The 72089-nt window shown below is 33.7% G+C and overlaps 4 protein-coding genes, 1 long non-coding RNA gene and 1 pseudogene across 10 annotated transcripts; 3 read left to right on the top strand and 3 right to left on the bottom strand.

The window, feature by feature from the left end:
- Positions 1 to 18648: 18648 nt before the first annotated feature.
- On the bottom strand, positions 18649 to 23122 carry LOC131627184 (uncharacterized). The gene is made up of 5 exons (XM_058898023.1): positions 22422 to 23122; positions 20780 to 21431; positions 20454 to 20653; positions 20124 to 20368; positions 18649 to 19799 (listed from the first exon to the last, which is right to left on the bottom strand). Exons 1-5 carry the CDS (start codon positions 22694 to 22696, stop codon positions 19006 to 19008), a joined length of 2166 nt encoding a protein of 721 aa, XP_058754006.1. The 5' UTR covers positions 22697 to 23122; the 3' UTR covers positions 18649 to 19005.
- A 5172-nt stretch (positions 23123 to 28294) lies between these two features.
- On the top strand, positions 28295 to 32455 carry LOC131627183 (SUN domain-containing protein 1-like). Its single transcript, XM_058898022.1, has 2 exons — positions 28295 to 29624; positions 31948 to 32455. The coding sequence occupies exons 1-2, from the start codon at positions 28548 to 28550 to the stop codon at positions 32251 to 32253; spliced, it is 1383 nt and encodes a 460-aa protein (XP_058754005.1). The 5' UTR covers positions 28295 to 28547; the 3' UTR covers positions 32254 to 32455.
- Positions 32456 to 42568: 10113 nt separating this feature from the next.
- Positions 42569 to 47964, top strand: LOC131627182 (type I inositol polyphosphate 5-phosphatase 10-like). 6 transcript variants are annotated; one of them, XM_058898016.1, is made up of 11 exons: positions 42569 to 42790; positions 43083 to 43160; positions 43257 to 43332; positions 44237 to 44315; positions 44407 to 44511; positions 44706 to 45225; positions 45353 to 45546; positions 45680 to 45788; positions 46216 to 46367; positions 46544 to 46779; positions 47647 to 47964. In XM_058898016.1, exons 2-10 carry the CDS (start codon positions 43089 to 43091, stop codon positions 46749 to 46751), a joined length of 1515 nt encoding a protein of 504 aa, XP_058753999.1. In that variant the 5' UTR covers positions 42569 to 42790; positions 43083 to 43088; the 3' UTR covers positions 46752 to 46779; positions 47647 to 47964. The 6 variants fall into 6 exon arrangements, with proteins under 6 accessions (XP_058753999.1, XP_058753998.1, XP_058754000.1 ...); XM_058898015.1 differs by lacking the exon at positions 47647 to 47964 and having other exon boundaries at positions 42570 to 42790; positions 46544 to 46796; XM_058898017.1 differs by lacking the exons at positions 42569 to 42790; positions 43083 to 43160; positions 43257 to 43332; positions 47647 to 47964 and adding an exon at positions 43500 to 43906 and having other exon boundaries at positions 46544 to 46796.
- An 11324-nt stretch (positions 47965 to 59288) lies between these two features.
- LOC131627170 (uncharacterized) lies at positions 59289 to 64748 on the bottom strand (annotated as a pseudogene).
- Positions 64749 to 66126: 1378 nt separating this feature from the next.
- On the bottom strand, positions 66127 to 68947 carry LOC131627169 (uncharacterized). Its single transcript, XM_058898003.1, has 12 exons — positions 68810 to 68947; positions 68191 to 68458; positions 68022 to 68112; positions 67814 to 67938; positions 67626 to 67716; positions 67386 to 67545; positions 67150 to 67307; positions 66955 to 67075; positions 66693 to 66863; positions 66568 to 66606; positions 66421 to 66474; positions 66127 to 66291 (listed from the first exon to the last, which is right to left on the bottom strand). Exons 1-12 carry the CDS (start codon positions 68945 to 68947, stop codon positions 66127 to 66129), a joined length of 1581 nt encoding a protein of 526 aa, XP_058753986.1.
- An 856-nt stretch (positions 68948 to 69803) lies between these two features.
- LOC131627155 (uncharacterized) lies at positions 69804 to 71583 on the top strand. Its single transcript, XR_009291403.1, has 2 exons — positions 69804 to 71029; positions 71362 to 71583. It is a non-coding gene; the product is annotated as an uncharacterized LOC131627155 (long non-coding RNA).
- The last annotated feature ends 506 nt before the right edge of the window (positions 71584 to 72089 follow it).

The following is a 72089-nucleotide window of genomic DNA, read 5'->3' as shown; positions in this document are numbered from 1 at the left end:
GGCTTAAAGATGCCACCAGGATATTGAGAGATTTGATTGAGATGGGCTTAAAGATGCCATCCAGCTTGATAGACTTGAGAATCAGAATACGTCGTACGTTAGACTGTATCTGAAGGATATACTTAGGATGAGTCATACGTTAGACTGAATCCACCGTATTGATAAGTGTCAAAGTAAGTCGTACGTTAGGTTGTACTTTTAGGACGAGTCATACGCTAGATTGGGTCCAGTTTGCATTGTTAAATGTCTGGAAAAGCCGTACGTGAGGCTGAAGGATGGGTCGTACGTTAGACCGGATCCACTGTGTTGATAGTTGTTAGAATACACCGTACGTCAGGTTGTATCCTAGGATGAGTAGTACGCTAGACTGAATCCTTTGTATTGAGAAGTGTTTGTAAGAGATTGATCGTGTCAGCACTGTTCGTAGTAACTGAATTAGATCTTTGATTGTTGATCATGTCAGTACTGTTCGTAGTAACTGAATTAGACCTTGGAAGGATGGTCGTGTCTACACCGTCTGTGGTGATAGAATTAGATCTTTGAATGTTGGTTGTGTCAGCACCGTTCGTAGTAACTGAATTAGACCTTGGAAGGATGGTCGTGTCTACACCATTCGTGATGATAGAATTAGATCTTGGATCGTCGATCGTCTCAGTACCGTGTATAGTAACTGATTTAGATCTCAGAATGTTGATCATCTCAGCACCTTATGGGGTAACCAATTTAGATCTTGGAATGATCGTCTCCATCGTTTGTATTGATGAATTAAGATCTTGGATTGATCGTCCCCACCGTTTGTATTGATGAATTTAGATCTTGGATTGTTGATGAATTTAGATCTTGGATTGTTGATCGTCTCGGCACCTTGTGGGGTCACCAATTTAGATCTTGTAATGTCGATCGTCTCAGCACCTTGTGTAGTAACTGATTTAGATCTCAAGAAGATGATTATCTCTGAACTATCTCTAGAGAATATTCGGAACTAAGTATCAGAATTAAATCTTTGTCTTGATTATCTCTGAACTATCTTTGGAGAATACCCGAAACTAAGTATCAGAATTAAATCTTTGTCTTGATTATCTCTGAACTATCTCTGGAGAATACCTGGAACTAAGTATCAGAATTAAATCTTTGTCTTGATTATCTCTGAACTATCTCTGGAGAATCCAAAATTAAGTGTCAGAACTAAATCTCTGTCTTGAATGAGTGTCAGAATTAAATTGTTGACTTGATTATCTCTGCACTATATCTAGAAGATAATGTTCATTTGATTTGTAAGAATAGACTGAAAAAGCAACATTAATTTTATGCAATGTCATGATGTATGTATTATGAGTTTCTCAAAATAAATGAGAAACTTGTATCTTGTGCATGAGTTTATCATGAGACACCATATGCAATGTATGAATATTGTAATGATATATGATGTATGAACATGGTTTATGCTATCTGGAGTATATTAGTGATTTTTCTTGATTGAGAAAATAAATCTCTATATCATTTTGATTTTGATGTCTAATCTTGTTTTGAAGATGCTCAGCTGGGGATTTATGATTTCTGCTTGGGGATGAGAGCCATTTGGATGATTGATCCTTGATGCACCCTGACTGGGGATAAGAGAGATGAATAGACCCTGTTGGAGGAGGGATGGAAGATAGCTACTTAAAGATTACTTTGTGGGGATATGATCCTGTGACACTGGCTCTGTGGGAAAACATGGATGCTTTGAACATTTCCCCCAGTGATTATAGTAACTGCCGTTCTTGGACTCGTATTGATTGGGACACACCAATGAGTGTTGATCGAAGTGTCGAACATGCCTTGCATATCTTTGCCCCAGCTAGTGGGAATTTGAAGGGATTCGCCTCGTGAGGACCTTATGAGATGTGTGCTATGGGTGACATGCCCCTAGTAATTATAGACTTTAAGGTGATGCCCCTTATTGATTTGGGAAGTAGCTTCAAACTCATTTGGGTGCATGCCCTTGATTGTTCGATGTCCTTGAGAGATTCTCGGAATTTTGACTTGATTTCCCCAAATTGATTGGCATTCTTTGAGAGATTCTCGGAATCTTGACCTGATTGCCCTAGATCGATCAGATAAACCATTCCATGCCCCCTTGTATACGTAGGAGACATTGGTTCTTGCAGTGATTTTGTCTGTCGAGATAACTTTTGGTCATTAGTTGTACCCTGTGCAACTTCTTCCTGATGCTATTTGAAATTATGTAGCAGAGTATGTTTAATAATGAAATCATGAGATGCAATGCATATGTCTGTCTTGTTTTTTTAGAAAAGCATTAAAACAAGAGATGTAAAAGCGTGATGTTTAAAAACGTGACGTTTGTAAAACGAGATATCAACTCAGCGTTTATAGCAAACCTTAAGGAGTCAGGATACCTTTTGATGGCAGTATGCCTTCGAACTAACCATGCTTCAGTTAGGACTTTCAAAGGTTGTAACGTGGCTTGGTTCACGGTTTAAGAAACAAAGGATAATGGCTCAAATTTTATTTGTACCCATCCCAATCTTCGTGACGTTCTTCGATCCTATGCTCAGTTAATTCTGCGTTTAAGCCTTAGCAAAGCTTGAAGTTGTAACATTGATATTTGATGATGGTTAAAGTATCAGAAGTTTAATTTGGACAGGCAGTCATCCTTTTTTGTAATACTTTCGTTTTCCGAGGATTTGCAGTGACCTATTTTGAAATGTTTTCTTTTGTCGAGGATTTTTAGCAACCTCCTTTTTGACTTTGTTATCCCTAACTTTTGCCTGAACTGTTTATTTTGAGATTACAATCAGCGGGATGTTTGATTATCGATAAGTCTCCTTCAAAGGTTTTGACTTAACAGTTTTTTCTATTTCTTTTGACGGATGTTGACTGCCTGACTTAACGGTTACTGGAACCCATCATTACTAATTGTGTAAAAATGATTGGCATAATTGAGTTAACTGAGTAACTACCCTTCCCCAGGTTATGATGAAGGGTTTTAATCTGTATGAGAAAGAAAACTTCTACTTCTTAGGCTCAAAGGGGTTGATGAGGGATTAACATCCTTATATCTCCACTATTTAGGAATTGAAACAATGCTTGTACATCATCAGCATAGTCTGTTCAAAAGCATACTGCATGAAGTTGCGGTATCGTTTTCGTCATCCCCCCTCAAAAGGCTTACAGCTTAGTAGGAGTTGAACATCACAAAACATAAATAAAGTAAAGACACAATTTAATCTAATGAGTGAGCGAAATAATTTATTCAGGACAAACATATGCAATGCACTAATGATGATTATTAAAACAGATAATGTCTATCATAAGTCAAATGTTTAAACAAACAGAAAAGAGATTGCAAATGAAAGTAGAGCTAATGAACCAATAGTCCGTACTTCTAGACATTAATCAGTCTTATCATGATTAGGCATGGGAACAGCGATCACCCTAGGGGTCTCAGGAAGGTTGAACTTAATTTCCCCATCATCGATCGTATCTTGGCCAGCAATTATTTGTATCATGTCCAGGACTGTTGGAATGGTATGCGCACCTTGCATTGAGCTTATAGCCAGGAGTGGAGGTGTTAGGATTAACCGATGTTGTAATAATTGAGCCGACGACATATTGATCTTGGTGAATTGACGCTTAGGTACGTATGTCTTTCGTCGTTGTTGTAGTGCCGGTGTAGAGATCAGAACTGCCCTAGCAGATTGGTTGCGTTTGCTACGACCTTTCTGGTTGTGCGCAACATCAGTCATATGAGGCTCCTCAGGTGAGTTGAAATCAATGATCTCGTTATCAATTAAGTTTTGAATCATATGCTTTAATGTCCTGCACTCCTTGGTATCATGATTTGAATGATAAGCACATCTTGCCTTGTACTTGTATCTGGGAGCGGGATTTGCTGGAGCAGAATATGAAGGCAGTAGAGTTATCCGATTCTGATCGAGCAGGTGTTGCAAAGCTTGAGACAATGGCATGTGTAGTGGAGTCAATGCCCTTTTCGGTTTAGATTTTCAAGTACGTTGGCTACCCTGATGCCTACGCTGATCTTTCTGCTTCTTGGTTAACAAGGTTTTTAGCTTGTCTTGCCCCTAGGACAAATTCAGAATCAAAGTTTGGAATTGGATGTTCTGCCTAAAGGTCTCTGACTGATTGCTCGAGATCCATTTCTGCTGAAATAAACAACGAGGGAAGATAAGAAACCTGTGGTAGAAACCTGTGATGCGATGTTATGATATGCAAATGCAATGCTTTCAAGGATCTTTAGGAAATTTAGTTTGCCACATTAGATTGTAGCTTTGCTAAAGAACTTTCATTTTTGGTCTTTGAACGTCCCTCGTTGAGAATCAAGCTCACCATATCTAGTGGGTCATCGCCTATTGTAATACGGTGAACTGACTTTATCGAAATGTTGCAGATAGCAAGAGTCGCCATCAACTTTTGTTTTATCCAATTGGAAAGGCTAAAAGAACAGAAAAAGACCTTTTTAAAAGATTTTGAGTTCGGGGGGTAAGTTATACAAAGGGAAGGTGTAAAGCACCCTTTGCATCCATGGTTATCCATGGGCTCTTAATTGCTTTGCTCTTTTTCGTTCAGAAATGTAGAAGAAGTGAATACGGACTTTAGCTCGTAAATGAGCGTAGCCATATCGAAGTTTTTTAAGAAAAAGATGAAAAAGAGTTTAAGCCAGAGCAAGGAAATTAGGAGCAATTACCTTAATAATGTAGAAAAGTTCTTTTAGCCTTTCAGGGTGAAAGGGTCTATCCTTGCCATAAGAGGGCAGGAAGCCTTTCATTTGGAGGTTGAAGGATCGTCGCAATATCGTTTGCCATAAGACTGTCCCATGCCATAGAGAGGCAGGTAGTCTAAGGGAAGGATATAATAGTCTTTTAAGGCATCATGCGAGGATACCTGAGCCTCTCGTAGGCAACTTCCGAGGGACGAGATCATATTAGTGTATCGAAGGCAGCATCATTAGGGACTTATGATCTCAACCGAGGCAACATGGCTGAGGTATCCTCGTATTCGAGGGACATGGCTATTCTGCAAAAAACACAAGGCAACAGGCAACGAGAGGGGTTACCAAAAAGTGTGCGTGGGTGCAACAATCACGTGGTTCAGTTCGAATATTTAATCTTGTATTTAGTTATCCTAATTCTGTTAAAGGCTTGCACTCCCTAAGATTACTAACCACGCAGTTTAAAATAGCAGAAATTAAAGGCAGGAAAATAAAAATCCTATGCTATTACAATAAACACCTGCGGGGATGGGGGAATTAAAAGGCAAAAGAAAATAATAGGGCATAATAATAAGCATAAAAATTCTTGAATGCTTCGATCTTCTCGAATCTTCGATTGACTCTGATCATCTGAGAATCAAACAGAAAAACAATAGGGGTGAGTGTAGGCGGAGTTCTTTAACATTTTGAAAGTAAACTCTAATTTACATTCTATAAGATAAAAATAAATGATATTTAAAATAATTATTAAATAGGGACTTAGCTTTTTATTGGCATGGCGCGTAGTCGGAAGATTTTCGATTAACCCTGAAAAAATTAAGAATGAAGAAAAGAAAAAAGTTAGTGCATTGACTGATCTAAACACTAATTGATTACAAACCCTAAAAGTTTACAAACCATACCCCTAAACCTAACAGGTTTACTCAAGAAAACTTATTGTGACCTAAAGGGTTTGTAAGGCTAAAAATGTGTTAATAGCTAATACCTACCAATAGCAGTGATTAGTGATCATGATGAAAAGAAATAGAAATCAGGGTTTTAAACAAAAAATATAAAAAGTGAATATGTTTGAGAATTTAAAAATAAAATCGAAAGTTCGATTAAATAAACCGAAGAGTCATGAAAAATATTTATTTAACAAATAAAGTATTTAATTAAAAAATTTTACTAATAAAAATATAAAGAAAGAAACAAAAGGTATTATGTAATTAAAATAAATAAATAAATTGAAAAAAATACTTAGCTGGGATTTAGTGTGGTTGGCTTGTGAGGTTTATGGTGGGTCAGCACGCTCTTGGACGTTGGATAGTCATTAAATTGAATCCGAGGGCTGGTATTGGTGGTGTATCGTATGCGCATGTAAGGCTAGATGCACTGGATCTGAGGGAAAAACACAATAGCACATTATATAAAAAATGCATTCTTTGTTTGAATTAATAATAACAAAAATATAATATATCCAAACATTGATTCATGATGGGATTTCAAAGGAATAGTCAAACCGGGCCCACTAATAATGCATGTCCTCCAATCAGTCGTGGGAAGAGAAGTTGACTGAGTTTATTGGCCAATTGGAGCTCATACGCGTGAAGAGGGAGAAAAGGAATTTCTGGACCAACCAATGAATGTCTTGCACGCATGGTCAGCCCAGTCAACGTCACTATTCATCTTCCCTTACCTCATGCACCTGCGAATTTTGTTTTGGAACTTCCTACGATTTTTGCTGCGGATTATTCTTCGAATTTCTGCACTCACGAAACCTGCAAGAATCGATTCAAACAAAAGAAAGAAGGGTCCAGATCTACTAAAACGGCCCTTGTGAATCCAATGGAGGCCTTCGTGTGGCCTGAAAAATAAGCGCAAGTACGAAAACGAAAGCAAAGCTTTCGTGAGCCCTAGTTATGGTGATCAGAGTTTCTCACGTTAAAGCTTGCATACAATGGATCAAACCTGTTCTAATGAGTGTCAGGAATACATTAGCGAAGTTAGTTTGAACTAAAACACAATAGAAATCGTAATAAGGACGTTACAAGTATGATGCAATATGGAATCGTGATATGTATGATTAAGGGAACTTTTAACCATGGATAAACATAAATTCTTACCCTACAGTACCTCAGGACTGTGAATGGATGATTGTAAACACTTGAGACCTACTGCAATTTGTAATGAGAGTTGGCTTCAAACTTTGAATTTTTGTTGAAAATTGCCCTAGGGTTTTTTACGTGGCAGCCAAACCTTGTCCCCCCCCCCCCTAATGCTTGGAGATTGTTTTATATTTATATATATATATATATATATATATATATATATATATATATGAGAGAGCAAATTAGGTTAAAAATCGGGCTTGGACTCTTGCTTATTAGGTTACTTGAAAAATATGCAAATATTTTATCAAAATCAAATCTTAAAGTTCCTATTTTTGGACAATTATTTTCCAATTACCTTGCCCATGAATTGAATCAAATATTGGATTCACAAATAAACCAAAAATCAAATCTTTTATGTCTTTACTATTTTATTTAATTCAAATTTGAATTTAAATGGTTAAATTCAAAAATAAAATAAATAATAATAATAAATTTTATAAAAAGGCGTGTGGGTCGTGGATCATGATAGGAATGAGTTTTAGAATCAAAGATTTAGGCCCATTAAGCAAAAACTTTAAAAATCATCACTTTGCCTCTCATGTATTTCTTAAAAATCGACCAACTTGTGCAAGCCATAACTCATTCAATTCTTATCATATGGAGATGATCTAGGACTTTTTGGAAAGCCCAAGATGTCTTCTATAAGCCGCTTTGGAACATATTTTCTATTTGGAGATTTTATCTTGATGATATTGCTCCTGACAAAAAACAGCTTTTTGCGATCTTCTAGAGGGACTTGTAATGTTTTGGCCTATATCCCTCAAATGAAGCATTTTTAGACCTGGCATGTGAGGGAAAAAATTGTATAGAATTCAATTTCCTTCAAAATGAGCTTTGGATGGAAAATTTCTGATGCTCCATGTGGAAGTTATGGCTGGTCAAAGTTCAGTTGACTTTCTCCTATGAAACCCTAATTTAGAAACTTTAGGTTTTGTTGGTTGCTGATCTTTTCTTGATGAATCATGATCAACCCTGGATCAAATGATGAATCTAACATTAAAATGTTGATGTTGACCAAAAATCAGGAATTTTGACTGTACTTTGACCACCGTTGACTTTTAGGTCAAACTAGTCGACTGTTGACCGTTTGAGCAATTGATTAATCAATCTTGTGAATCAAAGCTTGCAACTTGGCATGAGGATCCTTTGAGGCATATGAGATACCATGAAGTTCACTTGGGGTGTTTGAAGTTAATTTTACTTTGAGAGAAGCAAAACCCTAGTTGTGGGTTGTTGTTTATGAGAGAGACTGCATGCTTCCTTTGAAAGTCAGATGAGTAAATATCATGGGAAAATTTTGGGGTATGACACCTATGATTCGGGATGATTCTGAATTTGAAGGAGTGTGGCTAGAGGAAAATAAATCCTCTTGCCCCTTGATAGGTACCGTGTCTTTGAATTGGAAGTCATATGGCTAGAGGAAAATAAATCCTCTTGCCCCCTGATTTGGATTAAGTCCTTGATAATGGCACCTGCGATTGTGCGCCCTAAATACCTAAGATCCTTGAAGGGGTTAGTTAACATGCTATGTTATGATGTCATGCAGATGTAATGCATTAAGTAAGGCATAAGGTAATAAGGATGAATAAGTCCTATAAACAGTTCCTGCAAGGAAATCAAAGGGTTAGATAACAAACAAGTCACACAAGAGTCCTTAGGTTTAAAGGCTTGTATGGAGTATGACTAGGTGAGGTACTCTTCCCAAAGGTACTTCTATGGATAAGAGTGAATTTAGTAACAGGGTTCTACCAGTTACTGAGAATTGTCAGCCCCTCTAAAGCACCCTCGGACATGATACATTCGCATCATGCAATGATACTTTAAGAAAGAACCTATCTGAGTTGTAGTATCGGGTAGCGACTAGGCCCTCAACATTTGTCAAGAGTATCCCCCCCACTACGTCCTAAAGGCCAAGATGGGTTAAAGGGTAACTAAAGGTCCTTAAGCTCCGGCGCACCCAAAGGTATATACATAGACCTCCCTCATTTGAGCAAGGTGTGTATATATCTATGGAGTCCTAACTTAAGTGTGAACTTCATATTGACTCATCTCCCACATATGTGAAAGAGGTCGTCATGACTATGCCACTCCTATCTTAAGTGTACTTGAATCCGGGTATAGGATTTGTCCTTCATTTAATTCCCAAGCAACCTTTAAAATAAATCAATCAAAACAAACAATTGAAAACATTTAAGTGATCCTAAACTTTAAGGTAACCCCTCTTTTATTCGAATAAATCCCCAGCAGAGTCGCTAGTTATGTAATACGGTGGGAGAACTGACTTTTTTATGAAATGCCGCGGATAGCAAGAGTTGCCACCGACTTTTATTTTATCCAATTTATAGAAAGGATAAAAGAACAGAAAAAAAAACCTTTTTGAAAGAGATTGAGTTCGGGGGGTAAGTTATACAAAGGGAAGGTGTAAGCACCCTTTGTATCCATGGTTATCCATGGGCTCTTAATTGCGTAGCTCACTTTTGTTTTCAAAAATGTTTGTAGTGTGTGAATAAGAAAAGATTTTGAAGAAGAACTTTAGCTTGTAAATAAGCGTAGTCTTTTTGAATTTGATTTTGAAAAGGAGTGGGAAAAGATTTTGATTTGAATTTGAAAAAGAGCAAGCAATTACCCTTAAGTTTAGAAAAATTGTTCTTTTAGACTTTAATGGGAAAGGGCTATCCATACCATAAAGAGGGCAGGTAGTCCTTTCATTGGATTTAAAAAGGTTCATCGAAATTATCGTTCGCCACAAGACTGTCCCTGCCATAAAAAGGGCAGGGAGTCTTAGGGAAGGATATAATAGTCATTTTAGGCAACAGGCGAGGATACCTTAGCAATTGGGATAATCATCATTTATAAGGCAACTTCGAGGGACAAAATTGATGATGATAATGAACTGAGGGCAACATTTATTTTGCTTAGGTATTCTCGGAATCGAGGGACTTGACTATTTTAGAATCGTAATTAAAAGGCAACAGGCAACAAGGCAACATGCAATAAGAGAGATTACCCCAAAGGTGCGTGTGTGGCACAATCAAGTGATTCAATTCAGTTATATTTATCTTATAACTTAGGCAAACTAAATTTATTAGCAGGCTTGCACTCCCTAGGATTACTAACCACAACAATTAATAGAGCAGTTTAATGGTCCTACGCTATTACAACAAACACCTGTGGGCAGAAAAATAAAGGCAAGAAAGTAAAGGCAGAAAATAAAACCTACAACTATTACAAGAAAACTTATTGCGACTTATACATAGTTTCTAGAATTTAAATGGCGGAAATTAAATAATTAAATAAGTGGCGTAATTAAATAGAGGCTGAATTTAAATGACAGATATTAAAATAAAAATTAAAACACGCATGCGACAATCATAGAGTGGGGATGAGAAGAGAAGATCGCAATGAAATTACAGTTTAAAGAAAATTAGAGGTAAAAGTATAAGCCTAAAAAGAAAATGCTAGCCTAAAAAGAATGGACGAGAACACCAACCCTAATTCAAGGACAACATCCACCTAAGGGAAAACATAATGCTCTTACCCTATTGATTTTCTATGGTTTCTGTAATACGGTGAACTGACTTTATTTGAAATGTTGTGGTAAGCAAGAGTCGCCACCGACTTTTATTTTATCCAAATTATCGGAAAGGCTAAAAGAACAGAAAAAAAACCTTTTTAAAGAAAAACTGAGTTCGGGGGGTAATTTATGCAAAGGGAAGGTGTAAGGCACCCTTTGTATCCATGGTTATCCATGGGCTCTTAATTGCTTGGCTCACTTTTGTTTTCAAAATGTTTGAATTGTTTGAAAAGTAGGGTGTGAACAGAAAAAATATTCGTTAAGGACTTTAGCTTGTAAATAAGCGTAGCCTTGTTTTGAAAGTATTTGAAAAGAGAGGTGTGAAAAGTAATTTGAAAGTTTGATTTGAAGGTGAAATAAGAGCAAGCAATTAGTAGCAACTACCCTAAGTTTGAAAAATCGTTCTTTTAGCTTTTCGGGCGAAAGGGTCTATCCATACCATGAGAGGGCAGGAAGTATTTCAATTGGATGTTGAAGGGTCATCGAGAAATTATCGTTCGCCACAAGACTGTCCCTTGCCATAAAGAAGGCAGGTAGTCTAAGGGAAGGATATAATAGTCATTTAAGGCATCATGCGAGGATACCTTAGCAATTGGGACAATCATCTTTTACAGAGGCAACTTCGAGGGACTAGATGATTTTTAATCTCTGTAGGCAACCCTGCTTTAGGTATCCTCAGAATCGAGGGACTTGACTATTTTAAAGTAAGGCAACAAGGCAACCAATAAGGCAACAGGCAACGAGAGAGATTACCCTAAAGGTGTGTGTGTGACACAATCATGTGGTTCAATTCAATTATATTTATCTTATAATTTAGTTATGCTAATTCAGTTCAAGGCTTGCATTCCCTAAGATTACTAACCATAGCAATTAATATTACGGAAATTAAAGGTAGAAAATAAATTCCTACGCTATTACAATAAACACCTGCGGGGAAGGGGAATTACAATAAAAACCGGTAGGGGAATGCAGAAATTAAAAGGCAGAAAATAAAGGCAGAAAATAAGAAAGAACAACAATCCATTTACACATCTTCAGCCTTGATCTTCCCCGAACCTTCGATTGACTCTGAACATTTGAGAATTAAACGGACAATAGTATGGGTGAGTGCATTACAGATTCATTAATTATTTGAAGTAAACCCTATTTTGGGCAAAAGGCAAAATAAAATTAAAAATGATATTTGAACCATAAAAGAATTAGAACTTAGCTTATTGATTGGCATGGCGCGTAGCTGAATGATCTTTGATCAACCTTAGCTCTAATCCTGTGTGGACGCCTCCTAAGGGTGTATGGTATGCCTTCAGTCCTGTGGGCGTCAGATATGGCCTTGGGGCAAATACAAAATAGAGGAAGAATTGGGCGCGAAAATAAAACCCTGATCCCTTTGGCAAAGGAGGTACAAACAATAATAATAATAATATTAGTAATAGTAATAAAAATAATACAAGAAAAGAATTGGGGTTTAGAAAATTAAATTATGGACAAAATTACGAATAACCTTGATTTGGCCAAATACCAAAAGGTTTTTGGCCAAATATGAATAACCTTGATTTGGCCAAAAAAAGCAATTGGGGTACCATCCACTTGGTCAATTCATAGAAAACCAATTGTGCCAATTCATTTATTCAAAATAAAATGGCGTTCGTAAATATATGAGGGCAAATTTTGGGGTATGACAGTTTCCTGATTAAAGGCTAAACAAAAAAATCTAATTATAATTTAATTAAAATTAAACCTAAATTTAAATCATAATTATTATTTTATTTAAAATAATTAAAATATTTAAAACTTAAATTACCTAATTAGTTAAAATTAACTAATCTAATTATTAACTAATTATTAAAAAAACCTAAAATTAAACTAATTAAAAAAGGTTAGCTAGTAAAAAATTATATCTAATGGTGGGTTAATAATTATTTTAATGTTGGTTTTAGAAAATAATCACATAAACAAACTAAAAGAGTGAAGAAGGTTGAGAAATTGAACCCAAAAAAATAATTGGCATGAGGCTGAATCGAACTCACGCCCTGGAGGTTGCTGGTACATAAGCCTTGCCAGTTGCGCCATATGTTTGGTTTGAAATTGAATCAGAGCCATTTGATCATATTCCATCACGCGCTTCTCTTTTGAAATTCAACGAAGTCAAACAGTGGGGTCCAGTCTCGCAGCGAACCACGGGGAATCAGAGAGAGAAGTGAGAATTGTTGACCGGCCTATAGCGTCGTGCCATGCGTAGTCAAGCCTTCCCGGTCACTGTTCATCATTGTCCCCAAGAATCTACTATGGATTTGCTTCGACTTTGGCTTTGTTCCTGCTGCGAATTTCGGTAGCAAACCCTGCATGCTTCAAAACTTAAAAAAATCATGTTAGCTAAAACAAGAGAGAGCCCAGATCCCCTATTCAAACCCTTGCGAACACGATGGTATAGTTTGTTTGGCCTTAAACCTTACGCCTACGCGAAAACGTGAGCATGTAAATTCTATGCCCTAACCATGGCTTCTCGTGATTCATACGTCCCAGCTTCGAAACGATGGCTCAAAAACGTTCTAAACATCAAAAGAAACATAAATATGCACAAGAAATTTATTTATATTGCATGGATGAAAAGTTTGGATTGTTAGGAAATATGCAAACCGTGGTGCTTTGAAGGGACGATTCCACGTGTTTCAGCCTTGGTCTTTGAGGGTAACAGCTTCCTGGGAATTTCAGGAGAATGAATGGGTGGCTGGAACGGTGTGAATATGGCTGGAGAAACCTACTCGAATTTCCCTAGTTTCTTGAATATTTTGAAGGTTTGGAAGTGTTGTTTTTTAGACTAGGACTTTTCTCCTTTTCTTCTGAATGCAAAGGGCATGTATAGAGGAGTAAATTAGGTTTAGAATTGGGCTTGGATACTAAGTTATGGAATGACATGGAAACTTGATAATCTTATGTATAATTCTTTCTAAAATTGGCCTTTCTCATTCATAATCAAGCTCCCACGAGTTTGGACCTCTATGTGATGTTATTTGGGCCCTTGGATGATTAAAAGTGAAGCCCCATGATTTAATTCCAATATTTTCATATTTTACTTAATTAATTTTCGCTTTTAAATGAATAAAAATCCAAAATAAATTAAATAAAGATTATAAAAATAAATGGATGAGTTTATAAGTCTTTATTCATGTTATGGAAGTGTTTCATGTCCAAGACTTAGGCCCATTAATCCAAAAATACAAGTTTTTATCAATTAGGGTTTCCCGCATTTTCTCAATTTTTCCAACTGCTATCAATCATAACTCCTTCAATATTTGTCACATAAAGATGTTCTAGGACTTTTTGGAAATCCTAAGATGTTCTCTACAAGCCACTTTGGAACACTTTTTGCATTTGGATATTTTATCTCGAAGATATGACTCCTGACAAAAAACAGCTTTTTGCGAGCTTCTAGAAGGACCTGTAATGTTTTGGCTCATATCTCTTAGGCTGAAGTATTTCTTGACCTTGGGCCCAACACCAAAGTTATAGATAATGAAATTTCCTTGAGAATAGGCTTTTGTTGGGAAATTTTTGATAAAGTATGAAAGAGATATGATCAGTCAAAGTTCAATTGACTTTCTCCTAGAAAACCCTAATATAGAAACTATAGGTTTTGTTGATTTCTGAGCTTCCCTTGGTGAATAATGATCAACCCTTGATCAAATGATGAATATTACTTCAAGATGTTGATGTTGACCAAAAATCAAAAGTTTTGACTATGATTTGACCATAGTTGACTTTTAGGTCAAATTGGTCGACTATTGTCCATTTGAGCAGTTGACTGAGCAATCTTATGAATCAGAGCTTGAAACTTGACATGAGGATACTATGAGGCATATGAGAGGCCATGAATTCCACTTGAGGCATCAGAAGTTGATTTTTCTTTGAGAGCAGCAAAACCCTAGTTTAGAGGCACTTGTTTAGGAGATAGGTAGCTTTGAGCAATTGGAGATCTTTGAGCATTTGAAAGTCAGATGGATTGAAATATGATGGGAAAATTTTGGGGTATGACAGACCCGTTTCACTTTACCCATTAGGCCTTCGACTCGACGATATTGGGGACTTGTCCAGAGCTCTGAACTTGCAAAAAGTGAGCATCGGGACGACCTGGGGACTGAAAGTTGAGGGGTTGATTGCTAACCCTTTTCCGCTTGCCTTCTTGAGGACTTACAGTGGCCTTTGTTAGGACTTCCTGCGAGCACAAACATAAACACACCAACAAAAACAGAGCCTCTTTCGAGGGCTTGGCCAGATGAATGCATGTCTAAGTCCTATTCCTCATGTTAAGAATGAAAGAAAGCGATAAAATGCGAGAAAAGGTAAAATGAAACGAGATCAATACCAAACGGATTATGATTCGTAAACTGCAGCAAAATAAGAAACAAAACCAGAGATCCCGTGAGCGAGCTAGCAAAGGCAACAACAAATAGTCAGCACACCGATTAGCCATATAAGCAAACAAGGATTAACGTCGTGAAAATAAATCACGCGTCCACGTATGCATCAAGCATAATCACAATACACCTGCAAGAGGAACAAGCAATCGAGACAAACAAGTATAAAGTGAAAGACGTGTCTCCAAGATGAGAACACGACACAAGGAAGTGAAGTTGTGTCCCGCAAATAAAGCGGAACACAAATGAGATAAACGTCATTGGTAATTTCCTTTCTAAATGCCTTGTATACTAGCACGCAAGTTAGAGATGATAAAACACCGCAATCAGAATTGCGTTATTATATTATAAGCTAAACCGAAAATGAAATATAGAATAAGAGGTGAAAACATGGAGAAAGCAAGTCAAAATTAACATAGGCATGAAGATACCAGAGCAAACAAACTTTCAAGCGAAGAAACAACATGAAAAGAACAAAAGAAACAAGTATGCGTCGACCTGAGCAGGCATATATGTGCGTCGACCTGAGCAAACCCGAGCTTAGAAAGAAGTCTATGCGTCGACCTGAAGAAATCATGCGTCGATCTGAACAGGGCATGCGTCGACCTGAAGGGTCGACCTGAGCAAACCCGAGCCTGGTATGAGAGTTTATGCGTTGATTTGAGCAAAATCATGTGTCGACCTAAGCAGGAAAAAAAGCTATGCGTCGATCTGAAGAGTCGACCTGAGCAAACCCGAGCTCAGCAAAGGTGTTATGCGTTGACCTATAGGGTCGACCTGAGCATACTCGCTCAGCACAAACAGCAAAAAAAAACAGTTTCACGAAAGCAACCGAAATGCGATCCACCACAAACGACCATCATACGATCAACAACAAAACATGCAATTTTAAAATCCAAGAGCATTCATATTGTTCAACATGTAAGATTCAATTCATGCATGAAAATTAACATCGAATGATATGCAAACAATCGACGCATCGGCGTCGCAACATGAGCACGAATTGGCAATTATGAGCATCAAAAGAAAGATCAAACATCCACGATTAACCATGATTTCAAAAAATCAATGAGTGCACAATGTGATATCTAATCAACAAACATCTCATGCTTTGCAAGCATGAACATTAACAACGAGTCGACATGCGACAAGCTCAAAAATCATGAACTAGTAAGATGCAAGTGATAAAGAGAAACTTCAAACGATTTCGGCCTTGATCATTATCCACAAGTAATGACTAATAAGGTTCAATAACAACAAGGCTCAATGAACCGATTCACACTCAAAGAACTCAATCTAGCATTTTAACAAACATTTATCATGCAAAAACTAGATCATAGACATGGTGAGTATATCATCAAGATTAATTCATCACCAAAACTCAAATTTATTCAATTAAACATAATTGCCATGTATCATCAATCAACAATCCATTATCGCATGCTAAAACTCAAAATTAAGCACCTGTGCTTCACACACTCAAATTATCGAACACTTAGCATGCAATATATTGAATCATAAGTAATTTGCATATATCATCAACAACAATCCACCAATAGGTCTCATATTCAATCAATTGAACAAAATCAACATGAATCAATCAATCAAAATACAAACATCATCCTCAATTATCACAAATCCATCATCCACAATCAAAATCATAATCAATTAGCATATTAATTTTAAATCAAGCCATAATATCAAAGATCTAATAAGATTTATAGTGAATTTACTGGATCAAATGAAGAGATCAAGATCAGATGAATCACGAACACGACGTGAACACGGATACAAAGCGAACACGAACGAAATCCAAGAGATGAGGAGGGAGAGAGAGGCGCACAAGCTTTGGAGAGGAGAGGGAGTTCGAATTTGATGATCAATGATGAAGGAAGATCTTCATTCTTGCTTTGATCTTGATTTGTTCTTGAGATTTTGATGAAGATTATTGGAGATTATAAGTGATTTGGTAGTTTTGATTCAAGAGAATTGAGAGAAATGTTTTGAGAATTTTGGGAGAATTGAAGTTATGAGAGAAAAAGAGGGAAAATGGTTTATATAGTGAGTGGTAAAATGTCAAAAATGCCCCTAACTTTATTATTTTTGAGCTTTTTACGGGAAACACGAATCGGCGGAAAAATCGGGAACATAACCAACGCCAACTCGAAGATGACTAAATTTGTGACTCGTGGCCGCGAGAATCGCCGTCATACGATAAACGGTGAAAAAGTTATGCGCGTCTGAGCAGCGAGAATTTTTATCAGTTCATCTGACGCAAACGTGCAGAATTTTGTAAGTAACGCTCAAAGAACGCGATGAAACTCTACTTTCCACTCGAGATCTGAACCTGAGTATGTGACGATGAATTGATACTGACGAAATTTCGGAGAGAATGCCGCCGGAATGGACTTCATATGATAAAAATCGAAGAAGTTATGAATTTTCAAACTTGCCGCGACATACCCGAAAACTAACTTTTTCTTGTAAATCACGACAAACTTCAAAATGCTGGGAATTTTCGGTGTATAATTGGTCTTCGGTCCGAACATATGAAACTTCGGGGACAATGGCACGAAGTTGCAGTTAAAATTTCGAACAAATCCAACAAGCAGATCATGAGATATGAATTTTTAAGCGTCCTGGAGACTGCAGTACAATAAACCCGAAATATCGAAAACAAATACTTTTCGTCCCCTTCCTTTATGAATTGATTTCCAGCCCGAACACAAAAGATGTAGAGAATAGCAAAAACCTCCCAGCATCGCGGGAATCAAACACATATCACCTTCCAGACGAGAGTTACTATTTTGTATTGTTCATCGTATAACAGAGTTTTGTAACGCATTTTCTCAAAACTACTTGAACCCTTCAATAATTTTCTTCAATTTTCGAATAACGAAATAAACGTCATTCGTAACTTATAGCTCAGATAAAGAGGGCAAATTTTGGGGTGTAACATAGGGTCAAGGAGTATAAGGCTGTTATGAATGTTAAATATAGAGTTCTGGATTGAGATATATAGGAGGTGAAGCTCCAGTGGTGTCATCCTCGAAATGGTTTCGTCAAGGTGAATGTGGATGGTGCAAGAAATAAATATGGGTTGTCTGGTTGTGGTGGGGTAATTAGACACGATTCGGGGAGTTGGATTGTTGGATTCACCGAGAATGTTGGGCGTGGAAGTGCTTTGAATGCTTAACTGTGGGGCATTTATGAAGGTATCAAAATGGCTTTGCAATATGGTTTCAATTGTGTGGAGGTTAGTTCAGATTTTAAGCAAGCAATTGATCTTCTCTATTGGCCTAAGGAGCAGTAGTATGGTACCATGGGCAAACAAATTATTGAATTGATGTCAAAGTTTGAGAGGTGCAACTTGATGCATGATTTACGTGAAACCAATGAATGTGCTAATGATTTAGCTAGAGTTGGCATTGGTCTGCATGGAGGAATTAAAGTCTTTGATAATATTCCTCCTTTTTTTGTTAAACTCCTTTGAGAAGGATTTTAGAGGGATTTCTTCCTCTATGATTCTTGTCATGTAGTTTTTCTTCCTTTTGGGCTTCAGCCCTCCTTCGTATAAAAAAAAAAAATAGACCATTTGCATTTTGTACAAATAATTAGAAATAATTAGTTGCATCAAAGGATATATGTTCACAAAAGTGTCAAATTAGTTTTTAGTACCAGTGCAGCAAGGTACTTTCCATCTTAAATCAAATACTGGTACCAGCAAATTTTCAATATCACTCTTCTGAGAATCACTCGTAGATAACACAAGAATTAAGCTAAAAAATCTCGTTAATAACATTCCAACAGTTTTTATATGTACACAAGTAAATTCAAAAACAAAAAACATCTATATTCCTTAGTGAACCAAGCACTTGAAAGAACTTCAAGTTTAAAAAATGGAGATGTTACAATATAAAAATTCAATAAATGAATATTTATGCTAGCATATGACTCTGAAAATTAGAGAAAAATATTAGGGAATGGCTTCCAAAACATAAGCACCAGAGTTGCTTTTGTTACCTTCATTATATCTCCAACTACCAACCATGTGCATACTCATAGCAATATCTTTGTTATCTTCATTTGATGGTGATATGATGAAATACATTTTGCAATCAACGGAACCGGTCATCTTAGTCGTGACAATCTTTTCCGCTTCCGATTCTTCTTATGTATAACAACACTTTCTGTGTTGCGGATTCTAGGAATAGCAGCCGAAATTGAAGAATTTTTGCCAACATAGGTTCTACCTTTCTTTGAAACCCATTTCAAAGGCATATTATTAACTATAGTACCAATATCAGGAGAATTATTCAATTCAACAAATTTCTGTATGTGATCTAGCATTTGGTGGGTCCAAGCCAATGACAGGTCCAAATCAAATGAATCGTCTACAGGTTTTCTCCTTAGATCCGTCAAAACCTCGTCAAATGACCGAAAAGACATTGACGGTTGACAACCTTTAAGATTTTCACAAATCATGTTTACTTTGATCACATGCTTGCAAAGGTTACCTTGTAATGACCAAGAACAATCGCATGATGAAAATTCAGATCCCGGATTCCACACTATGTGTGTTAAGCTGTTGTCTTTTTGGCTCGCAACTTTGGCAAAGAGACGGTCCTTATCGTCCAAGGTGACAGCAGAGTCGGGAATTTGAAGTGCTCGATGCCATGATGTAGAAGCAATATATCCCTCCTTCACATTCTGGAAAGAATCACTTTCATCAGCAAAACGATCAAGCCAGTAGCTTGAATGCAACTCGGTTGTTAACTTGTGGACTAACCAATCTACTCTTTGCAGCGCTCCTAGATGTGAATCGTCAAAAAGTTTCGCTTTCAGTTTAACATGGTAGGCTTCTAATGCTCCAGAAGCTTCCTGGCTTGCTAGTGGAAAATTTCTCATTGTCGAAAGCCACATTTCTAAAGGAAAAAAAAAGTGGAAAGACAGGGTAAGGACACAACAAACAAGTTAACGTCAATGTTGTCAGATACCGGCTATAGCAGAGTTATAGCCATATACCATAGCGGATAATTTCGAACAAATAGCTATTCTTATGTGGTACGTTATTTAGTAAAAACTGTTGTCAAATAGCAGCGCTATATATATAGCATAGCAAAAACTGAACAAACTTTTATTTTCTGCAATCCATGATTCACAACACTAGTTAACAATAACATATCAGTTGTAACACCCAAACATGTATTTTTTTGTGTATGCAATAGAGAAGAGGAGAAAGATCTAACCAATCTTGGGCAGCCATGAGACTTTGAAATATTCCATAAAATCAGTTTGATCAACAAAATCCAACATAAATTGTTCTAAGGCAACTGATGTATTAGTGCCTCCCCAAATGCTGTACACTAATGTTCCAAGACGCTTAAAAATCTCGCGCCGAACTTCAATATTATTGCATTTCCTAACAATATTCCTTAGCCATGATCTACGAATGCGCCATAGTGAAAATAGGACTGGACAACCAAATATATCACTGTAAAAGCAAACAATTGATGTAAGAAAATTAAACACATCTATCAACATTAAACAACTCTTGTTTTCTAAGCAATAAATCTTGCCTCAAAAGATCAATATCAGCGGCAGCGTCATCAATTAAAAACCCATTGGCTTTCCATCCAGGCTCAACGCTACGAGCTCGATCAATTAAAGCTTTCAGCCACTTAGACACATCAGGTTTTGCAAAGCTACGTGTAATGATCCATGCGACAGGAAGTGCGTGTTGTCTTGAATCAAAAACAAGTAGTGTGAACAAAGGATACTGCCAAAAGAAAAAAGATAACTAAGTTAGGTTGACTGAAAATATACTGCAATAGTGCAATGTGAACATAATTACTATTCTCTTAGATCTAGAGTAACTTAAAACTCAAGAAAGAAAAATAATTACTTTAAGCCTCTTTACACCAAAGGACGAGTCTGTTGCAACAACACTGCGATGACCAAAACGAACCATTTGTTGCAGCTGCCATTCTGTTTGGATTCCTAGGATGAAAGGGTCAGACTCTGAAGTATCTTGATGAAAAAATACAGATTTTTGATTGCGTTCGACCCACATTCGGATGCTAGCTTGATCGTCCAGATCAAGCTCGTGAGTAGATCTCTTGATAATCATGCCTAGCTTGTGAACATATTGAGAAGCAAGGCTATTGGCTTTTGCATTTGAACCACAATAACGCTCAACTCCTTCTATGTGTTTCTCCAAAATATTCTCTTCTGGAATGCCAAGATATATCATGGACATTGTTTGTTGCTGAATTTCATTGCATATATATGGAATTTTTTTGGCGCCAGGGCCAATAGCATCCTTATCAAGTGGCCCGTGACAGATAAATCCAGACGTGTTAACATGACGCCTATCATTGTATACAATAAGCGCAAGTGATGGACGAGCATAAAGACGTTTGACAACAAAATGACAGGTACAACCACGCATCGATTGAGGTCTAGCAGCACGATTTCGAGTGTTAAGTCGATATCTCCGACTAGGAAGTATCTCTCCACCCTCACCATAATTTTCTGGGCCAAACGAACACCAATACCTTCACATAGAATAAAAAGTCAACATGAAAACATAAGAATTGGAATCCTCGTCAGGCCCATGACTTCTTAAGTATCACCCTATTAGTTTGCTAGTATGCTATGGATTCTAAATTCCGGACAACAAAAGGAAAATGGTACAAACTTATGATGATTTGCAACCTTAGGAAACTTAACAAGGATAAATTTTCTAAAAGGAAAACACAACATCATTTCACCAAGAACAAAGTCCAATATGATAAGATAAGCATTTCTGTTCTGACCGTTCACAAGGCCCATAGCGAAAGGCCTGAGAGCAACATCAAGCGAAAGAGCGCAAGGAGTAGGAGAGGTCCCTCATTCCACCAAGGGCAGATGATTCCGCCCTCCAGACGCGTCGATCGACGTCTGATTAGATCCAACGGCCACCTGCACAACACGCCTCCTCTCACGCGCCTCCTTTCATGCGCACGATTTTAACCGCTTACACTATACAAGAAGGAAAGCGAGTCATTTCAGGTATTCATATCCATTCTCATGTTACTTCTTATTCTCTCATTGACTTTGGCATTGGAGTGCTATCCCCGTAGATCAGCCCCCACTCCGCCGCACTAAAAGTTTGCTCCACCGATCCAAGATCTCATCTCACCATCTCACTGATCATTTCCATTTCCCTAGCGGAACAACTTTAATCCTAGTTATGAACATGACCACTTAAATTTCAAATTATTAGTTTTCTAGTTCGCTATTAATTTGAAACTTCATAACAAGGATCACAATTTCTACAAGGGAAACATGAAATCATTTCACACCACCAAATTCCAAACTCTACCATATTATACAAACCAAACAAACAAGAAAATACTAGAAAATGTTTTTCAAAAATATTACAAAAATGGAACAATCATCTAATCACATAACCAAAACAGTAAAAACTATAATACACAAACAAAACAAAAAAACTCGATCATAATAATTATGAATGAAGTGTAGGAATCAAGGCAGAAACTCACAGCCTATACTCAAGATACTCATCATCCTTGTACTCCTTCAAGGCACCAATAGTCCGTTTCCTTCCTCGTTCGATATGAAACCGAGTCGGACACAACACATTAGAGCACTCACCAATTATAAAAGCATCAACTCTATCATAAGGAATAAGAGCAACCTCATCATGATGCTGACCATTCCCAAACTTAGTCCAAGTCAAGTCAGCAGCCGAAAACTCTTCCTCCGGCGGGTCTTGCAGAGGAATATCCCCTACTGATTCAACTATAGCCACCTCCATAAGTGTACAACAACAAAACAGAAAAATAAACTTTTCTCTTGTTATGTATTACATGAATTGAACAGAACGCTCTGAAAAACCATTCAGAAAGAACCTTTTGAGATAACCTGTGTAGTTAATCGCGGCCAATAGAGGCGCTGCTGCGGAGGGGAGGGGAGGGGAGTGGGCGTTGGCGTTGGCGGCTACAGTGATGTCAGGTCGGCGGCGGGCATCACTGTCGTGGCTGCCGGAGGCATTTCACGAGAACGACACGGCGGCTGAAGAATTACAGTAAGAGTGATGGTGAAGAAGAAATGGGAAATTACGGTGCGAACCAGCGGCGTGCTTGAATTTGCTAGGTTAAACGGAGTAGAGAAAAGGACTCAACCTTTGCCAAGTAATACGATGTAAGAAAAATAAAATTATTTAGTAATAAACTAAACTAAAGAGAATAATTGTTATGCATAACTCAGTCACTTAGCTAACTATTCGTAAGTAACATTTTATATATATGATTGAATAAAAAAATCAAAGAACTATAGAAATTTAACAATAATGTAAAATTTCTTTATATGGTCAATGAATTTCAATTGAATTATAAACTAAGAATTCTTAACTTTAAGTTATTTTATTGTAATAATAAGGTGGTTTTAAGTTTTTTTTCTATAAGCTAGTGCTTTAAGTTAACTAATATGTGCACTGTTGACCTTATTTCTAAACTCTGTTAAAAAAAGGTTATGTGACACTAATGTTGTTGATGTGTCAGTTAACGTTGTTCAATATTGTTGAATATGTATTTGTCTTATTCTAAAATAGTTAAGTTGCTTGAATCCCAAAATTAGAGAAGAGAACCCTAACTTTGTTGAGTGAGAGAGAATAAAGAGTGAGAGAACTACGAGGGAGAAGAAGGATAAACGCAGAAGGAGATGAAAGCAGTGGACGACGGAGAAAAAGGTAAACACGGAAGGAGACGAAGTTAATGAAAGTGACGAAAGCGTGAAAACGAGGTATGTTTCCTTTCCCCTAATGTAATTATGATTCTCATTTTAGGGTTTGTTTGTGAGTCTTCATTTTTTGTGTAATGGTAGTGGTAATGTAACTCTCCTTCTTATTTACTTGTTTGATTGAGTTTGATGTAACTGTGGGACTGTATGTTGCTTATTTGCTTTATTTGATTGAGTTTGATCTAATTGTGGGAATGTTTGTTGCTTACTCGCTTGTTGGGACTATATATTGTTGATGTAAACAGATCAAGATGGTACAAGATATATTTTATGTAGACTTTCATCACGGGGGATATTTTGTTGATACCAAATATGTAGAAGGAGAAGTGTCAAATTAGAGGTGTGGTGGTGATAGATGGAGTTATTTTGAAATTTGGGGGTTGTTAAAGAAATGCAGTATCCATGGGTACTTGAATTATGGTATGACTTTGTTGGAACACTAAAGGTGCTAGAAGACGACTTTGGTGCAATAGAAGTGCTAAATTGGTCCAAGACTAATAGAAAGGTTAAAATATACATGGTTCACCCTATTTCTCAACCTGATATAATAAAAGAAATTGTCCAACTTGAGGATGCCCATGATGCCCAACCTGAGGATGCCCAACCTAAAGATGCCCACAATGCCTAACTTGAGGATGCCCAAAATGCCCAACCTGAGGCCCAAGATGCCCAAAGTGATGACAGTGCATTTGGGTAAAGGTTTGATGACTCAGATGATGAGGTTTTAAACGATGGAATTGATGAGGTGTTGGTAGGAGAAGAAGATTTTTTCGCAAGCCAAAATGATCAACGTATTGATGAAATACTAGCAGATGAAACATCTCAAAATAAGAAGAGGAAGGGTGGGAGACCAAAGTAAAAGAAGGTAGCAGGCAGTTCCAAAAAGCACAAGGGAAAACCCAAAAAAAGAATAGTGGATGAAGGAAGTTCTATTGTAGTAGGTGATGAAACACCGAGTGAGGAAGATGTCCTTAATTTTGGAACTATGGCAAGAAATAAAGGTAAAAAGGTATGTAAGGGTTTGTCAGATTTTGATTATGTAACTGAAGAGTTAGAAAATGATGATGATATGAGTAGTGATTATTCAGATGAGGGTACAAAGGTCAAATACCATCATTTGTCGTGCCTAAGAAGTTTAATGACTATAAATGGTTATTGAGAAGCATGTCTTCAACAAATAAGGAGTTTAAGGAAACAATTGCAAGTTATGTTGTTCATAATGGTAAGGATTTATGGTTTCTAAAGAATGAGAAGACAAGGGTTAGAGTGGGATGTAAGGAAGGGTGTGGATGGGTTACTTTGTGTTCCAATTTGCCTATTGAGGATACATGGCAATTGAGAACGTTGAATGACAATCACACATACAATAGGGAGTTTAATGTTAGAATGCTTAACACTAATTGCCTTAGGAGTAAATTGTACTCAACAGTTAGAATCAACCCATATGTGAAACTTACTATAATATATGAAAAAGTTCATGAGAAATGGAATACTAGTATGAGTAGGATGAAAGCTTACAAGGCACGAAAGGCAACACTTAATATTGTTGAAGGGTCATTCAAGTAGCAATATCGTAGATTGTATGACTACACACATGAGTTGTTCAGTCAAACCCAAACAACACCATTAAGTTGAATGTCTAACCAACTGAACAACAACCAGTTGAAATTGAACAGCAACCTGAAGAATATGTCAGTAGGCCATTATTGCCAAGTTTTCAGTGGTTGTATATGTGCCTTGATGCTCGCAAGAGAAGTTTTCTTGTTTGTAGGCCAAGCCAATTATAGGAGTGGATTGATGTTTTCTCAAAGGTAATTATAGAGGACAGATTCTTGCAGCACTAGGTAGAGACCCTAATGATCAGATGTTACCCATTGCATTGGCTGTGGTTGAAGCAAAAACTAAAGACTCATGGGATTGGTTCCTTGATCTTCTAGTTCAGGACTTGGGAGGTCTAGCAATTTGCAAACATATTACTTTCATATTAGATCAGTAGAAGGTATTGCTTGGTACATTTGACTGATGAGGTGTGCGATATCTCTTTCTTGTTCAAATGCCATCATCAAGAACCTTTGGAAAAGTTGTTGTGATCAAAACTTTTTGACACTTGTCACCAACGCCTCCATTTGACAATTGACATCAACACATCCATTTCTAAGCCTGTATATGACTATGCATCTTTACATTTAAAACCTTTTTAAGTGCATCATCTTATTTATGTGCATTAAAGCATTATTTTTATTTATTCATGCATTATTTAATCTTCCATTCAAATAAGTTTTGATCACGTATTTGTGTTGTTGTGTAGTTGCATGTCTATTTGTGCATATTGTTACATTTAGCATGTTTATCTTCGTATATCTGTAATATATCCTTTAATATTGTATATTCCTTTTAGCTATGTATATCTCATTTGTTTCTCTAAAGTATCATTTGCGTTGTTTTTTTTTTTTTTGCGTTTAGGCTAATTAGCCCTTATCTATTTTTTATCTTGTCAAAGGGGGAGAAGTTGTAATGTGAATCTATATTTGATTTATGTGTTTTATGGTGTTCGTGTTTCAGGGGGATCACAAGCAATTAGAGGAAAGCATTTATCACACTTTGCTTCTGCTTAAAGTTGATTGAGTTCCAATTGCAAGCTTGCCAAACATCAAAAAGAGGGAGACTAGAGTTGCATCGCATGTCTCTGATACCTTTAAGGGTTATGGTTTTGATTGCTTGTCTTTTAAGCTTTTGATTTTAGTTTTTATATCATTGAGTTGCCTTATCAATTGCATTTTTATGGATTGATTTTTAGATTCGTATTTTAGCATTCATAAATAAAAGTGTTTGATTATAGCTTAAGCAATATGATTAAAATTAATCTATTGAGTTTTTGAATAAAAAACTATGCTTGATAATGATTCTAGTCATGACCATTGTAGAATCTCAAAATCCTTTGAAATTTTGTGAAAAAAATGATTATGCTTGTATGATTCGGATCACATAGTTAGTCTGACTCGAATCAGACCCACCGAAAATTCAGGAATACATTTTTGATTTTATTGATTCGAATCACAAAAAGTTCTGGTTCGAATCACAGGAGTGCCTGATTCAAATCAAACTGAAATGGAAATTATCCTAGTTTCTTCTGGAACTTTGATTTGAATCATCAGGTTGTCTGATTCGAATCATGCGACTCGAATCACACAAATGGGTTTCATATGGTTTTTACTTCATAATTTAAATCACTCGGTTTTCTGATTCCAATCATACTTCTTGCTAGATTCAAATCATACACTATTTTTACTTATTTTTGTGCTAGATCTCTAACACATATAAATACCATTTTCTCTCAAAACCTTTAAATGTTAGAAAATATACACTTCCAACATTGATTTAAAAAATCAAAAACTACTTGCTCTCTCATATTTTCAAAAGAGGTTTGAATCTTTCTTAAACATTTACAAACAATTTCTTTCATCTTCCACCTCATTCTTTTTCCATTGTTGCACGGGTCTGAATATAATTTTTTGGAGACTTGTGATAGTTGAGGAAATTCATTTATTGAATTTAACGTTTCTTTGAATATTTGATTAAGATTTCAGAGGTTCATAAGGTGTGTGGTGTTATGGCTAGTTTTGTAAAATTCAGTGAAAAATAAGAAGATTATACTCTCCAGGTTCATTGTAACACCCTATTGCCGACTCAGAAAATAATTCAAATAAATCAAATAATATAATCATCCAAGGGTGTCACGCATTCTCAAATAAACCACAAGTTATTGAATTCAACAGTTTTGCAGCAAAAAATGAAACATTTTGCAACATCGTCACGTATCTCATAAATCAAAATTACTCGAAATAAACATCAGTTTATGACAAACAACTCAATAATCATCCAAACAAAAGGAAATATCGTTCCATCCTTTATGTTAAATACCAAAGCGACAAAAATGGTAATAAAACGAAATAGAAACAAAGAAGGAGATAGTGACCACCTTTTCTCAATTCAATAGCACTACAGGTTACCTGAATTTGCAACATAGGCGTAAAACCACACAAAACAAAAAAGGGGTGAAAATAATCCTTATAAATGTCAGCAGTGATAATAATAATAATAATAATAATAATAATAATAATAATAATAATAATAATAATAATAATAATAATAATAATAATAATACATAGATCATTCTCACATGCAAACAACAACTCAATTTGTAATGAAAAATGCAAAATGCAATGAATAAATACCGGGAACTCTGAACTTTCCGGTAAAAATGCATGTAAAAATATTAAAATTTATGAAATTCCCGATAAAAATCTAAAGGATTGTATCAGAAATTTTGAAATTCCCGATAAAAACCTTACTTTTCACAAGATTTTCGGTAAAAGTGTGAAATTTCCGATATCGCTCGGGAGGTTTTGTAATTTGCTCAAATTCTTAGTGAATTTTGAAAAATAATTGAAAATTTTGCAAAGTTAAGATAGTCGATTCATTGAGTTTATAAGGGTGTTGAGTTTAAATGAGTTGGGCAGGTTAAATCCTCAATAACAGGCCATTGGTTCGGTGCAACCCAACAATTCTCAGCCCAGTCCATACCCTTTCGCAATCCCCAGACACACGCGCTGACCAGTCGCGTCTCTATCCACTTCCACTTTCTCCCTCACTTCTCAATCAATTTCATTTCAATACTACGCTCCCAAAATTATTGAAAAAGAAAAAAAAGAAAAACCTAAACAAATCTTTCAAATCCTTCTTCTTCAGATCCAAACACAACACTGAATAAAACCCCCTCTTCACAAAACTTGATTCCGTTTCAAATTCTTCTTTCATTCGCCGCATTTTCATTTTCCCCTAATTTTTTCCGGTTATCGGAAATTCCGATGTCGGCTTCCACCGTGTCAATCACGGCGGCCAACCCGGGGACGCGACGGAGACCCGTCGTCGTCACCGAGAAGAAAACCGCCAGTAATCTCGAACTCCTCGCTAACGACGTCACGGCTTCTCCGAACGCCGGTGACGGCAAGACTCCGTCAAACGTCGGCAATGGTCGGGACTTGAGCCATCACTCGATTCGCGGCGAGGCTGTTCTTTACAAGGATGTTACGCCAGCGGCAAGGAGGGTTAACGGCGGGGATTCTGCTGCCGCTACGCCGCGGCGGGTGCGGAAGACCGTTGGGAAGTCGGAGAAACAGAGGTGGGTTACTGTGGCGAGGATCTTTGCGAAGAATTTTGTGTTATTGGCGATGCTTGCTGGGTTGGTTCAGTTGATTAGGTGGTTTGCGTTGAAATCCGGTGAAGGAGTTGTTGGTGGTGGATACAGTGGGTTGCCGGAATATGAGGACCGGATTTTGGAAATGGAGGGGTTGTTAAAGAAGACGACGAAGATGATTCAGGTGCAGGTGGATGTGGTGGATACGAAGGTTGGAGGGTTGAGGAAAGAAATGGACGCGAAAATTGAGCAACAAGGTGCATTCTTGGAGAATGAGTTGAAGAAATTGGTGACAAAGGGTGAGAAATTGGAGAGACATTTGGATGAGTTGAAAGTGGAAGATTTGTTAACAAAGGAAGAGTTTGAGAAATTTGTTGAGGGTTTGAACAAGGGGAAGGGGAATAGTTATGAAGGTGCTGGTTTGGATGAGATAAGGGAATATGCAAGAGGGGTGGTTGAGAGTGAGATTGAGAAGCATGCGGCAGATGGGCTTGGGAGGGTGGATTATGCCCTTGCGAACGGTGGAGCCGCAGTTGTGAGGCATTCGGATCCGTATGATATGCGGAGGGGGAAATTGTTCTTGTTGTCTCCCGGAAATGGTGTTCATCCCAATGCTGATAAGATGTTGAAGCCGAGTTTTGGGGAGCCCGGACAGTGTTTTCCGTTGAAAGGTAGCAGCGGGTTTGTTCAGATTAAGCTGCGTGCTGAAATTATTCCTGAGGCTATTACCTTGGAACATGTTGCAAAGGTGATGCAATGCATATTCTTTTTAACTATAAACAGTTATTACTCTCTTGTTTTGTCATGTTTCCAATAAGTTTGTAGTATAATCTTTGACTTGCTGCTAGTGTTTTTTGTACTTCATTGAGTTTATGAACATTTGGAGTGGTTGAGATGCTTGTTATAGAAATTTGATGACGCACATGCATATATACTAATTTGCATGGTTGGAGAAACAATTAAAACACTGTTATATGTGAAAGTATGAAGTTTACTGCATTTATCTTCTTATTATTCAAACATAGCAATGATTCCGTGGTCTTTTCTTGATATACTTTTGTGCGTGTTAATTATATTCTACTATATATCGTCGAGTCTCCAAAACCTTTCTTGAATCTCTAGTCTTATATATTTTTTTGTCAAATTTGTTTTCTTTTTTCAATACCATTTCTTTATGTGCATCCTGTTAATTTAATTTTTGTAGTCATGTGTCTTATATGATATTGTGCTCTGTGTTTGAGGACATATGTGTTACTCAAAAAGACCATTAAATTTTCTCATAAGGAGAGAGCACAACACTGACAACAGATATTAAAGTCCGTGTGATAATTCATATTGACACTTCAAATAAAATAATTTGAAAGAATTTAGCTCATGTAGTTTGAACTTTTGACTTCTGGTTAAGAAAACAAATAATTGCTTCTGTATAACTTATTAACATGGTGGTACAACTCATTCCCACTTATACCAATATGAATCAACAAAGAAGTCATTGCTACTTAAAATTAATATTTGCTCCTAGTTAAAAAAACTCAACATAGTACATCTTATTATGCTGTACATATTTTCTCTGGCCATTTACGTTATGATTGGGATATGCTCAATGTTATTATTATGCTTTTCAAGAGACCTCACTAATTACTGTTCTAGTTCTGGGTTGTTAAAGAGGTTTCGCCTTAGACAGGGTTAATTGTGATGAATTTCACAATGTTAGTTGTTTTGATGTAATAGTATACCTATTGCTGAGACGGTTGGCAAATGTGACGTATGTGTCTGTTACTGTCAATTGTATGATTTAGATGCCTTAAGATTTTTGGTGTATTTTGTCATATTTGGTGAGTTGTGTGGGTTTTTTTGGCTTATTTTCCATCCAAGTCCAACCTGCAGTTTTTGCTGTTGCTCCTGATTGCTCCACAGCTAGTGTATTTAAGTTTGCAACTTTCTTTGGAGAGGACTATTCTCTACTGTAATGATGAATACAGTGGGGTTTTAGTAGTTTTTTTTTTAATAAAAAGAAGTAGTTTTTTATTTAATAAAATAAAGTAGTTTTTTACGTGTTTGGATACTTTTCAGAAAACATACAAAATTTTGAAACAATCCTGTGGGTTATTAAAATATTGGTAGACTGGTTGCCTTATTGCTGTTGCAGGGTTAGTGTCTTGGTTTTGATTGGATTCAAAATTTCCCTGGATTCTTCTTAATGGTGTTGAAGCTTCTTGCTTATATAATATTCTCTACGTATATTTTTTCTAGATATTGTTGTAATTGATTACACCATTGTCTTAGTTTTAACCATTTCAAATCACATTTTCCTTCATGCACTGTCAGTAATTCCCTTTATGTTTGTGTTGATGTATGATTGAAGTACTTTACTGTCTTCCATAACAGAACGTCCGTTAATTGATCAGTTTGAAAAGTTGACAAAAAACATAGTTTCTGTGTATATTTAACATGAAACTTTGTTGAATCTGGATCTATAACAACGATTCATATTACCTACTTTTATTGGCACGTTGCGATAAGATTGATACTGGATGTTATTCCAGCATCCTTTGTAAGTTCTCAAGTGATTGGACCAAAAACGAATAGAATAATTGAAGAGTTTAACTGTTCTAGAGGTGATTAAATTTTGTTAGATATGGATTGTATATATTTTCTTGTTGCTATACATGAACCCCTGAAATCTCCATTATTTATACTATTTAAAATTGGTTAGATACATTTAAACACTATATCTTTAACTGGTTAAGTTCATGCTTTTTTACTCGAGTTTAGGCTATATCTTCTGCCAGAACTCTACTGTTTTCCTGTGTAATTTATGCAGAATCTTTTTAGTCTGCTGATCTTGTGCTCTGGTTGTCACAATTTTGTATACTATTATCATTTAACAATTATGTTTATAGGGTTATGCACTGTGCACTTTGTTGTGGGTTCTCTTATGTTCGTATCGTTTTTTTTTTCTTTTTCTAATTTTGATGTAGAGTGTTTTTGCTTTTCTATTTAGTCACTCCGTCATTCATCATTTCTTTGAATATTGTTAGTATTGTACTGATATATTGTTTTTTCAACAGAGTGTTGCATATGATAGATCCAGTGCTCCTAAGGACTGTAGGATCTCTGGTTGGCTGCAGGGGCGAAATACCGATTCTCTAATTGATACTGAAAAGATGTTTCTTTTGGCAGAGTTTACATATGATCTTGAGAAAAGCAATGCTCAAACTTTTAATGTATTGAGTTCAGCAGGTTCTGGTCTTATCGACACCATAAGGTTCGATTTTACGTCAAATCATGGAAGTCCTTCACACACTTGTATATATCGCTTGAGAGTTCATGGTCACGAATCCGACTCAGTTTCAATGATGGCAATCGATTCATAAATGTATCATTTGTTTGTTTGAGAGTTATTCATCTGTGTAATTGTTCAGTATTATTTGTTTAGAGGTAGGTAGAAATCCATGGACTAAATATACTATAGATGCAGTCAGTAATGTCCTTGTTTGTGTATTTAACTTCTTATTGCTGCTTCAAATGGATTATGTATGTAGTGTATTTTGAATTAGGAAGATGATAGATTTCACACTTTTGGGTAACACAGTTTTGCTAATTTCTTTTCTTTATTGATTTTAGAATTAAAGTATATTTTTAGTCCTTATAAATCTTTTTTCTTTATGTTTAATCTTTCATTTTGTGATTTCAGTAATCTAATCTTACATGAAATATTTTACCACATGAGGGACTAAATATTGATTAAATTCTTGGCATGCAACTTGATAAGAATAAGAGAATATTTATGGGATTAAATGTATATAACAGATTCTACAGTAATAAATCAATTATCTTAAACCATTTTGAGGGCTCTGCATTGATGGCTTGTAGTCAATGACATTGATTAATGAATGAATGGTTGGAATTAATGGAAGATGGGAAATATGAAAGAGAAGGCAAAAGATGTTTTCCACAGACGATCTGTTTCCCACCTTGTGATCAAGTCATTGACTTCAATTGCATTCGTTTTCTTAATCAATACACAACTCCAGTTATTATTCTATGAAAAAAGATACATATTTATTATCCAGTGTTGGAATGGGTGTGCTCATTTAATATAATTATTTGGTCAAAGAGAGTACTACATTTTTTAGAAAATGTCGTATGATGCCTTTACCAGAACTTTGTAATTAAAAATGTAAATGGGCTACGTGCACAACTGATTGAGTCACAACTTAGAATTTATCTCAAGCTAAGAATTTACGAAATTATCCTTGTTTGAATCCTTGTTTGAAATCGGGCGCACTCGTTACAATGTTGTCTAATATGCATCAAATATTTAAATGAGTGGGAAATTATCTCTGTTTGAAACTGGACGCACTCGTTACAATGTTGTCTAATATGCATCAAATATTCAAATGAGCGGGTTCTAATATTTGGGCACACTTTTTACAATGTTGTCTAATATGGCAATTATGCGGCGCCGGTGAGGGACCGTCGTCACAAGATCGAGGATCTCGGTCTCTTGGCAGACTTCAGGGCCCGTGCATATGTTCTTGTACTTGGTCCTGTCAAAACTGCTCCCGCTGCTTTCACCACTTTCACTTTATGGAGGTAATATTACTGCTCAGGTTTGAAACAGGTTTGAAACAGAAAGGTAAAACAAATATTTATGATTTTAAACATCTGATTTATTATATTCACACTAACATTAATAACCTAACGTTAAGGCATTGATTTTTGCAGTTTTATGAGACACTAAAGTGTATTAACCATATTAGAAGATAACACAACTACAACAACCCAATTGAAATTAAGTATTTGTATGTTTGTAGAACTGTACTAGGATACATTGATCATGGACTTTTGTCTACCCTTATTGAGAGATGGTACACAGAAACACTGTCTTTTCATCCTTCCATTGGTAAAATAAGTATCACGCTAGACGATGTATCATGTATCCTGCATATTTCTATCACAAACACATAGTTGGGCCACACTCCAATTGAGAGGCTCGATGCACTAGACCACTAATTTATGTGAAACTCAATAGTTGATTATCAATATGTAAGGATCACATGAATGATTTTCATTTTTAAGGAATAATTGAGTAGACCATTTGACTGTTGTTGTTACTCATGCTGGTGACGTTGCACTGGTTTCTTATCATAGAAAATGTGTCTTGTAGACATATTTCTTGTATTTAACTGGCACAACCATATTTGGGGAGAAAAGTGCGACCTATGTGTATGATATCTATATTAATTAGATCATAGACCTTGAGAGGATTTGTGTGTATAATTGGAGAGTATCTTAGTTGGTTTACCTATATTCAAAACTAGATGACGCAAGTCATTAGAAGACATGACAAATGGCATGAAACAACTGTCCATTTCAAGTAATGTACATGTAGTTTATTAATTTAATAGCATTTAAATTTTTTTGTATGTAGAGATTAATGATTTTTATCTGAACTATTTTTAGACACGGATCCTCAAGCATTTTCATAGATCTTCGGGTGGAAGATTGTTACTAACTACGATGAAGATTTGCCCCGTGCATGTCTTCTTAATCCACATAGGAGGAGGGGTCTAGAGACTGAGTTGTACAGACACATTATTGACCATATAATGTTCATACTGTAAGCATCATTAGACACAATCTTTAGGGAGATGTTCTACCTTGTCAGATACCTGTTTCATACCATACACTGAGCGGGTATTAAGTAAGTACATATTGTATCATAGAGATATTTGTGGAGTACCATGAGCATGGTACTAGAGAAAGTACGTAATGTGCAAACTTCTATTCCATGGAGTATAGTTTACAATTACATCCAATAACATTACAAAACTTCCCACCTGTATATGACACTAGCACCAGAGGGAAATCCCCCAAGACCATCTCATCATGAGATTTTAAAGGAGGAAGATGCTAGGGAATACCATGTTGTGGATGCCTTGCCCATATGTTGTCGTATTGTTACTATTGGCGACGCTGTCATCAATAGATGAACATTTTAAGAAGGAACCCTTAGTGGACACCATACAAAAAATGTTATCAGAGGCACAAAGGGCACTTTGATATAGGAGGCACCAGAGAAACACGAGTTCCGCTAGACTTAATAATTGGTCCCTTTTATAGACCATTTTCATTTTTTATAAAAATTTTAAGTTGTAATTTTTGACATTTGTCTTTGAATGTCATATGGACATCTTGTTTTACCAGTCGATTTATGTATGAAAACTAGTTTTATCTATGATATGTTACTTTATGTGTTAAAAATATGTGACTTATGCATGTTAAAACAATGCACTATTATGTATGTTAATCTTGCAAGAATAAATTCCAACCATTCATTATCACCACAACCTCATGATCTCTATTAAAAAAGAAATTAAATTTAAAATTTACCTCTAAAATAGTGACAGATGTGTATTCTTACATTTCTTTTTCAAATTGTTTCGTACTAAATAACACTACTCAAATTAAAAATAAATTTAAATTTAAAATTAACTTTATTATAAAATAAGCAATTACATTAAAATTTATTACAAAATAAGTAATTACATTAAAATTAATTTTACACATTTAAATTTAATTTTGTATGCACCAAACATAAAACTAATCACAAACTAAATTAACCGAGATTATAATTTAGGGTTAAATAAGTTTCTGGTCCCTCTAAATATCTCAAACTTCGTTTTTGGTCCTTCAAAAAATGGTCCTTCTAAAGTTTTCCGTCTACACTCTTGGTCCCTTCTATCAACGTCCGTTAACAGAAGCTGATGTGGCACGCCACGTGGCAATGTCAACGTGGCCAGATGCTAACGTGACATGCCACATGGCTAAGGTCAACATGATACTTGAATCCATAAAATTTTGTAGCTAATCGTAGCTAAAATTATTGAATATATATATATATATATATATATATATATATATATATATATATATATATATATATATATATGCCTACATAAGCCATTGAATCATGTTTTTAATCCAGTATTGAGTATTGAGTGGTGAGTATTGACTATTGAGTAATAACAATTGATGTCTAGAATTTGATCTAATGATCTAAGGGTCCATAATAATCTATGCATGGTGCATAGATTTTTATCTATGCACGGTAACTGCACCTATATATATATATATATATATATATATATATATATATATATATATATATATATATATATATATACCGGAAGAAACCTTCGTTAGTTCTACAATTAGCATGTTGCTTTGTTTTCCGTGTGTGATACTAAGATTAGTTTCACATAATATATGTGCAAGGGTAGTACTCTAGTCAGAAAGATAGAGTTTGTAGACTTGAATGTATAGGAGAAATTCCACCGACCATGTTGACAATAGGTTGGAAATCATATTCAAAAAAGACACTTTTTAAGATTCATATAAAGCTCCGGCCTCATGATGTGGAGGAGAACCCAAGTTTCCGCTAGAAGAATATTACTATCTGCATCAATGTGATGCACCATTGTAAGATTGTTGGGTGCATGACAACATGATTCTATTGGTTCTGTAATTGCAATACTTCTTGTAGTGATAGTTGTGTTAGGTATAATTGTTGTAAAGATTTAAAGACTATACTCAGGAAGAAGAATCATGAGTCCTGGAAAATGTGATAAATATTTTGGTTCTTGAATTTACTACAAATTAGCTACGATTTTAGCTACCGATTAACTACAAAATTTTATGGATTCAAGTATCATGTTGACCTTAGTCACGTGGCATCACACGTCAACATATGGACACGCTGACATTGTCACGTGGCGTGCCACATCAGTTTATGTTAACGAACGTTGACAGAAGGGACTAAAAGTGTGGACGAAAATTTTTAGGAAGACCATTCTTTGAAGGAAATTTTTTGAGGGACCAAAAACAAAGTTTGAGATATTTAGAGGAATCAGAAACTTATTTAACTCTATAATTTGTAAGATCTCACTTATTATTGGTAGGATTAAGGACTTTTTTTTTTTTTTATAGTCTAACACATTTTTGTTTAAATATTTTTATGAAGCATCTTTTAACAATATTAAGGACCCGTTTCACTTATCAATATTTATGAATATCAAAATTTTTAAAAATAATTTAAATTTGAAGCAATTTCAATTTTTTTTTCATAAAATTATTTTTAAAAACTGCAATTTAGACAATGTTTGAATTAATGTTATTTAATATCAAAATTAGTTTTTTAATTCATAAAAAATAATTAATTTTTTTTATAAATGTTTTATATAATATTTTTATGAAAGTTATTTTAAAAATATAAGAAAAAAATCAATTCTTTTAAAACTAAAACAAACTGACTTTTAGTCTATTTTCCAAAAAAATGACTCTTAGAAAAATCAAAGGCCTTCTTACGGCTAATATACTATAGCAATGATTTGTCCTTGGTACACATACCCTTTAATTTTCTATAAATAAAAACCTATTAGAAAAAAATAATATTCTTTGATATATGAAAAGAGAAATTATTATTAACAAAAATAACAATTATTCTACAACAATCTCCCTATAGATTTGAATTCTGTTGTTTAAAGTTATAAAGTCAACATTTTCTCTTATGCTTACTATTGAACATTTTCTAACCATTATATTGCTTTCAAAACATACTGTATAATCACTGTAAATTCTCATTTCCATAATGATTTTTTTATCATATAGTACTACATAAAACTTGGGGCTACATCATATTTTGACAAATGACACCTTTATATTCCATTTTCAACTCACTGTTTTAAATTTTAATAATCAGAACCAGATGCTGCTGACATATGTATATAGTGAATTGCATAAACTTTTCATTGTTTAATTTATTTTTTATTGTATAATAGTAATCAATAAACAGTAATTGCAAATGTTGAAATTTCTGAGTTCAGAAAGTGACATTAGTGTGTAACACTGTAAACTACACATAATCTTACAAGAATTGATGTCATGCATGCTGAAACATATGCCACATTACTGTTGTAGGTTTGAACTAAATTCCATAACATGATCCGGAAGGAAAGGGGGAAAAGACATAACTTGTCTTTAGATGGGGACATCATTAGCCTATAAGTTTTAAAAACTAAAACAATTTATCTAGCTTCATTTTTTGGGATTTTTTAAAAATATTTTTGAAATAAAAAGAAACATCCATTAGATAATTTTCTCTTTAAATATTTCTTTGTTTTAGTAAAAAAAATATTAATTAATTTTTTTGGGTTTAATATACTTTTTTCTTCAATTAAAAAACAATTTTTTATTTTTTATTTTGGTCAATCATTTTGATTTTCTATTTAGTTGGAGAAACTGTATATCCCCATCTTATATTTTAAGACAATTTTGTTGACATGTTATATTAAATTTATCTATTTTAAAAATGATTACATATTAAATCGAGTGAGACACCAAAACACATTCATATTTAAAATTGAAACATCAAAATATATTATTCGAACTCAGCCTTATTCAGGTTGTAGTTATTTTAACCTAAACATGACATTTTTTAAATTATTTTTGATAAAAAATAATTTTTTTATAATAGTTATTATGGATACAATGTATGTATGTTACTTTAAATATAATATATTTATAAATATTATTTTATTTTAAAGTATTATAACATGTTTTGAAAGAGAATAAATTTGAAATTGTTCAAAATAATTTACAAATATCTAAAATAACACGAGCAAATAAAATTCAAAAAAGTTGTAGGATGAAATGTGAAATAATTGAAGAGATAAAATTTATAAATTAAAACTTTGTAATTATGCAAGGAAAAGAGATTACCCGCAACCCATAGGAATTAACCTTAAAGAATAGCCGACTTTTTATATATGAGTTCAAAAGTTTTAACAAAATTTGAACTCAAATTTTAAAACTCAAAATCATATGTTTTATAGATTTGACGAACTAGTCCATATGCAGTTCATCTAAATATTTAATTAATTTAAGTATTATATTTGAAACATAAATTGTATCAAATTATTTATTAGAAGAAAAACACGGGAACAAGTGATTTGAGTAATGTTAAAAGAATGAGACAAAGTAACATTGAGAGAATTCATTGTCCAATTCCTTAGAAGAAGAGATAGCTTGAAAAATGGTGATGATAACTTGAAAATTGGGTTATAGAGATATTGGTTATTGGTTATGAGGCATGAAAGGAGGAAGATCAAGGAATGTGTCTGTGAAGTGGGAGTGAATTAGGCCCACTTTGGCACTTAAAAAGCAAAATGGTGACCCTTTATTTTGGGGAGAATGATATATGTGCTTTTATCAATGAAAAAATTGCCTCCATTTTGGTGTTTTTCTAGGCTGGCTTTCGTCCCTTTGCACGGTGGCGTAGTACCACAAAAGTTAGAGACTTTGATAAAGGAAAAGGAATGAACGAATGTTTAATAAACAATTAAGGTTCAAAAGCAAATTTTATTCTTTAATTTTGTTAGTTGACAATTTTTTTAAAATGGTTGATTTTTAAATAAATATTATCATAGACAATTTATTTAGATTTAGATATATATATTTTTAATATCGTAACAATTTTTTATAGTTTTTATTAATTCATAAATATATCTCGTCTCATTTAACTCATATGAGAAATATCAATTAATCTACGCCAGCAACTCTATTTTGATTTTTTTTTATGTATCAAATTAAATAATTAGCAAACAAGTCACAAGTTTGTGTGGAAATGCATATATAATCAAATTAAGTCATACTTCTATCATTTTAAAATAAATAATTCATTTAACCCTTTCGCTTATTAAAAAAATATTAATAAAAGAGATAATATTCTTTTATTAAATGTCCATTATCAAATAGTATTTGATATATTCATTATTATTAAAGATAAAAAGTGTAAAAAATTAAATCAAAAGTGCAAAATATTAAATGGAAAGTAATATAAACAATATTAATTAAAGATTAAATAAATAAATAATACTATTACTTCAAAAATTGAAAGAAGTTATTCATTTATTCTTTTTTACATTTTGACCACTTATTTTATGATAGAGGAAATATTATTTTATCGTCCATGTCATTATAGTATTATATCCAAAATCTTATACAATAAAACTTAAAAAAAAAAAATCATATTTCCCCCCAAAAAATACAGTCAAATCACTCATTTTGGTGTCAAGCTATTATTCAATGTATGAGCAGAAATAAATTCAATATTTAGGGATGAAATTATTTAAAAAAATGTATAAATAAAGAACTCTAATTTGAATTTAAAGGCGAGCATCAAAATTATAAATGAGTAAAATAGTAGATAAAAAGTACATGAAAATCATCTTTGGGACCATACTATAGTTTAGGTGTAACTAGATTAAATTTTGAGTATTTGTTTTTAGTAGTTATATTTTTGATTCAATCAATATCATACTAGTTTATAAATAAATGCCTAGATTCATTAAGTTATTTGTCTTTTGAGATTGGCCCATTCTCATGACCATGACTTGACTTTGACTGTCCATTCATCCATTTGGAAGAGTCTCTACTTTGTAGGCCTATGGTTTTTAGCTTACATAAAGGTCCCACTCCATTCATAACTTTAGACTATAACCACTTTTCAACTCTAAGTTATTAATCAAAAGTATTATAGCCCTTTAAAAGATTTTAATTGTATTGAAATCTTCACTATTAAGATAAGGTATTATGAATGTTGAATTCTATAATACAAAATTTGCATAAATCTATAGTAAAACACATTCAAGTCAAAAATATAGTTTGAATTCTTAATGCATGCCGTATCCCATATCTAAAACAAACTTTTTTCAAGTACTATATTGATGGTACTACGATAGCACATTCTTAAATAAAAACTATTTGTCTATTTTAATAAATGCTACATACTTTTGTACTAATTATTCCACCCATAAGAAAAATTCACATTCCTCTTGATATGATATACTCTATCATAAGGTGACACACGAGCATCACGATCCCCTAAAAGGCCGCAGAAAAATAAGATGGGACAGACATATTTGAGAGTACGAATCTAAAACCTTGTTTCATATTGCAAAAAAAAATAAGGCAGAACGAAAAAAGTCTGTGACATTGAATCTTTTAGGCCTAAAAATAGTAAAATTATATGAAAAAATTCATTCTTGCAAAAACCCACAAATAAACGAAGCAAAAACATTAAAGAAAGTGGGCCTAAAATCTTGTCATACCTTAAAAAAAATACGAACAACACAGACATGTCTGACGGGCTAGACCCGTTTTGCCACCCGTACTCTATCATACCTTAAATAAAAGTGTTTTAAGTAAATAGAGGATAGTTTATACTCTTTATTCTTAATTATAAAGTTTTCTAAAATTCCTTTGAAATAAGATGTTTCACATATATTTATTATTTATTTTTTCAATTATATTTTTTATTGATACTATCAATTTTATTTTATAAAAAATAAAAAGTTAAAATAAATATACCCACCAATATATTTTAATGTATAAAAAGCATATAGAGTCTTTTATATATAAAGTAATATTAATAAGAATGAAGTAACTATACTTTATAGATGTGAAATATTTGACTTTAAACATAAATATAGTCAAAATAGTTTTTAATAAAGAAAATATATATATATATATATATATATATATATATATATATATATATATATATATATATATATATATATATATATATATATATATATATATATATATATATATATATATATATATATATATATATATATATATATATATATGGGATATTCTTACTCCAAGAGTAAATTATTAAGACTTACTCCTTATCATGACCATTGATTCTTTTCAATTTAATGATTAAAATTAATAAGTATGGAGAGAGAAAAATAATAATACTCATTAATTTTAATCATTAGATTGAGATCAATGGTCTCGATGATGAGTAAGTCTTGATAACTTACTCTTGGAGTAGAATATCCTCCTCATATATATATATATATATATATATATATATATATATATATATATATATATATATATATATATATATATATCAAAATAATATAATATAATTATTACACTAGTATTAATTTATAATAAAAACTAGTATTCATAAATAAAATCATAATTAGATTTCTTTATTTTCCTTATAATGGTAACCAAAACACAAGGAAGAAGCAACCTTTTGGTGTCACGCACACAGGAAACACACCACAAACCGTCCACTTCACTGTTGTGATTTTTTTTTTCAGTCACACGTGGGGTTGGTTACTCTCTCTCTCACACACAAAACAGAAAGTAACTTCTTTTCTTTCCTACCCTTAACACTCAAACTACTACACCAAGTACTAGGTTCAAACTTCACATATTAAAACTATTGTATGAAATATTTATCATAAGAAAAAAACTGTTTTTTTATAGATTAATGTATCTGATCTATATATAAATTAAATAGTTTAATTATTTAAAAAAAATCGGTTGTTAGTTGTGTAGAGATATTTATCTCATCTATTCATCTTCCATAAAGATGCAATTTTGACCAGAATAGATAAAAATGCTGAAATGAAAAAGGAAAATGTTTGAATCCATTATTATTACTCTGACCTTGTTTTCATTTTCAAATAATTATAATAAAAATATAGTAAAAATTATAATACAATAACAACAATAAATGTGAATGAAGAGACATATAAGATTCTATTCCATTCATCTCCTCTTTTTGTTTGACTATTTCTTTTATTGATTTAATTAATTTTCCTCAAATTTTTCATTCCAATTTCATGAATAAGAAACAAACAAACACCCTACTCTTTCTCTATAAACCTATACCTATTTTTCTGTCTCCTTTGTATCCTTTTTGAAATCATCAAATACTTTCTCTTCCACTATATATACATACATGTATCTTTCATCCTTCATTTTGATTGCACACTATACAAATTTTCAGTTCTAGAACAAGGATTCATTCTTCTTCAGGTTTCTTTTTATTTTCCCTCTTTTTTATTTTTGTTGATTGATATAAGAAGAATCACATTTTTAATGTTAGCAATGATTTCAAAATGAATCCAATTTTTTTTATATCTTAAATCTGTGCATGAAGTTCTTTCTTCAATATGCTTTTATTTATCTATTATTGTTTTGAATGATTATTGAAAAAAAACGTATTTGTATGCTTCAATTAACTTTTGTTGAATGAAAACGCATTGATTAGTTTATAAAATTGAATATTTCGAATCCTTTAACTTTCAACATTTTGTTGATGATTTAGATTTAGATGGACAATGATTTCGAGGATAGACAAACAGTTTCAGAAATGATAGCAAGCAATCGACCGAGGAAAAAACAGGTTGATTTCGAGGATAGTTTTTCTTCGTTAAAATCACAAACACGAATATAATGTTGATTGATTATTTTGTAATTATTCTTTCGAATGTGATTTCAGTCATTTTTCTCGAAAGTGTTGAGTATGAGAGATAGAAACGGAAGAACAATCGAAAGAGGTTCAATTGATTCTCATGGTGAGTTCTATTTGAATTTCATTCTAGTTTTATCTAAATAAGAAGAGACAGACAATATTCCTACAATCTTTAAAGCTAGAATAGTCTTTATTTTTTATAGTCGGCGACAAAGCATAGACATTGTTAATTTTTCTATAATTTGTATCATTCAATTCAATACTTCAACTTGCTTTCCTGAAAAGGTGGAATCACTACTTTTCAAGTGAAGAAAATGCAAATTTGAATCATTACTTTTATGTTTTTTTTCCTCCTAGACTTAAAGTATGGAACCTTTTTGTTCTTTATCTTCTGTGAAAGCATGATAATTTTAAAATACATATCCTATCTGTAAAGATGAGAAGATGAGTTGGCTAAACAGATAAAATAAAATGGAATAACCAAAGTTATTTTATTTTAGTTTCAAGTGTATAAGAATATATTCTTGGTTGATTTTCAGATTGTGTAAATAAAATGAATCAAAGATGGTGCATACATTTCATTTTCAACTTGGCATAAATAATAGATATGTTATCCATAGTTTCATATCTATTATCTGTGGTTCAGAGAATTTTTCATTCTATTTATCTTCTTTTAGGTAGAATTTTTGACAAAAAATAAATTATCAAAGTTATAAGATAAGGTGTAGCAGCATCTGGTGATTTGATCGAAATCTCGGAATATAATCAAATATAGACTTTCAGATGAAAATTCAATTATTGATCTTTCTTTGTTCTTCTTCATTATCTACAACTTTTACTGTATGAAAGTTCCCTTTGTTAATGGTGGAGGTTGTTTGAGAATAGCATAACATCATACTTTTACTGTACGAAAGTTCCGTATCACGGTATCAGCATGATCAAGTTGACAGATCTTGTATTTTCTTTGTATATATTATTGATATCAGTTTGTGTTTGTTGTATTGCAGAAGCGCTTTCTGATTTATCGGTCCAAAATCAAGGCTCGGTATCTTCGATGTCTTCTGGTGAAGCGGTTCAGAATTTCAAGTAATGCGAAGATTTTGTTTATAACTTGTTCTTGTTGCAATATCTGTGACTGTATTAACAGTTAGAGTTATTTGCTTGTGATTTTAATTAGAGTTTTCGCTGCAACGTGGAATGTTGGTGGCCAGTGCCCCAGCGGGAACCTTGATCTTAGCGATTTTCTTCAGGTTCGGAACGAACCCGATATGTATGTTTTGGGGTATGCTTTCTCTCTATTTCTCTGTGTGTCTCTCTCATGATTTGTGATTTTAGTAGAAAATATTGTCAAAGCGGGACTATATCATGGTCGCATAGCTGAATTTGAACAAACGGTTATTTTCTGCGATCTGTGATTGACAACGCTTTATGCGCTAAAACGTTATAGTCATGATTTTTGTTTTTCAAACTTGTTAGCTTTCAGGAAATTGTCCCTTTGAATGCTGGAAATGTACTTGTATTAGAGGACAACGAGCCTGCTGCAAAATGGCTTTCTTTAATCAATCAATCGCTCAACGGTCCTTCGAGTTTCGCTTCTCATAACGGACTAAAACCTACCGCATCCTTCGGCGGGTCATTGCTCTTCCCGAAGCCTTCTCTAAAGAAGATCAAGAAAACTTTCAAGAAATTAAACGGAAAGAGACTAAAAAGTTGTAACTGTGTACTCGAAATGGAAAGGAAGGCTGCTAAGGACTTCTGTTTTCGATGCCAAGAATCAAATTTTAATTTAGACGATTCTTCGACCGAGGAGGAGGACGACAGTTTCCCGATTCCTGTCGCTCTGGCTACTAATCAGATGAAGTATAGTCTTGTTACATGTAAGCAAATGGTTGGAATTTTCGTTAGTGTATGGATGAAGAAGGAGCTTATTCAATATGTAGGACACTTGAGAATTTGTTGCACGAGTCGCGGTATCATGGGATGCCTCGGAAACAAGGTAGTTGAAATACGATTTTTTTTCTTTACTTTCTCGTTCGATGCAAGTGCATATGAATTAAGAAGTATCAATGAAAAACAACTCTTTAACATAAAAGCGTTACCGTGTTTTTTTTTTATGGCTGCAGGGGTGTATATCAGTGAGCATGTCGTTTTATCAGACAAGTTTTTGCTTTATCTGCAGTCATCTAGCGTCGGGAGAGAAAGAGGGCGATGAGCTACGCCGAAATCTTGATGTCATAGAGATACTAAAGAACACTCAGTTTCCAAGGATTTGCAAGACACAGCACAGTAGAATGCCTGACAAAATTTTAGATCACGAGTAAGTGTTGATCGAAACTATTTTTGAAAAGTTATACCGTAGACATTTTTCGACTTTTGTAGAACTTTGTCAGTTATTTTTCATATTTGTGATCCCAAAATTTCTGATCATGTTGGTAAAATAAATTCTCCAGCCGAATCATGTGGTTTGGAGACTTGAATTACAGAATTTCTTTGAGCCGCGATGATGCTAAAAGGCTTGTGGAAATGAAGGATTGGCCTGCACTTTTTAACAAAGATCAGGTACTTATACTTTCTCCCTTGTAATGTTCATTTGAATATGATACATGTTTCCATTAGACTCAGGGTTTTAAATTCAAGTCTAGAACTACATAGCGGCCACAATCGATCGCTATTGCTTCAGATGCATTTGTTCATAACACTCCGCAATATCAATGATTGCGTTGTAACAGAAAATGCAACCGTTATTTAAAACCTTGATGGTATTCTCTTAGATGGTCTCCATGAGATTATGTGTATTAACGTTGTCTTCAACTCTTCCGAATTTTTGGTTTTTATCTACATAATTTCCGTTAAAACCAAAATAAACGGTAACATTGAAAGGAAAGACATTCAAATTGATGTTTTTGAAAGAATCTCGATGTTTTTTTTTGTCGTTCTTTTTTGTTAATTTTCTAATTATGCATTGTATATTAACTTATCTTGACAGCTTAAAATGGAAAGGGAAGCCGGTCGTGTTTTCAAGGGATGGAAAGAGGGGAAGATCTTCTTTGCGCCAACTTATAAATATGCTTTCAACTCGGATACTTACTATGTTGAAGGTTTAAAGATTTCAAAGAACAAAAGGAGAACTCCAGCGTGGTATGTGTCACTTTGAATTATTGTTATTAAAAGCATATCCGAGAATGAACCAATTAAACCTTTATACTATTATTCAACTGGTTTAATTAGTTCAGTCACGGTTAAACCATATGTCTAATGAATAATAAATAATTAAAAATCGGTTTTAAAACAAATCTGATGACTAAGAATTGCAGGTGTGATAGAATATTATGGCATGGAAGGGGAATACAACAACTTTCATACGTGCGCAAAGAATTCAAATTTTCGGATCATAGACCGGTTTGTGCAACATTTTTGGTAGAAGTGGAAGTCATGTTTAGAGGACAAAAGAAGAAAGTTTCCACTTTCAACATTCAAATTGATGATGATTTTGTACCAACAAGAAGTTCATATTATTCATGAAGCACCAATCTTAACAATAATAATTGAGGTATTAAAGTTGGCTAATGTGACATCCATCTTTGCATTATGAAGATCATTAAAATTGCTAGGATAAGACATTGAATAGTGATTTATAGACTAGGATAAATTCACATTTTATTATGTTTTAGAGAAAACCTAGGTCAAATTGTTTAGGTAAATTTCGAAATGTTCATTAAAAATAAGTTAAAACGGTCACCAACTACTTCCACCTATTTTTAGTGTATGTATGTTTTAAATATTTTTTTTTTAGTAATTGTGTATTTTTGTAATGTAGAACTAAACTTGATCATGGGCTAAAAAAAACTAGACTTCATCAGTTTTCATTTTTTCTTTACCAAAAAAAAAAAGAAGATTTAATTTATTATTTTCCTATGTTAATGACGTTTATCAATCTATAGCATTTAAAATTTTTTAAATAAGAATTATTAATTTATAAATATTAATGACTTATTTACATTAATACGTAATTATAAATACTTGTCCGAGATTGAGATCAACTGTTTATACTCAATTCAACTCAACTAATATCAATTGAGAATATTCAAGTTTGTTGTAAAAATACATATTTTTTTTATAGAATTATTATTTTTTATGATATTCTGATTATTAATTTTTTGCACTCCACCTACTTAAGAATAATACTATTAATAAAATTATAAAAATTCAAGTAATTAAAAAAAACTACAAAGTAATAAGTACTTGAAAATGCTAGTTTAATTAGTAAAATAAAACTCGATTAAATGAGGAACTAGTTTTTTCATCTATCTAAAAAAAATATATAACAAAGCAATTTCAGTAGTTTATGGTCCTTTTCTATGGTAAGTTTTGATGATTAAATGAGAATACTTAATTGGTCTTTTTAATGTGTAAACAGGTACTAAAGCACAAACCTCAATGAATTGCAAGAATGAATAAATATTGCAATTTTTTCTGTTCGAATTGAAGAAGAGTTACAAGGTCTTGGAAACTGCCAAAGAACAATTGTACTAACATTCACAATTTATGAAATAATGAAAAAAATGTATTAGAAAATGTGATTACATTTAGAAACGGTGAATTAACTAAAGAAATAAAATAATTAGAGTCAACTATCATCGTGCACCAAAAAACAATGTTGGTGCTTTATTATAATTTTTTTGGCTATATAGAAATTACATATTGCTAGATAGCTTGAGGGAAGGGAAAAAAAAGTAGAACTGGTTATTCATGTATGTGAAGAGTTAATTTGGGATCATATGATATATAAAATGTGAATTTTTCAGTACAATTATCAATTTTTCAATGACATGATACATTGTGATTTTGCAAGATATATAAATCATTACTCTGTACACAATTGTTTGGGTTTTCTGAGATTGGCCTTTACATTTGTTTGAATATTTTGATACTGCATGTAGAAATTTCTATCCAAATAGAAAAACCGTCTTTATACATTAGGCCTATGTTTGGTATATTGAAAAAACACGGAGGGACCGCACGGTTAGTAGAGATGGTAGTTGTAGCTTCGGTAAAACTCGCGGTGGAAAGCTAGAAAACACACGGTAGCGATCATTTGAATTGCTACTAAACACACTTTAGGTCGTTTCGAAGTGTTTCACATCTATCATGAAGGATATAATATCTCAACATAAATTATAAATTAAAAGATCAATTGTTTATAGATTAATAGAAGGGGCTTAAGGGTAAAATAGTCATTTTATTATAAAAGGACATTTTACTCATTTCATAGTAATTGAATGAAATTTTGTGTCTAGTTAAAACTAATGAGAAGTAATTTATTAAGTCTCTAAGCTGTGAACAAAGAATTATTAGGGAATTTCAATTGGTACTATGGACGTTATTGAAAATTCACCTATATTAAATGAAGGGCAAAGTCGCCATATTGTGGGAAATAAATTTAAGGTGATGGTTAGAGGAAATTAGAAAATTATTGCATACTTTCTCATTCCACACTTGGGATAGAGGGGAAATTTTGGAAGGTGAACTTGTGTGTGGGCCTTCCTTGTTTGGATGTATTATTCATCTCCACAATTATGATCCTCATTCTAGAGCAAACCCAAGTATTACAAGAATCCATATCAAATTTGGGAGAAAGCATAGAATGAAAAAGGAGAAATTAAAGAGCAACGGTTGTGTTGTAGAACCACTCGATGTTGGGAGAAGGAAGCAAGAGAGTTTATCAATCTTGGTTGAATATGACATCATCCCTAACTTTATCATGATTGAGTAATTCAAAGACAAATTTTTCATCTTTTAACCTTTCCATTTTCTGTTTAAGTATCTTTAATGGTTCTTCCATTTTACTTGTCACAAGGGAGAACAAAAGTTAATGTGGGAGAAGTAGGTGATCATCAAGCCATATTGATTAAAGATCATTTCATTTGTAAATTAATAAAATTGGGAGTTTAGGGGTAGAATAACCATTCTACCAAAGAAGAGAATTTTAGTCATTTTCAATGATGGCATATGGTGTCTCAAGTCAATTAAGACCTAATTGGGGTTGAGTAAGTGATTATGTTGATAACCTAGGTTTTGGAAATTTGGGGCAAATGTGGAATTACCATCTCAAGTAAAGGAAAAAATGGACTTCTAATTCGTCTTGAAAATTATATATGAGGTTTGTTTCCTTGGAAACCGTTCAGAATTTCCTCTCCCTTGAGAGTGGCAAGAAGGATAACATATTTTGGAGAAAGGAAAACCCTTAAGCCCTCATCCGCTTCTCTCACTCTCAATGGCAACTCTTGGAGAAGAGCATGAGGTTTTCATCCAAATTCCCCGTATCTTATGAATAGTAAGCTCTCAAAATTCATCACTATCCTATTCTCTAAGCCTCACCCATTTAACTACCATTTCTATTTTCAATTGTATGATTACACTGCCAAGTTGGAAGATAAGGTTTTTGGCCTCAATGATTGATGTAGATCATGGGAAGCTTGAAATTGGAGTTGAATGTGGCTAGAGGGGAGAAAAGCTCATCATCATTATTATTATTATCATCATCATCATCATCATCATCATCATCATCATCATCATGATATCCATTATTTAGGTGGATTTCCCCTCCTTTTAGGTTATGGATATCACTTAGCATAAACCCTAAATTGTGGAATGATAACAAGCATGTTACGAATTTATGTAGAAATTAAGCTAAGATTATGTTTAGAATGTTGGATGATGGAAAGGATTGTGAGAGAGGCATTAAAAGTTGGGTTTGCTGGTATAGAATCAATGAATGCCCCATGTTTCTAGAAAAATTATGGTCGTAATGTATATTACGACCTGCCCGTAATATTGTCTGATCCATGTATCAATGGAGAGCCGACGCAGGAATTAGTGAACTCTATGAAAGTAATAATCATTACTCCATGTCCGTAATTCTCTCTGCCAAGCCATATATATCCCCATAAATTGTGTTTAAACCCTTATTTTTCATGTTATAAACCCTACCCTTAGATAGTCAATGATCGTGAGCATTAATGATATGATTGTATACGTGAATTTCATTAGAAATGAATGTAAAATATGTCATATAAGGGTCAGATAACTTAGGTTTCAGAACCTTTAAATGCCAAGTACCACTAGGGTGTAAGTCATGAGTTGCCTAGCAAGGTACATTAAGTAATCATTGAGGTAGATAACATTGTTATGTTATAACATCTTAAGATGACTAAGGTGAGAACTTTGATAAGGTAATGATGAGTATATTTTTAATAAGAATGACATATATGTTATGGATGAAGAAGATAATCGAGTTATATTTGTAAGATAGCATCCAATATATCAAAGTGAATGTGTGGATATGTCCCGTGAGTCTACGGATTACAACCACGGGTTTGTAATGTGTTTCGTCAGTCCAATTAGAGGATGTGACGTATCTCGACAGGCCCGATATAGGAATATGTGAGTTATTCCAACATTCCCAGTGACATATATGAGATTTATCCATGGGAGGGTATGTGATTTACCCTAGCGACTCGGTCATGTGGATATGTGACGTATACTAGTGACTTGGTTGAAGGATATGTGATTTATCTCGATACTTAATTGGATGGTATGCAACATATAATATGGAATCTATTTCCACGATATTTTAAAAGCAAAGAAGCTACAATTACTTGATATTCGAATGTTGATTGGTTTGGAGATAAGGAAGATCAAAGAAGCACAATTGATTACTTCTTTCAAGTCTTTGGTGCCCCAATCTCATGGTGCTCGAGCAAGTAACTTGTGATGGCATTATCATTGTGTGAGGCTGAATATATAGAAGGATCCTATATTGCGTGTCAAGCAATTTGTTTAAGATATGTGCTGGAAGAGATGAAGGTCAAAGTGAAGAAACCTCTGGTGTTGTAGATCGACAATAAGTCAGCCATAAATCTTGCAAAGATTCCAGTTCTGCATGGAAGGAGTAAGCTCATTGAGGCTAAGGTTCATTTCCCGAGGGAGAAGGTAAATCAAGGTGAACTTCAAGTGAGACATTGCTCAAGTGAGGCACAATTGGTTGACATTTTCACCAAAGGATTGAAGATCGACACATTCCTGAATTTAAGAAATAAATTAGGAATAGTTCAAATCAACTATAATTATTTTGCATTCAACAACTTGGATTATAAGGGGGTAGGTTGAGATATAATCCAAGTTAGTTACTTAGTTAGAAAGTTATGTAGCCCAAGGCCAAGTTAGTTAGGGGTTAGAAGTCAAATACTTGTATAAATACACATATTTGTAATTTATTTTTTACATCTTCCAATAATAAAGTTTCTCTCATTACTTCTTCTCATTCTCTATCTCTCTCTCTCCTCACTAAAAGTGCCTCACGCACTAACATCTTATGCTATATACAAATTTTATTTAAAATATTTTTTAAAAAATTATTTACAACATGTGACATTCTAAAATCTTTATATAATTTATTTGATGGTTTTGTAACTTTAAGTGAAATTTGGTTGAGTTTGGTCTTGAAAACTTACGAGATTAGACCAAACTTCAAAGTTCGAAGAGTGCTAAGTTAATGAAAGAAATGTTAAGTTATCTAAACTAGAAAATATTTTCTTGATTTTATAGTTGAATTAACTTGCTCAATATGATTTTTTTCAACAATAATAACAAAATTATATAATCTTTTCAAATAGTAATGTGAAAACGATGTTTAGAAAACAAAGTATGATAGGTTTATTTATCAACAAGAAAACCACAAAGTTAGAAAAGAGAGAAGAGAGAAGAGAAAGACGATTCAAAGTGTTATAAAACCCTGAGTTGTTGATTCAATTACACATTAGGAAGCAATGTTTATAGTTGAATCTCAACAACAACACTTTCTCCTCTAATCAGGATTGTTGAAAAGTCACTAGTGCAGAAATAACATTAGAATTATTAATATGATACCTATTTAATTAAAAAAAGGTATAAATTTCACATGTAGTGGTAATTTTGTAATTAAAATGAAAAGTTTAGTTTTAGTGTTCACCTATGACACCAATTTTTTTTTTAAAAAAAGGTAATAAAAGTGATTATATTTAAAATAAATAAACTTGATTAACATTAAATACTTGATTTTAAGATAATAGGTATGAAATAAAGAAATAACAAAAATAAATTCATACCTTATTTTAACAAAAATAAATGTGATAAGTAAATTATATACTATATTTGTTTAGGCTCTCCTGAAAATACGGCAACTTTGATAAGCCGCACTTCAAAACAAAAAACCTCAGAGCTAAAAATCTAAGACTATTTACAATGGAGGTGTTGAATTTTTTTTCCAATAGTTGAATTGGTACAATGGTGTGTTGAATCATATGTTGAAAGTGATGTGGATTATTTAGTGTTGAAAACATTCAACATGTTGAATGAGAAATTAGTGGGGGCCACATAATATTTTTGGCAAATTATTATTGGTTGTTGTGAGTGTTTATATTTTTATTTCATGATAATTATTTAATGTCATTTATTTTATAGTAAATAAATTTTTTATTTATTTTTATTTTCACCAAAATTCATCATTTTTTTTTTGTCTATAAACTAGTCGGAAACCCGTGCCTACGCACGGGTTCTGGTATTTTTTACGAAATGGATGTACAGATAGAAGTTGATATACAAAAATGTTTTAATCAATTTATTATTGTTATAAGAGGAAATTGGACAATTAGATGGATAAAAAACAAATAATATAAACTTTTGCCTTTAGAATATGGAGGCCCAAAGAAGTCTAATTAAAAAGAGAAAATATGGGCCATACAGTAGAAAACCAAAAATGCAAAAAAGACGAAGGCCCAGTCCTTAAGTTGAAGTAGGCCCAGAGAAAAATATTAAAACAACCAAATTTGTCATCTGAAACGTTTCAATTCCATATCTTTCATTTATGAGTTCTGTTGTTCCCGAAAAATTATTCTAGCATTTAAGAAAGGTTTACGCTGTTCTTGAAACCAAGTATTTGCAAATCAATGGCAACTCGTCGGGGAAAGTTATCTGCATCTGGGTAAGTAATCTTCTTTTGTATAACTTTATTAGTTATGATGTATAAAGGAAAAACTTTTCTAACTCAGTTAAACCCTTTGCATGCGTGATTTGGTTTCAGATCATCAGTTGTTATGGAAAAAGGGAAGCAAGCAGTTGAAAAAGGAGACAATATGAGCGCTCATCCGAAGGAAAAAACAGGATCGACAGTTCGAATGGGTCAGAAAGCGTCTTCGTCGCATCACACCAGGTATACAATATATTTGAAAATGGGTTTGTGTTGAAGAAATTAAAATGGTATTCTTATAACTATGATATGGAAGATAAATGTAACGTTTTTTGTTGTAAATCGTGATGTGCAGTATATTTAGTCATTGTTTTATTTTGTCAGGTAAGATCGTGATGAACCAGAAATTCTTGAACACAGATGGGTAAAGGAGATAAGTTTTGGTTACATTTCCAAAAGAAATGTCATGGTATGATAAATCTGTTTTTAGTTATAGTTGATCTTAAATGAATGTTGCTAAAACTCAGTTGTTGTTCATGAAATGAGTTCATGTTGTGTTTTCAGAGTTTGACAGTGTTCTGGTTTTCTTAAGTCTTGTATGTTTAGGATCTGTGTGTATATGTCATTCTTATTATTAGATATTTGGTTTTCATAGTTTCCATTTCTGAACCCTGTATATTGTGTTTCTGTAGCATTTTCCCAGTTATGTCTCAAGAAAGTGGTTGAAGGTCAACCAGAGGTCAATTGTTTTTGTTGATGATGATACTGGGGAGTCTTGGAATGCCAGAATAAAGTGTGCTAAGAGGAAAGGAAAGATTATGAAGTGGGAGAAACATATTGGTCCTGTTTGGTATGAATATGCGAAGAAGAAGAATATAAGAAGGCGTGACATGGTGCGGTTTAGGATTACACCAGCTGCTGACCGTCTTTATGTGAAGTTGTATAAGAATTCTGCTTAGTGTATGGGTGTTGTTGGTAACAAACTATTTTATTTTGGAGATGTTTAAAATATTTAGAACAAAATGTATGGTTGTCTTATGTTTTGGACGAACTCTGGAAATTTGTAGTTTTACTATGATGTTATTTTGAAGTTGTTATGAATTAATGTTAATTATGTTATGGGTAATTTTGAGACTTCCATGGGTGGTTATGTTATAGTTCATTTGGAAAAAGATAAAATACTATTAGTTGGAAAAAAAATTATTTTGCAAATAAGTGTTAAATGGATAGATAAAGGAGGATAACTGGATAAGTTTGTTTAGTTCTCAAATAGAATCGTTAATATTTTTTCCAACATTGAAATAAATTATGGTTTTGAAGGTGGAACAAATATGTTTAGTTTGTATTTATAGGATTTGGGCAAGGCCCAATGCAGCAAAAAATGATGAAACAAACACAACAAAACATAATTTTCAGCATATTTTTCATATTATATTGAGTAGAAATTTAGGCCAAGGGCAACGAACACAACAAAAATGAACACAACAAAGATGAAAATAAAATATCTGGAGCAAGATATTTATTATGAAGACTTATTTTGTGTAGGTTGGTTAAAAATGTCGAGGCAGTGTATTTTGTAATAGCTATCACTGTCCTGTATTGGAATTATGTAAGTTATTGTTAGTGGTTAATTAAGTAGGTTTGATGAAAATGGAAGTCATGTAAAAGACTGGTAATTTGTATTGAAGTAGCAGTGTGTATTAAAAAAAGGTTGTTATTAGTCTTATTGAAAGTTATCTCAATAGTGATTATATAGTAAAGTTTATATTGAGAAGTTGTTTAATTGGCATAGATGGCATAACTTATAATGTGATTAAGTTTAAAAAGCCACGTAAGAAAACATATAGTAAATAAGAAAACATATATAAAAGATTAAAACATATATGAATCCACTGCATTAGGTAAAATATAATTACAACATTGAGTAAATGGTTTGAATCCACTGAATTTGAAATTAAAAAATATATAACAAAAATGTTGTAATTTGGAGTATATCAAAGATGGTAGAATAATTGGGTGCAACATTCAAAACATGAAACATTAAAAATATATAACAAAAATGTTTTAATTCGGAGTATATCAAAGATGGTAAAATAATTGGCTGCAACATTCAAACATAAATGAAAAATGTAGAAATAGATATAATATTATTGATGTTTAAATGTAATGTTAAAAATAGGAAAATTGATATAAGAGATATTTATAATCTATATATATATATATATATATATATATAGTACTAAGTACAACACAAAAGTCAAAATGTGACCAAAAAATAAATTATAATAAGTCCAAAACATAAAAATATACAGAGATGACAATAAATTGAGTTGCCCAAAAAAGTATTCACAAAAAGACAAATTTTCCAAGAAACTAATGTACTTCTCATGTTATGTTATTTTTAAAAAGGACAAACGAAGTGGTATAGAAAAAGGGCCCAACGATATGCACTTTAGGTTAAGAATAGCATTTTTTGGTCCAACATAGAAACATCTGAAAGTACGTATTAATGTTAGTTTTGGTAAGTGAAAAATCATTACTTCCAAATAGCAAGTTAGGGTTTTGCTGCGGCGGTAAGGAGGAGGTTTGCGACGCTGCAAGAAATACATTCTCGGAGCAATGACGTATTCTTCGCCCTTCAATATTCCAGACCGGTAAGTTGCATGTTTTCATCGTTTATGAGTTGCATGTTCATTGTAGTGGTTTATAAGTTAAATATGTTGTCTTTGCAAAATCAGAAACGAAGAGCAACTTGCGATGGAGGATAACTGGGAAAGACTGAGGAGGGAGGCCGAGATTCGGCGAGTGATGGAGTTGTTTACTGTTGTAGGGGAATGGAGGAAAGGTTGGGAAAGACCCAACCGTAGAAAGTGGAGGGGATGCTTGTGGAAACGTGAAAGTCATTTTAGGGTGATTATGGGTGCTCTTGAGAAAAGAAGATCTTCAGTTAAATGGAAGGCAACTTGACAAGCTCTCAATTCTGGGTTGGGCGGAAATCGATCTGGAAATACCGAAGGGAATGCGGGAAAACAGTTTGTCCTTGGTGTTGGTGAAAGGAGTTGTATGTCCAGAAGAGAAGCACGACGTACTGTTATTGAATTATCTTCATATTCAGAGAGGTAAAATGTAGAAATGATTTGTGTTACTTACATATTGATTGGTTTGCTTGTCTGTGATTAGGAACGTTTAGGCTAGACATGTTTTGATGCATGTAAGATATCGTTGTTACTCTGTAGGTTTTAGATATTAGCATAAGTTATGTGAAATTAGTTAAAATGTTTATAAGACAGATGGAATAAAGATTTTCACCAAAAACATTTTCACAGATTTATTAAAAACATACTCTCATAAATGCTAATTAGATACTCTCAGTTGATAAGAAGCTGTGACATGGAATAGCAGTCGATTTAACTTCTGTTACTGATGTTGTAACTATTATATTAAGCTTGATACATGTTCTAAGGCTGTTCCTCGGGATGCAGGGATGAGAAGCTCGACAATGAAAGTGATGATCGCAAGAACCTCCGAAAGATTCAGAAAGGACAAAGTTCAGGTGTTAAACGAAGGTAAAACTTGGTATTTGGTAGTTAGATAAAGTTATGAATCAAGTATGATACAGACCATAACAATTACATAACAAATAATGACAATGATTTAGTCATTATAGTTGAAATGTTATTTACAAAGTTTTATTGTTGATTTTCTGGATGCAGGGAGGAGAGGGATGGAAAAGAAAGGAGTTCAGATTGGAAGGGAAAAGCAGTTATGGTAGAGGATACAGCTGAAGAAGGGTAAAGATATTAATTTATGTTCTATATATAGAAGATAAATCATAAAAAATTGTCCAATATAAATACAAGTGTCATTTTTGTAGTAGTATATTCTGGTATAGTTTTATAGTTTGAAATGTTTATTTGTTTAACAGGGAAGCTGATGAGGTTGTTGTCATTGAAAAAGAAAAAACCTGGATCAAGGTGGTTTCAAAACCAAGAGCAATGGGCAGACAAGTTCTTGTAAGTTATTTAGTAAGCCTGTCCCTTTGCATGGATTTAATTCAAGTGACTTAAAGTAATGCTTTGTGTTAACTCGAGTAATTTATATTGAATGTGCAGCAAATTCCTTCTGATGTCATAACTGGATGTGAACTGGAAGGCAAGACTGCCATCGGCCTATATGACACCGACCAATGCAAGGGCTACAGATGTGTTCTTAAGAAGAGAGATAATATGAACGAAATGTTTCTTTGCAGGGGGTGGTATGAATATGGGAAAAGCAGGATTTTCAAGAAAGGTGATATTCTGCATTTCACCATTAGGTACCCCCCTGTCGAAGAAATATTGGTCTGTGTTGTCCGTGGGAATGAATGAAGAAATTGATGTTTGTTATGTGTCTTTTGGTTTAGAATGCCGTGACTTTTGTGGATGTTTAATTAAGTTTTATTAAATTTTGTTGTAAAATATGTATGGACAACCTAAGTTGATAGTATCTGCACTTTGGTACTGGTAATTATAGTAGTTTAATTATATAAATGGGTGTTTGTGATATATATATTTATATTTTTGATATAGCACTGGAGTGTTAGTTGAATGCTGTGGGATTTTTTTTGGTATATATACATTGGCATAAGTTGGATATTATACTTTTGGTATGAGTATACAGTAAAAAAAATTCAGGAGGAGTGACATTGTGTGGTTTAGGATTACAGCAGCTGCTGATCATCTTTATGTGAAATTGTGTAAGAATTCTGCTTAGGATATGTGTGTTGTTGGTAACGTACTAATTTATTTTTGTGATGTTTAAAATAACAATTATTTTGAAAATAAGTACATGTTAAATATTTAGAAGTAACAATTATTTTGAAAATAAGTGTTAAATATTTAGAAGTAACATGTTATTTTGGCTGATAAGTACATGTTACCAGAAATTATAGTTCATTAGGATAAATATAAAACAGCAATAGTTGGAAATAACAATTATTTTGAAAATAAGTGTTAAATGGTTAGATAAAGGAGGATAACTGGAGAAGTTTGTTTAGTTTTCTAATTAGAATCGGTAATCTATGTTTTCAACATTGAATTAAATCATGGTTTTGTAGGTGTAACAAATATGTTTAGTTTGTATTTATAGAATTGGGCCAAGGCCCAATGCAGCCAAAAAAGATGAAACAAACTTAGCATATTTGTTAGATTATATTGAGTAGAGATTTCGGGAAAGGCCAATGAATACAGCAAAGATGAAAATACAATATCTGAAAATAATTTAAAAAGAAAAAAGTATTAACCAAGCATCACAATAGTGTAAGTTGTTTGATAAAATTGGGTCAAAAATTGGGCCAAGGCAAAACGAACCCAATAAAGATTAAAATACGAACCCAATAATGTAGAAATCGTGGGCCAGAGCCCCAATGTAACGATGTACTACAAGTTGAGGGGAAAAGTTTCACATCTCTGTGTATAAAGTAGGTAGAGCTGCAGTTAGATCCTACTGTGTAGTTTGCAGAAATGTCAAGCAAGACTCCATTCAATTCGTTTGTGTTTCCAGTTGAAAGGAAAGAAATAGATTTTTCCTTTTCATAATTTGTTTTGCAAAATGTAATTTCCTTAAGTATTGCTTTGACGAACAAATTTCCTTAAGTATCTCAATAGTTATTATATAGTAAAGTTTCTATTGACAAATTGTTTAAGTGGCATTGTGTGGCATAACTTTTATTGTGATTAACTTTAAAAAGGCATGTATGAAAACATATTGTAAAGATGAAACATATATCAAAGATTAAAACATATATGTAAATAAAAAACTTATAAAATTGTCATATGAGGAGTTAAATATAATTACAACATATGTAACAAAGGAGTACTGCATTTCCAATTTGAACATATGTAACAAAAGTGCTAAATTGAAGTATAGCTAAGATGATAGATTAGTTCTCTTCAACATTCATAACCTGAAACAGAATGCAGAAGTTGAATTATAAATCTTATAATTTAATCAACCAATTGAATTGAATGCAAGAGTGTAGACACCCATAGAAAGTTAAATGATGTATTTACCAATTAAACGTTTGCGAAGACTTCTTTGTAGACGACATTTGTTGTTGTAGACTTTGGTTTTTTATCATCATCATGCACCAAAATTTTGATCCCTTTTTTGGTTGTTACCCTTGAAATGGCCACATATAGTTGGCCATGGATAAAAAGATCCTTTGGTATATAAAGTCCCACCCAATCTAGTGATTGACCTTGCGATTTGTTGATGGTCATTGCATAGGAAACGATGATCGGGAATTGTCTTCTATTCAATTTGAAAGGCCAAGGTGACTGTGATGGAGACATATCCATTCTTGGTATATAGGTTATTTTTCCATGGCCTTTACCACCCATAATTTCCGCTTCCAAAACATGGTTTGCCATTTTTGTGACTATCAATCTAGTCCCATTACATAAACCCTCGGATTGATTAATATTTCTCATAAGCATTATCGGGGTTCCAACCTTTAATGTTATGATATGACTGGGCAATCCAGATGTTCGTAGGGAACTCAAAAACTCAGGCGTAAGAACTGCCATAATGCCGTTATCATGAATTTCGGAACGATCAACAGAATTAGAACTGTAATATTCTTTGGATTCCCCTATAGAGAAATTAGAACATAAATATATAATTATAGTCAGTTGAAATGTAGAAATTAAGTATGTAAGGAGTAAAATAATACCTGGCATCATGTTTAGAACATGATTATTAATTTGTTCAACAACTTCAATTGTTGATGCTAATATAGCCCGACTTTTCAAGTAATCGAAAGATCTAAAGTTATCCAAGAAAGCAGGGTATGTACTGTTAACAATGGCAACAATAGGATCATCAAACTGTTCTATCAAGATTTCACGCGGAATATCAATTTCAGCATCACCATCGTTAGGCTCAGAAAGTCGGCCTTCTCCCAATTTTAAAAGCCATTTCGAAAATTGATCAATTTCTTTCTTTTCTTCATCAGTTCTGCCTCCCTTCAATCACATGTTTTTGGTTAAAGTCAAAACCTGACATGAGTGCCATATATACGACGCATTTATAGTAGCATGAACAATATCGGATCTACTGCCTCTGGGAATAACAGGCAAGATTTGTCTGAAATCTCCACCAAATACTACCACCTTTCCACCAAAAATTAGTGTAGAATTGCTACCGGTACTCATAACATCCTTTAAGGTTTTGTCAAGTGCTTCAAAACAGAATTTGCTTGCCATAGGGGCTTCATCCCAAATGATCAAATCGGTTTCTCGAAGTAATTGTCCGTACTCATCATTATATTCAATTTTGCACGTCGAGTTTTCCAATGTGGGCACAGGCAATTTAAACTTAGAATGAGCTGTTCTGCCCCCAGGCAACAACAATGATGCTATTCCACTTGAAGCTACTGTTAAAATAATCTGATGTTTAGAACGCAACGCAGTCGCAAGTGTTTTCCACATGTATGTTTTACCAGTGCCTCCGTAACCATGTAAGAAAAATACACCCCCCTTTTGTTTGTTAACAACAAACATTATCTTGTCAAAAATATTCCTTTGTTCATCTTGAAGAATATAAGATTGAATTAGGAAGCCATAGGTATATCTCAAATTTATTTCAAATGCAATGTTAAATTATAATCGAAAATACCTGTTAGAGCAGTGAAAAGTTTATGGAATTCAGACTTCATAAGATCGACGTCATAATTTCTTTCTTCGTAGATCAATCGATTTCCCAATTGTTGCAGTACATACTCATCTGGATATGGGATAGGCTTGAAATCTTTAAGACTCCTGCGATTTGCTTGCAGCAATTTTTCGATTTCAATTAATGTCAAAGTCTTTGTTTGTTCCTCTGTCAGCACCAAAGCTGCATAAAAGAACCATTCATTAATATATTGTATGCAGATTTTATTGAATAACAGTATTGAGAAACTAATATTATGTACTTTTGTTTGATGCCAAAATTCTTTGGGCGTGCAAGATTCCATCCGATAGCAGTTCCCAAGTTTTGTTCCACACATATGCGGGTCTGTTTACAGTCCCAGAAAGAAGCATAACAATAAATAATTTGCGCAAGAAATGTCCAGATCCCCATTGGCTGGCCTCTTTAATAGCACCTATATATTCTCGATCATCTTCCAGGAATCCCATTGCGAAGCATGCGTCCCTAAATGAGTCGTATTGTTTCTCTCCGATCTTGCGAATGTCTTCATAAGTTTTTGGTCCTCTCACAACAGTTAGCATCATCCTCAGATAATAGAGTTCCCCGGTAGTTGGTGGAACCCAAATGAGCCTTCCAATTGTAAAACCTTTTTTTCTTGGTTTCCATGAGCGGGTTTTTTTCACATATACAAACTTAGAAACAAACTGGCCATATGTCAACTGTGCTGCATCTTCAAACTGACCATTTGCAATTAACCACGAAGTAAACATAGATTCTGTTATACTTGCTTTTTCCAAAACATTCTCCATCCTTTCAAAATCAGTGTAGTACAACGGCTTTTCACCGATTAGATGGTAGAACATACGCTCAACAGCAGGTTTCCTTCCATGAATCTTGTATGAAAACAGCCGCCAACATGCTTCAGCTGGTGATACGTATCTACAATCAAGGTATTCCTTAATTTCATCAATTACCTTCTCACTATTATTAGATAAAGTTCCCGATCACGAAACAGATGCCGTGATTCGATCGTATCCCTTGTGTATATATTTGAACAGGTATTTGATTGAGGTGCTCTGGTTACACCACTCCATGTTGATGTGAGCTTGATATTTAAGGAGTAACCTGGTATTATACGGAACCACAGACCTGTTGTCCAAGGTAATTCCATTTTTAACAACATTAAAAGTTTGTGAACTTCTCTTGTAAACTGGATAACCCTCATGATCAACAATGGTAGTCTCATTGAACTTTTTAGGGAAAAACTTAGAACATTTACCGTGTTTCATGCATGGACATTTTGGTCGTGCAAGACCACATGGTCCATGCATCATTTGTGTCTTAACTAATTGGTACAACCTAGGATACAGTTGTGGATCTGGTATTTCAGCTGAAATTATGTTGTCAATATCTGGTGGAGTGGGATACTTGCTTTGCGGATGTAAAAATAGGAGAATATGAGCATGCGGCAACCCCCTTTTTTGGAATTCTATAGTGTAGATGTCTGAAAACCAAGAAAGCAGTTGAATATGAGATGAATGTTTATAGCAATAAGCAAGATGTAGTTGAGAAATAAAAGATATCAGATGGATTAAAAAGCTTACAGGCGAGGACTTTTCCAAGAACATGTCGCTTTATTATGTCAACCATTAGCTCGTCAAACTTCATTTTGAAGACCTTTGAAACTATGTCGGGGCGATCTGCTGGGTTTAAATTCCTCATGGATAGGTGACGTGTAATCTCAGGCCATTTAGGATTGCAGGTAAAAGTTAAAAATAAATCAGGGAAACCAATAGCACTGGAAATAGCCATTCCGTCGAAATACAACTGATCCATGTATCTCTTGCTACCTACAAATGAGGATGGTAAGACAATTCTTCTTCCAGTTTTAGAATGTGGTTGTTCTGTGGCGCTCCCAGACACTTGTTCATTTAGCTTTGTATATTTCCCAACTCTTAGCTTGGATTGATTTTTTCTCAACCAATTAAGACGTTCTGATTCCATCATGGTATATCCATCGACTAAAAACTGTTGAAATAGTCTCCTTGAATGAAGAAGTGTCCTAGCCTCGCCTTTGCGTTCATGCAACCGGAAACATAACCAATCTTTGATAGTTTGACGATTTTGCTTTGTAACTTCCTTTTCATGTTTATACTTGTGTAGTATATTATCTCTGTATCCATCTTCTCCATATGCAAATATCATTGGATATTGATAGGCCAGATAAGCTGAATGAAACTCATCTATCCTTTGTAGATGACCGTCACGGTGTTGAACAATGATGTCTCTCTTAGATGCGGTGTCGACGTCACCAACGATAAGAGCAGCCACCTCTGATACGGTGGGATGGTTATAGACACGACCATCTGAAGATCGTTCTGAAATAAGTTTCAGTTTGATATCTTGGAAACCTGTTTGTTTAATCATATCCCTTGCCATTCTAAAAGCTTTGGCATGAGGATTATATTCATCTAACATCAACTTCAACTTACTAACAATAGACCTGTCAACATTCTTGCTGTCCCTATCATGAGAAATATACTATGTTAATCTCTAAAAAGAAAGTTCAATGCAAAGAAAAAAAATGAGAGAAGGAAATAACCAAACTTGAAACATTTGATTCTGTTGTCGATTTCATTGTCCGTATCAAATATATACAGTTGAGCATATTTTGGTATTTCTCCTTGTTCAGGAAGCAAGATGCCGATTCGGTGGCAAGTTTGTCCATGCAATCGTAATGTTGGAGGACCTCCGCCTTCATTAATGGAAGTGTCAAACTTCATTCCAGGGGATGTAAATGAAAACATTGCGTTGTAGGTTCGTATGTTGTTTTGGAAGTTGTTTGCATCTTTCAAATTGGGATCAAAGAGAAGAGTGTTAAGAAGTGGTGGTGGTGTTACCAATAATGGCACAACAATTTTGCCTCCCTTACAGCATAAACTGAAATTTGGAATAGTTGTATGTCTTGACTTCCCTTTACGCTCCTGATACCACATATAGGCATCACAGTGTTTGCACTCCCATACAGGATCTCCAATATCAGAGTAAACTATATTTGTCAAAGAGGAAAATTTGTTAAAAATACTGCCAGATTATACAAGTTAACATTAACAAAATTAGGATAGTTGTGGTAATAAAAATAGACCTTCATCATGGCAATTGACTAAAGGAACCGCATGTTGACCTCCATCCGAATCAGAATTGTTATCCATAGCATTGTCCTCATCAGATTGGCTGCTCGAATCGTCGCTTGAGTAATCAGCAGCAGCCAATGTTGTATAAAATTGAGACTGTGGGGTACGGGATTGCATTGTTTGTGGTGTTGTCTGGTGGTTGGTATTGGCATTTATAGTTGGTTTATGAGGATGAGTGGTTTTATTGAAGCTGTTTATAAGATTTTGTCTAAGCGGAAGACTAAAACATGGTGTCTTTGCAGTGTTTTTGTATCTCAGGGGACGGCTAGAAGAAGCCGTATGACAGGAATTTGATCCAGTTGTGTGTAAAGGTGCATGTTCCGTGGATGACATAGTTGGAATGGGAGTAGTTGATTGATTTTGCCTGAAATATGGGGATACATTTTCCTTATTGGTATAGTCAAATGGAAGGATGTTTCTTATGTGATGGCTAGTTGATACAGGAAATTGGTGTTGGGTTGTGGTAGGAGGTGTAGTGTTAATATTTTGGTATGTAAGCAAATTTGGCACGGGTGTGAGATGTTGATGAGACGATTGAGAGGAACTAACACTTCCAGAGATGTTTTTCTTTGTGTTCAACGTGAGTCTTCTTCTTTTCCTAGCCAGAAAAGCTGGGGTTTGTTCGTTGGTAAAATGTGGAGGTTCCATTTAATCCAAGAAAGTTACTTCGTTCACAAAAATAGTCAATTTGTTATTGTAAGAATATGACCCAAACAGGAATTTGAGAATGAAAAATAAGGTTGAAGAAATACCTTATAAGGATACAATGTTGACAATGGAAACCTCCCAAATATTGACTCTAATTGTTAATGAAAAGTTGCAAAAGATGTTTGTTCCCATTTAGTTGTTGAACATAGTTGAAGCCTTGGTGTTGTTGAAATTGGAATGATGAATGAAAGAAAGATGAAATGTGAAAATTTGAGTGTTTGACTGTTGCTTTGAGTGTTGGCGGTTTATTGAAACAATGAAAGATGAAATTTAAATTTTTGAAAACAAAGTTATTTGGATAGTGGGGTAGAGAGGCGGGCAAACCAAAAATAAAATAACAGTTGACATTTAAAAAGCAGCATTTGGAAAAACAAAAAAAGTGTGACAGGTACAATTGGTCTGCATAACATAAAAGAATAAAAAAATTGAAAATAGAAATGTGGGGGCAGGATCTATTGGTTATACGTGGCTATTAGAGTAAAGAAAGCTGCATTGGGAACACAAACAGTACATCCACTCATGAGCTTTGGTATATGCAGTATAGGTTGTGGTGAAAAGTACCGATTTTGGAGAGGGGCCGACTAAACAGCCTGTAGTTTTGCATCAGTTCACGTGTAGCTTTGGAGAAGTAAAACCTTAATGACTTGAGACATTGTAGTATGATATAATATGCTAAAATTTGGGTATGAAGATAAAATTTGGGTTTCATATAATATGATATGTTTGTTATCACATTGTATTGTTTATTCGAAATAGAGTAGTACTGTTGGCTTATTAGATAAAAGTGTGTAACAATATAAATAGGGAAGTGGAATTATATATCTCAGCCATATTTAAATTGTAGAAATAATTGAGGATAAGCAACCCTGCATATGAGAGTTACTGTTGGCTTTGTCAGGAAAAGAGTATTACTGTTGGCTTATTAGATAAATTTGTAAAAATTTTATGATATACTTCTCCACATATATGACATCTTTTATGAAATTATATGGACATTATAAAGAGCAAGAAGTACAATATTTGTTTACAACAATATGAAAACATAGCTGATAACCTGGCTTTTATAAGAACTTAAAATTTATGATCTCAAAATTAGATGGAGTATATAAAGTGCAGAATGAGATAGAGTATGGTAAGAGGGAAGTGGTAATAAAGATTAGGAAATAGTAGTACAATAATAAGCAAGAAATATAATATTTCACAACCATTGTTTAGACTGAAAAGTAGTTATGTGTTTTGTGGGAAATAAAAACCTCAGAACAGGTTACTTAATCATATTACAAAAGAAGGTTTTCACAAAATATTCATGGAAAGCAATCTAATTCTCCAGTTTGATATGTTTTTTCATTTTTGTTGAAGACTGTTGTCCTTCAGACGTCTGAGACAAAGGAGTAATGTCTTGTGATTCATGTGGAGCAATCCGTTTGGCAGCTGATGTTGGTGTAAGCGGTTCCGACAATGTATTAGACGTAATATCGGTTTCCTGATAAGAAGAAGATTCCACACAATGGGCATATAGCATAAGTCAGTGGTATAATACAAATGTATATATATTAAAGAACGGATTGTATTAAATATTATGCGGACAGAACATCTTTGGAATGGGTATTACCGGAATGATGTCCCAATCGTCCAACTGAGAAGCTTCAGCAACACTCTCATTGTTCTTAAAGAATATAAAAGAAAAAAGAGTGATTTTTTCAAACAAATTAAACATAAATGAGAAATGTCAAATTTAAAAATGCGTCATCAAACATACCTGCGTTAGATTAGGAGTGGTTATAATCTGGGAATCAGGCTAATAAAAATACACGTAAATTAGGATTGGTTTATACATTTACAATGTTTATATATCTACATTATAAAGCAGCAAAATACACGTACCAATTCCTGGCCAAACGAACGCAGTATATCCCTTTTAACAATATCATCCTCAAGTATAGACATAACAGATCCATTGTCCCAGTCAGGTTGCCATTTGACTTTGAAAACCATGGTCATTCCAACTAAAGTATCAAGTGCCGCCGGGAACTCAAGAGGGTCCGTAATGCCAGCCTTTGATAACAAATAAATATGTCAGTAAAGAGTTTCTCAGATGATAGAAGTCAACGATGTAAAAGCTCAAGGTAGAATGGTATGATAAAACCTCAATCAAGTTAGTGCGCATCTGAGCAGCAGTGACCTTCAAAAGTTGAAAAGCTTCACGGTCCCATATTACAAAGGTAGCTTTAGTTCCGGCATTAAAAACCTCAGTTAAAATTTTATACCTGTTGTACATTGAGTTGGTGAGTATACATTTATGTATGTAATTGAAAAATTCATATAATAGGTATCATGTTACCGGTAAATTGCAGTTTCTGTTTTGTGGCCAAGGGGACATTCATAAGGTGGTAGCATTCCTTTGGCAACCCTAGGACACTCATGACATGCTTGGTAGTACCATCCACCTTGAGCAGCTTTCAGTTTGGATATCGTTGCGACGGTAACACACTGAGCCAACTGAAAATGAAACGATAGATAATGAAACAACTCTGGCCCAGTAAAAGGAATAATAATGAGATAAAAAGAAGTCAATACCTCCTTGAGTTTTACAATATCAGCCAAAGGATGTACAGTTGCCTTATACATAAGCTTATCATAAAGACTGTGCTGAGAAGAATTTGAGTATTGTGACATAGTTTGGGACTGCAAACTCAAAGCTTGGCTTGAAGTTTCCGATTCAGTGTATTTTGGTAGGCTAAAAAAAGATAAAAACAAATCAACCATACAGGAGTTTTGATGTTAATCATACATGAGAAATGGGAGATAAAAAGTAACCTTCCAATAAAATCTTTTATCTGAGGTAAGTCATCATTGACATGCAACTTTGTAACATTGAAAGTGTTGGAAACAGACAATGGAAACTTTCCTAATGTTGAAATCGAAGAATAAAGTTAGTTAGATTATTGTAAATATATAAATAAACAGTATGATAAATATGTTGTACATGTATAATAAAATGAGACCTTCTTCCTTGACTTTTGCATATTGCAAAACAATTATAATTGGAGCGGTATCCTTTCGATCCTTACTGAAATCATGGAACTGCACTGCATATCCTTCCCACAAAGTGCAATTCAAAGTGTTGCCCCTAAACACAATAAAAGAATATTCAAAGGTTAGTATGACATATAAGAAAGGATTAGCGGGAAGTTGAATAACCGGTTTGCATACGACAAATATTTCAACATAAGATTGATCTGCTGTTTCTTGCCCCCTTGTTGAAGTTGGGTGTAACCAATTTCTGTCACCATTCCAATGACATCTGTTTAAAAATCAAAAAATACAATATAATAAGTAATATGTTGAGTACATCAAGTAAATGAAGTTTATCTGTTCATACCTATTAGAACATCCTTTTTCCAATTCCCAGTCATGATATCAGTAAAAGAAGTGAATATAAGTGGCTTTGCAGGAATATCATGTTTATTCTTGTCTGTAACAGATGTACCACCAGTAAATGTCAACATAAACTTGTGATCTGAAGGCTTGAAAAGTAAATCATTAAGAGAGACTTGAAAGTTCGATATTGTATAAGTGTTGTCAACGGTTAATAGTGAATCATAGGCTTGTTTAAAAGGATGTGGAACTTTGACATGGATGTCACAACCCTGCATGATAGAGGAAAAAGCAAACATTTAAAGAGCAACAATTAACGAAAAGTGGAAACACATTTGAAGAAAGATATTAGTTGAAGAAAGTTACAAAGATAAACCACAAGAATGTTGGATATCAATATTTGTGTTTGCAGCTTAGAGGATGTCAAACCGGGTTTGCAAGCACAGAAAAAAACAGAAACGTGATATAAAATGAACAAAAAGCAGTGATTCATATAAAATGGAGGTTTAAAAAAAGGACCAAGACAAAGAGAGTTAATGATATAAACCCAACTCAAAAACTGCAGGAACATAAAAACAAACGATAAACATTATACACCAAATGAGACGGATAGAGATGCTTACATCTTTGTCAACGACAACCAACTCAAAGTGTTCCTTGTTCTTATTAACAACGGTCCATTTGTGATGGATACGGACCGCAAGTTTCCAAAGCTCCTTCGTATCATTAATGTTCTTCACCAGCTCAAAGGGTCTAGCCATGAAAATCTACAAAACCAGTAAATGGGAAAAGGGAAAACTGATGAAAGAAAAGAGGAAAGAAAGAAAGAGAAGAGGAAAGAAAGATTGATACCTGTTTTTGGTTTTTTTGTGTTAGGTTTGATCCGGACAGACCAGGTAGATGGGAAAAGTGAAGAAAGAGAAGAGAAAAGAAAGAAAGAGAAGGAAAGAAAGAATGATACCTGCAAACAGTGTATTCATTGGGAAGACCATGACTGCTGTTGCTGTTTTGCAGAGGAAACTTTTCTACTTTTTCTCGTCCATATGCAACCGGTGAATGGGTTGAATAATATAAAATAATGGAGACAGCGAAGGAATGGCACAAAAAGGTCCCAATTATGTAACTAATACCATCTAATTGCCTGACAAATGATTACTTTGGACCTAATTTGCCCCCATAAGTGAGATTTGTCACTTAATAAAGCAAGGGTTAGGTTGTATAATCCAGCACAGTTTTCTTTCTTATATTATAGATAGAGACTTGGTTCATTTGATTTGGACACACCAAAAAATTCCACTTTTTTCATAATTTTTCATAATTTCAATTGATAATAATATTAATATATAATTAATAATATTAAAATTCATCATTTTTAATAATTTCAATTGATAATAATATTAATATATAATTAATTTTAATATATAATCATAAAAAAAAAATAAAAAAAAATAAGAATATAAAATAAAAGTAGTGGGGTAGGGTGTTGAATTTTATTAAACAAAACTATTGGTGAATAAAAGTTGAATGTGTGTTTAATTATTAGGTGGAAGAGAGAGAAGATGACGTGGAGTATAAAAAGTGAAAAAGTAGGGTGTTGAATTTGGAAACGATTGTAAATAGTGTAACAACCGGTACTCTCTCTTTCGATTCACAATTTTACCTTTTCTCTCAATGAATCAAACACAGAAAACCTTATCGTTTCTCGAAACGTTTTAGAATCAAAACCCTTTTGAAACCTATTTCGAATCACAAACGTTTCATAATCTATCTTTTTGGAATCAATCTTTCTCCAAATCGGAATCGTTGACCAATTTCAAGTCTAATTTGGAATCCCTCTCAATTCTTCTCTCGATTTGTTTGCTCTCAGAGTCGGTGATTCCTTCCTATTGCAACATACGCAGCAGTGTTGTGTTAATCGAATGTCGTATCTTCATCCGCCGCAGTATTGTGTTGGTCAAAACACACCGTCTAGATCTTTAGGGTATGGACTTTTAATTATTATAATTATCATTATTATTGTTGTTATTATTATTAGAATTATTATTATTTTGTAATTATTTAATATTTTCCTTAAAGTCTCACTTTAATTTCGTGAATTTTGTTAATCTTGTATTTTCTTAAGAGATAAACCGTGTATCAGTTTGATTCAAATTCATAAGCTGTCAACTATGATTATATTGGTGGGTATGAAATTTGACTGGTTAATTGGTTAGGTTTTGGGTAGCAGAAAATTTAATAACAACACCATTAACATTATCTCTAATGTCTAAAAATTGAAGTTACTTAGTAGTCTCAATTGAATTTGATTATTTGCTTTGATGGTTATGATTTATTTGGTAAGGTTTTGTGAATCATCATGGTTTATCTTTTGATTTTGATTGTTAATAGATGTCTGCAAAGCTACTAGCATATGAAAATTAGTAGCATATGAAAATGACATAAAATATGTGTATATGTTATTACTTACTTTATGGTGTTATTTTTGGTTGATTCAAAAAAAAAAACTTACTTTATGGTGTGTTATATTGTGTATATACTAGACCTGCACCTATCATTTCATCTTAATCTTGTATCATGTTTTGCTTCCTTGTATTTTGTCTTAGGCCATATAAATAGTTTAAGTAAGGCTAGTATTTAACTTAAGTAACTGTTTCTTTCACATATAAACTCTGTGGTGTTTGAGCAAGCATACATACTCCATGGCAGAGTATATGCAAAGTGGCAGAGCAACTGAGAAGTTTGGTATTGAGATTTTTTTTAGTGTTGACACTTGAAGTTCTTAGTGGAAGTATCCAACAAAAGATTCATCATTCTATAAAAAGGATCTAAATATTGTTGGTAAGGTATGCTATGCTTCTAAATTTACATCTTATATTATTTAGTAATTTTATTTAATTGTAATTTTGATTGAAAACCTTTGTAGCCAAGAGAATATGGTTAGATAATATTGAAGGACATTGATCAATTTTTTAAGAGCTCAAATTATTTGGGCATGTCTCACCTATTTGACAAGGTTGGAGATCACTCAAATACTATGATCCATAAAATGTGTTTCTCACTTTGATTCATTTTTAATTTTTTTTGTTACTCAACTACCTTATTATTTGAGTCTTCCTATTGATCTTTTGTCATCTCATCTGTCTCGACACCTGATTTTTCCATGTTTATGTTGCAGAAAAGGATCATCATTTAAAGTAATGTGGAATGCAATGTTGAAAGATGCATGACTTATTTTCTATGCTCATCTAAGCCTAAGAGATTATACTGTGTTTAGCTTTATCCTGTGTGTTTTAGAGAGTTTTTCTATTTTGATATATGTTTATACTAGGATTATCCAAAAACTTGAATTGTGCCTATCTAATATTTTTCAATTGAGAATCAAGTATTCCAAAGTTAACCTATATGTATTAGTATTCATACAATTTAATATATATAATTAATTTATTGTCTGAAGTGTAAATATTGGTACGTTTGGTGCTAATGGTCAAAGTATGGTTTTCCTGATAAGGAGTGGTAAATTTTTTTTTATTAAAAAGTGATTTTTAACACTGGTTTTGTACTAAAGTTAGGTGTTATATGGAAACAATTTACACCTGTCACACTATTAACCGGAACCAAATATTGACATGTTATACCAGTCTATGCACATGTCATACCGGTTTTAAATAGGTGTAAAATTGAAGTTGTTACACCTTTTTTTAAAACAGGTGTTAAAACTTATATTTACAATACCGATAGATGCAACACCGTTACAAAAACAGGTGTTAAAAGGCAAAAAAGCTGGTGTTAAATCCTCTATCTGTACTAGTGAGTGATGACTAGTATGCTATTTATAAGAAAACTAAACCCTAGATTTCAATTAACATACTAAACATTTAGGCTAACAGATTGGCCCAATTCAAT

The sequence above is a fragment of the Vicia villosa genome, unplaced genomic scaffold, assembly GCF_029867415.1.
Source record: "Vicia villosa cultivar HV-30 ecotype Madison, WI unplaced genomic scaffold, Vvil1.0 ctg.000351F_1_1, whole genome shotgun sequence".
Classification (NCBI taxonomy): domain Eukaryota; kingdom Viridiplantae; phylum Streptophyta; class Magnoliopsida; order Fabales; family Fabaceae; genus Vicia; species Vicia villosa.
This window is presented reverse-complemented; position numbering and strand designations above follow the sequence as displayed.

Excerpts from the sequence above, each read along its gene's own strand:
- LOC131627184 (XM_058898023.1), bottom strand. The coding sequence starts at position 22,696 with ATGGAGGTGGCTATAGTTGAATCAGTAGGGGATATTCCTCTGCAAGAC. Across the intron at positions 21,432-22,421 it reads GAGTATCTTGAGTATAGGCT|GTATTGGTGTTCGTTTGGCC; the intron begins GTGAGTTTCTGC and ends TTCTATGTGAAG. Across the intron at positions 20,369-20,453 it reads GCTGATATTGATCTTTTGAG|TGATATATTTGGTTGTCCAG; the intron begins GCAAGATTTATT and ends TTGCTTTTACAG.
- LOC131627183 (XM_058898022.1), top strand. The coding sequence starts at position 28,548 with ATGTCGGCTTCCACCGTGTCAATCACGGCGGCCAACCCGGGGACGCGA. Across the intron at positions 29,625-31,947 it reads CCTTGGAACATGTTGCAAAG|AGTGTTGCATATGATAGATC; the intron begins GTGATGCAATGC and ends TTTTTTCAACAG.
- LOC131627182 (XM_058898016.1), top strand. The coding sequence starts at position 43,089 with ATGGACAATGATTTCGAGGATAGACAAACAGTTTCAGAAATGATAGCA. Across the intron at positions 43,333-44,236 it reads AGGTTCAATTGATTCTCATG|AAGCGCTTTCTGATTTATCG; the intron begins GTGAGTTCTATT and ends GTTGTATTGCAG. Across the intron at positions 45,226-45,352 it reads TGGGATGCCTCGGAAACAAG|GGGTGTATATCAGTGAGCAT; the intron begins GTAGTTGAAATA and ends TTATGGCTGCAG.
- LOC131627169 (XM_058898003.1), bottom strand. The coding sequence starts at position 68,947 with ATGGCTAGACCCTTTGAGCTGGTGAAGAACATTAATGATACGAAGGAG. Across the intron at positions 67,546-67,625 it reads ATAAAAGATTTTATTGGAAG|CCTACCAAAATACACTGAAT; the intron begins GTTACTTTTTAT and ends ATCTTTTTTTAG. Across the intron at positions 66,607-66,692 it reads GTTCGTTTGGCCAGGAATTG|CCTGATTCCCAGATTATAAC; the intron begins GTACGTGTATTT and ends TATTTTTATTAG.